We start from the raw sequence: 72089 nt of genomic DNA, 5'->3' as shown, positions 1-72089 counted from the left end.
TGAGATACAAAGGATGAGAAAGAAAAAAACTAAAAAAGAATTGTTAATTAAGGACAAAGTTGAAGTTATTAAACCTATTCTATGGAAAAATGAGCAAGGTAAGAAGATTAAATCAATAGCTTAGTAAGAAAAGTCAATCTTGTGAAGGGATTGAAGGAGAATTTTTTTTCTAAGGAAAGAGCTAGAAAAGGAAAAAATACAGTTGAGCTTGAATGAGAAATTTGAAAAAGGTTTTGAAAGCTTGAATGAGATCCTTGATGCTCAAAGGGTATCAAATAACAAATTAGGTTTTGGATTTGAGGCCGAGTTGATCTTAATGGTTGATTTGGAATTCAAGAAGGAAATTACTTTTGTTCAAGAAGTAAAAACTAGAGGTAACACAACAACTAGAGAGAATTCATTGCAACAATTAGGAGAAAAAGGGACCACACAGTATAATACATATCCAGAGGAAAATCAAGTGTTGTGTAAAAAGATGAGGAATTTGATTAATGAAAACCCAAACAAAACAACTTGGTAAATATTCATAAATTAATTTTCCCCTAGGTATGATGGAATTTTTCCAAGCTACTATTTTAAATGTACAAATTATGGGAACAAGACCAAAAATTATAGGGTGATTCTATCATTCAAATAGCTCAGGCCATGAAAAAGAAATTATCATCCAAATAATCAACCTGTAAGGCAAAGAATGAACATAACCAGGTATAAAAAATTGTTCTCTCTTTTGAATAATTTGATTGAATGCTATGGATATCATAATTTTGGGCTTTAAACAATTGATTGTGGACTTTTAAATAAAAGGCATGATCCAATTAGGAAAAAAACAAGCTAGGAATACAAAGTCTGCAAGGAAAAAAACACAAAGAGATGTAATGTATTTCTATATGCTAAAAACGAAGGATGTCATTGGTATGTCAACAATGGTTGTTCTATGAACATGTTATGAGACAAAACTAAGTATTTTTCATGGAAACTGATTGAGAAAGGAAATGTGAATTTTGGAAATAATGCACTTGATAAGATAGTTAGTAAAGGAGTTCTTAGTCTAGCTAATAGAAAAGGTAAAACCAAGAATTTGTTATTTGTTGATGGGTTGAAACATATGTTGGCATTATGGATAATGTGTTGTCCTTGATGTCAACCTAGATGTCAAATGTGTTATCCTTGATGTAAAATTTTCATATTATGTCACACTCTTATTATGATTGAACGAGCGTTAATGACTACAGAGATTTGGTGAACTATTGCAAATGATATGAATGCTTATACATGTGTTGCAGAGGATGAGGATGAGTATTGGAAGCTTAGTCATAGGTTTAATTTGAAGAATACCAAAGGGGGTGAAGTTGAAAAACCACTTGCTACTCCTATGAAGTAAAGTCACGTACATATGCAGGCTTCATGAACAAGAGCCACATACATAGCCCCACACATGGAAAATAAAAAAACATGAGCATTTCCCATGGTAACCTCTCACGATTTTGTGTCAACAACGTCTATTTGATTCCATCAACTATTACCAACAACAAACCCAAGGGATTCTCTTATGGTATTGGCAATGAAGCAAGGATATAAAATGAGAAGGAGATCAATTAGTTGTATGTGCATTTTTATGAGCTATTCAATGTGATTTGGTTTGGAATAGGTGTGCAAAAAGGCACAAGGAGGAGGATCATATTTGAGAGATATGGATATGTAATGGAAATATATGCTTGTTTTATTTTCTTATTATAGGTGTAATTGTTCGAAAATGAATCTAATTTTTAATGTTTTAAGTTTCTAACAAATGAAAGCATGAATGTACAAAGTTTAGCATATTGTGGGTTGACTGAATATTATATGCAAAAATATGATTTGTTTCTGTATGCAGATGTAGAGATATGGTTTTATTCTATAGGTAGATGTAGATATTTGATTTATTTGTGTATGCAGATGCAAATATTAGTGTATTGATTTTAAAATGTATTCTAAAACCGAGTAACTTTGTATTTGACATGGTTGTTTTACTAGGAAAAAGATTGTGCTTGCAAAGAGGATTTAATGATTTATGTTTTGAGATATGTATGCCAGTTTTAATATTGAATATTACGTACATATGTGGATCTTCCCTATAATAGTCGCATATACATTCTAACTTAATAATATTTTAGTATTGTTGCTTGAACTAGGTTATTGGACATTGTCTCGTTGCTGATGCATATATATAATGATGGTAGATAAAGTTTTCTTTGAACTCACAAAATGGATTGGTAGAAAATATTTGGTATTATGTGATTTGAGATCTGTGCATGGATATTTTTCATAGGTAGATCAAATATACATGGGTCTTCTTAATGACAGTGGAAAACATATTTTTATTTGAGTATGGATACTATTTTGTATGAATAAGATTATTGCAGGGATTAGATGTAGGACAAAGGACAAAGCCTTATAAATCAAATGTGAATAATGATGATTTTTTTCTATTAGTATTTCATGGTTTCTTATTGATGATGTTACTTTGAGTTTGTTTCTAACAATGGTATTGCATGTGTTGATTGGCAATTGATGATTAAAGAGTTTGACTTAGTCAGTGTTGTTGATATTTGGATCAGTTTGGTCAGTGAATTTTTGTAGAAGGGTAATTGATATCTTGGTATTTATCTATTCAATGTGAACATGTTTGGTCAAGGAGTGTTTTCTCTCAGAGAGGTTATTGGTATTTAGTGATTGAGCTTAATGGTTGGTGTGGGTCTAGTTTGAAAATTTGATGAAAACTGGCCTACAGGTTTTGATGGTTGATTGAGACAAGTGGATCTAATGTGAAATGTTTTGAAATGTGGTCCATAGAGTTTATGAGGGTTGGAGCTTTCAATGAGGGAGTAGGAGTTTCCTTCCAATAGGAGCTGTTAAATTTGATCAGGGAATAATAGCTTCCTTCTAGCTAGAACTAGAGAAACCAGAGGTTGTAGCCTCTCGTAGATAGAAGCCTACATACTGGTAAGAGTATATGATAGTACAATATGTAATGTATATTTTATTTATAATAAGAAAGAAGATAGAGATGAAAACAATGATGGTTTTCTCCCAAATTGGCTTTCCACCTAAAAATCTCGGCGTCCCTATGTGTTGATGTGTTTATTATGTGTTATGATTTATCTTCTCTTTAATGCTCATGGTTACTACATAATGAATAAGTAATGAAATAATGATTGATGAAAATAAGTAAACTTCATATACATTGTTTATGCTTATTAATAACAATACATATGAGAGTTTCCTAAGGTAAAGTTGCATATTAATTTCAAAATGAGAAATTGAAGATTAATGGGAATGAAATACCGATTCACACCCCCCATCTTAGTGTTTCTACCAACATAATTTAGTCAAGGTTTCTAAAATGTGTGACCAATGTTGTGATGTGTTTCTAAAAGCTAAAAATTGTCAAAATCAAGTTTATAGTCACTAGATAAATAATAGCTAAAGTTGTAAGAATAGATAATAATGTCTATGTCCTAAAAGAGAAGAAAGAGAGGTATTTTTTGACAAAATATTGATGAGAGTTGTTTATGCTATAGAAGACTTGGAAATTTGAATTTTGATCATATTGTCAAGTTGCGTGAGAAGAATGTTGTTAGAGATATTCCAAAGCTTTCAATGCCTCATAATGTTATTTGCAATTCGTGTCAGATTGGAAAAAAAAGGTGTGAGTATAATTCAAGCCCAAGGAGAACTCGTTATACACGCCATTGAAATTAGTACATATGGAATTATGCAGTCCTTTGAGGACTCAGGCACCTTCGAGTAAATTTTATTTAATGCTTATCATTGACGATTTCATTTGAATGATATGGGTTGCATATTTATGAGAAAAAACAGAGGCTTTTGAGAAGTTTATTGACTTTAAAGCCATTGTCGAAAATGAGACAAACTATAAAATAAAGTGCATAAGGTTTGATAATGGAGGTGATTTTACTCCAAAAATGTTTGATGACTTTTACAAGCAAGAAGCCATCAAAAGGAAATTTACCATAGCAGAGACTCCACAACATAATGGTGTAGCAGAGGGAGCTAGTAGATGAGTTCAATAGTTGGCCAGAGCCATGATGGGGGAAATAAATATTCAACATAGTTTTTGGGCTAAATATATTCAAACAAAAGTGTTCATTCTTGATAAAGCGCACTTTGTACAAAACAATGAGAAAATCCCATATGAGCCTTGGTATGGTAGACCTGCAACAATCAAGCATTTCAAAGTGTTTGGAAGAAAATGTTATATAGAAAATTGATGAAAATCTTGGTGAGTTTGATGCAAGAGCCGATGAAGTTATTTTTTTGGGATACTCTCAGAATAGCAAGGGATATAGATGCTACAACAAGAATACAAAGATGATAGTTGATTGTATTGATGCTAAAATTGATGAACATGTTGAATTTTAAGACAATGAGTCAGTAAATATAAGATCCAATAATCCAATAAACAATGATGATAAGGATGATGAGAAACTTTTAGATGAAGACATTGAAGAACTCCTCAGTCCTCACTCTAAAGATCCTACAAATTATGTGCAAAGACACCACTTAGCAAACCAAATTGTTGGTGATTTAAATTCAGGTGTGTGGATTAGAAGAAGATTGTTGAATCCCCCTACTCAAGTGCATGCAACTCTATTATCTATGATGGAACCAAATTATTTTTCTTAGGCTATCCAATAAGAGAATTGGTTAAAATCCATGCATGATGATATTGATCAGATCGAGAAAATTCAGGAATGGGATCTTATTCCTAGACCAACAAATGAGAATGGTATTGGCATGAAGTAGGTATTTAGGAAAAAATTGAATGAATAGGATGTGTTGTACCTTTGAGACAATAGTGGTCAAAAATCAATGCCATAACATCTAAGATAATTATTTTGGGGTTTTTGTTTTAGTTTGGAAGACCAATGAATGAAACAGGTATAACACTATAATGCCTAACCTTTTGAATAATATTAATCCCAAAGTAGAGGGTTGCTATAAAACTTCACACGGTGATAAAGTTTGAATAGTGGTGAGCAGAAAACAAAAAATAATATGATTATCACAATTCTCAGATATATAATTAAATAATCATAAGAATGAAAACCTCGGACCGATGTTCATAAGGTTCAAGAGAATATGCTTATGATTACAACAAGATACTGATGATTTATTGATTCAGAGGGAACTAATTAAACAGACAGTTCATTAATCCATTCTCTTTAATGATTATCACTTCAGAAGCTTAGAGGAATAGATTGAGACACAATTATTCCTACCTAGGTATCTTTGTAAGAGATAAGAATATGAAGAAAAACATAATGTGTAACATTGGAAAATCTTACAGGAAACACAAACTTGTGTAAAAATGAATTCAAAATCCTCTGCTTTGTATTAAGGGTCCAGAAAAGCTATGATCCAGGTGGGTGGCCACCCACCTATCCCATTTGGACCCCCACAACTGTCTCTTTCAGTTTTTCAGTTTCCTTAATTATAGCACAGTTTACGATTTTTAGCAATTTTTCGGGTCTTAAACTTCCGGAGCCATTTTGAGGCCCTAAATGACGTTTTTTGGGAAATCTACTGCCAATTATTTTTTTTTCAAAAAATCATCTTTTCCATTGTATTCCTCGGAGAGATCTTTCCAACGAGCTATCATGCACGTCAAACGGAGATAATACGACCAATTTGCAACCCCGGGAAGTTGGTTGTCCAACTCACCCCAAAACGGGGCCCACAATTTGGCGTTTCATCTTCAAGGGTTAGGTTTTGGGATGTGAAAGGTTTTCCATTGTTTCTCACCAATAAATAGGCTTTCAAGCCTCATTGTACCACAGCTCAGAGGCATGTAGCCACCACATCTCTTCTCATAGATAAGCTACCATAGCCCTAGCTGGTTTATTTCTATTTCCGGTTGTAAGCATATTTCAGTATTTTCCATTAATGAAATGAAGTATTATTTCCACTGCATCTTTGCGTATATGGTTATCTCTATATTTTGTTACGTTCTTGTTTAAATCTGGATTAGTGGTATCAAAGCGGTCTGCTTTTTCTCTATTTTTCTTTGCATGTCCCCAACGAGGTCGGGATACAAGGAGTTAGGGCTTGAATTGGTTGAACCTTTGCAAGACCAGCCTCACAAATCTTGACGACCTCCCATGGCAGATGAGAAGAAAGACGAGGGGGCAGGAGATCCTATCAAAATATTGCTCGAAGAAGCCCTCGAGCAGCAAAGGAACGCGATGATGGATAGCTTTGCACAGATCCTTCAACAACTACCCAGAGGCGACGCAACGACTTCCAACAACTACTCTGGAAACGCCACACCGTTTAAGGTACAAGTTAATTTTGAAATCCCCATCTTCGAGGGTCAAATAGATGCACATGCCGTAGATAAATGGTTAAATCTGCTAGATGGGTATTTTTTTGTTCATGAATTTTCAAGTCGGGAAAATATTGTTTTCGCTCTTCTCAAAGCAGCCCCCCACGTCAAGGACTAGTGGGAAACCTACTGAGAGCAGAAGGATGAAAGTATAGGCTCACTATTTTCAACCGCACTCACTTGGAATGACTTCCGGGATGCCATCAAGGAGAAGTACTACCCTGTCAAAGCTATGAGGACAAATACATCAAATGGACCACACTGTGGCAGGGATGAGACCAAGATGTGCCGGAGTTCACAAACATTTTTCATACCCTTCGCACACAATTAGGTATCAAAGATTCTGAGCTGCATCTGGTACTCAAATACCGCGGCTGCCTACATAGATACATCCAAGAAGAGATGGAGTTCTTGAACAGCTCCTCACTTAGCACAACATACCGATATGCTGTCAAAATCGAGCAAAAGTTCAAAAAGAAGAAGCGAGACTTTGGATCTGCAAATTCGAAGCCTAAATGACAGAGCCAAGGCGGGTTGACCCAAGAAAACCCCTCGAAGCCGTAAGAAAAGAACACCACCATGAAGCCGAAGAAGGACATAGGAAAGTGGTGTGAGTTCCACAAGAGTCCCACTCATAACACAAGTGAGTGTCGGACCAAGCAGTCGCTGGTGCCCGAGTTGAAGGCTTCCGGATCAGATGCATGTTTCGACCCTGAGCCAGAACCTGACAAGGGGAATGGCAAAGGGAAGTAGATCATTGATGCGGAGCCCAGCACCACTGTTGCCACCGCTAAGATCCAGAAAAATGAGCCCAAAGATCTAGAGGAGGGGGAATGTCTTTTCCACTCACAGATGTGGGTGAAGGGTTCGTCGCTGCAATTCATTATCGAAAGTGGCAGCCAAAAGAAGCTCATTTCAGTAGAGGTCATGAAGCGGTTGGGCCTACCAAATACACCACACCCACAGCCGTACAATATTGGGTGGCTTCATGAAGGACGAGATCTCAAAGTTTGCCAGCAGTGCTGCCTTCCCTACAGCATCAAGCCCTTCACAGATGAGGTATTGTGTGATGTTACACCTTTGGATGTTTGTGATGTACTATTAGGCCAGCCATACTTGTGGAGGCGACATGCTGTGTATGAGTCAAGGCCTCACGCTGTCATTATTTCTTTGGATAATTCATTATATAGGATACCGGAGGTAGCCCCACCTACTGCCACCTCTTTGATCACTGCTAAGAAAGGCAGCAAGCTCATCTCACAGACTAGGAAATTTATTTTCTGTCTGGTTCGCTCCCAAAGTAAGGGGAAGATCGTTGCTACATCCATGACCCCGCAAAGGGTTCCTCCACGCAGCAGTAGCAAGAGAGGGATACAATCATGACAGAACACAGGAACAACTTCTCCTTGCCCAGAGGGGTACCACACAAGTTTCAGGTGGGTGACAAAGTTTGGTTACATTTGCAGAGAGAGCACCTTACCAGAACCCATCAGAAACTCAGACCACTTCAACATGGTCCTTACACCAGTAACAAGGCTACGGGCAACAATGCTTTGAAGCACAACATTCCTCCATTCCTTCTCTTGCACCGAGTGTTCAATGTGGACTGTCGCCGACCATGCTCCCCACCATTTTTGGACACATCAGAGATTACAAAACAGCTCCTCAGAATCCTCTACTTTGTATTAAGGGTCCAGAAAAGCTATGATCTAGGTGGATGTTGGTGGCCACCCACCTATCCCATTTGGACCCCCACAACTGTCTCTTTTAGTTTTTCAGTTTCCTTAATTAGAGCATAATTTACTATTTTTAGCAGTTTTTCGGGTCCTAAACTTCCGGAGCCGTTTTGAGGCCCTAAATGACGTTTTTGGGAAATCTACCGCCAGCGAGTTTTTTGTCAAAAAATCGTCTTTTCCGTCGTAGTCCTCGGAGAGATATTTCCAACGGGCTATCATGCGCGTCAAATGGAGATAATACGACCAATTCGCGACCCCGGGAAGTTGGCTATCTAACTCACCGCAAAACGGGGCCCACAATTTGGCGTTTCATCTTCTAGGGTTAGGTTTTGGGATGTGAAAGGTTTTCCATTGTTTCTCAACAATAAATAGGCCTTTGAGCCTCATTGTAACACAGTTCAGAGGCATGTAGCCAACACATCTCTTCTCAGAGATAAGCTACCATCACCCTAGCTGGTTTATTTCTATTTCTGGTTGTAAGCAAATTTCAATATTTTCCATTAATGAAATGAAGTATTATTTCCACTACATCTTTGCGTATATGGTTATCTCTGTATTTTGTTGCGTTCTTGTTTAAAACCGGATCAAGCTAGTACACCAAATGTTTACAAATGATTTTTTAAGAGTGAACTCTCTTTCAATGGTCAACCTGGTTCAATGGTGGACAATGAACTTGGTTCAATGATGAAATTGTTTCAATGTTTGAACCCTGAATCATTAATAGCTCGAGAAGAGAGTTATTTATACAATAGTAGAACCAAGAAAATATCCTAAATTGTTTAAGGATTTATTCTAGGAAAAGGAAATGTCTTCATGCAAGAAGATAGAGACAACTATTGAACTGCTGCTTGCTGTCCTAGTAATTTAGGTTCTGTTGGCTTTGGTCTTTGATATTTTGCACTTTAAGCTCCTTGTCTATTTGATCTTCATGCTGGAAATCATATTTACTTATGACCTTTCATCTGATACACTTTCATATGATACTCTTTGACCTTGTTGACTTGTCAATAACCTTTACTGTGCTTTTTTTACTTTTGTTGTACATTTCAAGTTTTTACTGTGTATTTCAATAGTAAATCATTTAGTTTTTTATGTCTCAGCATCAGGTAATTTGGATATTGATCATCTGTTTGACTTTTAACCGTATGTTTTATCTGCCTCCTTTGTTTTAACATTTACTGCGTAAATGATTTCTTCTACTCTGTGTAAATGACAATTGTCTTTTAACTGTATAAAGGATTTTGAATTCATTTCCTAAGAGAATCTGGAACAAACAAGTTTTTAAATGGTATAAAAATCATTTATCTAGTCTCCTGGTCTTTTGCTAATCACCTCTAAAATACAACAATTTATAAGAAAAACACAGGCTGATAGGGAGGGCCACAAAGACTTTATTTGAGTTGAAAGGTCTGTAGATGGAGTCCAGAGCGGTGGTCAAATCAGTTGCAGAGGCTTAGGGTGGTGTAGGCGGGTTTATATAGGTTTTACTGAAAAACGAGTGAAAGGAATGAAAACGAGGGTTTTCATGTTTAAACGTTTAAATGATTAACTTTTTTAAAATTTGGTGCAAAGTGAATAGTGGATGGTTTTGTCGTATGTGGGGCGTGGTTTCGGAGGCTCATCGCACTGCTTTTGGCCGTGGGGCGATTTTTCTTCGAGGGCACGTGAATTAACGTGGGAATAACACGTAACCACAAGGGGCCCAAGAAAAACCACTAATTTCGCGTGCTCTCGAGCGGGTAAAGGTCAAAGATTGGGAGCACACAATATAGCTGTGGATTGTTAGGTTTGGGAGTAGGTGATTGGATGAATATCGTGCAGTTGAGATGCACGGAGGGAGCAGGTGTGGAGATTAGCAGGCCCAAGGAATAATCACAAGTGATTTGTAATTATTTTAATGAATAAAGTGTAGGTTAAACATATCGCGATGGGTTAATGGAGTGGGATCGGGTTTTAACTGTGGAAGGGTTTATTTAACCACACCAAGGGTGGTGGGTTAAGCAGAGTTATATCGGTAAAAGTGAATATAGTAGGGGTTTGTTAAAAAATGTGGGGGTAAACCAAACTTAGGCTTAAAAGGGGTTTTATGGGGTTTTAGGGAAATTACTAGGGAAATTAATTTGGTAAAATGGGTTTCACACTAGGGAAAAGGGGGTTTTAGGTAGGGGAATGAGTTTAGAGGGTAATTTTCTAGGAAAAAGTGTGAAACCAAGGAAAGGGTGAAAATGAAGGGAAAAGGTATTTTAACAAGAATGAAGAAAATGAGGAAATTAGTAAGTATGTAGTGGGGAATGAAATGAATGAGGGGAAGAACTTGTGAACATCTTTTCACTTTCATAACTACTCCTACACACTGAAACACATGATCAAGCATGGTAAATGTACTTCTGCAACTTTTCTTCTACCTACTCATTTACTTACCCTAAGATTTTCTCTTCAGTTAATTGGGTGCATTTAAGCTAGTAGACCATTTTCTTTCCTTTTTATTTTTAAAATTAAACTATCTAATTCTAACCTTATAACATCAAGGGCTCAGATTAAATTGATGAGCTCCTTATTATCCTCTACCTAACTACTAATCTGCCAAGATTAAACAGTTTGGTTAGATCTTCATTCTCTAACTATAAACATGAATTTTAAAGTATGAACTAGTCAAGATTAAACTATTTGACTGTCACGAGTTGTGGCATTTATGAAAAGATGCACACAACCATTAGTTTTCATAATAAAGTAAAAGTAGTGGCACTTGGACTTGCACACTTTAAGAGTTTATTGCTTTTTTTCTTTTCGCTCTAACGTAACATTTTTATTTTTTCCTTCATTCTTTAGGGCATCTATTCTAACATTTTCTTTGATATGGACATATTTATCAAAATATTTCCTAACATTTTTATTTAGTATTCTTCTTGTCCATATCCTAGATTAACATTCTTTGAAAAATATTTTCATTTTTTGACTAATTTATTCTAACTTATAAAAACCAAAAAATGCTACAACATTGGCTCCAATTGGGGACTGCTATCTCCTGTAGCATGTAGAGAACTTGCAGATCCATGTGCCTTCTCCTCAGGCTATGGAGTCTTTTGCTGTAAAAAATCACACTGACAGCTTGAAAAGTAAAAGAAACCGGAGGTTTTACAATGGTAGTAATGAAATCTACTTCAACTTCTCAGTATTGAATGTAATGTTTGAGAAACCTTCCGTTTATAGGATAAGTGAAATATAGTCCCTCAAGATTTTGTAGCACAAAAGCATTGTTTCCATTTACTTCAGCAATTGCTAAAGGTCCAAACCACAGGTTGTCAAACTTGCCATGCTTTTCCCTTTTCTTCTCTCCTTGAATCCCATATTAGTACTAGATCACCTTCCTTTAAGTCCCTTTCCATGGTTCTTTTGTCAAACAAGCTCTTCATCTTACACTGATACTTTTTCAATTTGTATTAAACTTCATCTCTGTTTTCATTTAATTCAATAATTTGATTTGTTCTCCTTGAAAAATAATCAGGTTCATCTGTTGAATTGTGCAGGAATTTTAAAATAGGGAAGGCCAAATTGGTAAGGAAGATCGTATCTTTCCCATAAACTAATTGGAGAGGACATTTTCTAGTAGATCTCTTTGGAGTAATTCTATTTGCCCATACTGCATAAATTAATGAGAGTCCCAACTCTTTTTATGATCTGCTAGAGTCTTTTTTATTACCTTTACTAGACTTTTATTGGAGGATTCTACAAGGCCATTACCTTGTGGGTAATAGGGAGTTGAATGATGTAAGAGAATATGATATTTATAGCAAAAATCAATCATTTTAACACTAGAAAAAGCTGCTGCGTTATCAGTGAAAATTTGAGTTGGGAAACCAAATCTAGATAAGATGTTCTCTTCAATAAATTTGATTACTACTAAATCAGTAGCATTTCTCACTGGAATTGCTTCCACCCATTTAGTGAAGTAGTCTATTGCAGCGAGGATCCATCTATGTTGATTACTTGAAGTGTGATGAATCTCTCTAATAAAATCTAATCACCATTGGCTAAAAGGTTCTGAGACTATTGATGGAACTAGTGGAAGAGCTACTAATTTTTGCTTACCAACAAACATTTGAAAAGGAACACAACCTCTGACCTTTTCTCCTACTTGTAAGAACAATGTCAGCCAATAAAATCCTCCCCTTAATATCTTATATGCTGTTGCTCTCCAAGCATAATCTACAAAATCCTGTATGAAACTAGTCAATGATTCCTTCAGTTTCTGATTCTGTTAAACATAATAACAAAATATTTAATGGGTCTTTCTAGTACCAATTTGCATTTATGATACAATACTTGACTGCTTTTAGTTTGAGAGTTTTACACTGGCTTTTGGAGAATGATGTTGGACATTCAAAATGGATCAAGAAATTTACAATATCTTGGTACCAATCTGACAACGTAATTTTTTCATCAATGTGTAAAGAGCTGATCTGATATAAAGGTAAAGGTTCTTATGGATTATTTTCTTCAGGATGAAGGGAAGGTTCTTTTGGATTCTCCACTTTTGCAAGGATAGAAGGTTCTTGTGGATTTTTATTATCTGAATTTTGGGAAGGTTCTTGTGGATTCTTCCCTTTTATCTCTAAAACAAAATTGATTCCGAGCACTTTACAGTTGGATTTAGCTAGAAGCTTAGCTAATCCTTGGCCTTTTACTAGCTTTTTAGTTTTGATAGTTAGATCAAACTCCAGAATTTGAGTGATCCATCTACCTCTCTTTCCATCAGTGTCTGGTTGGGTTAAAACAATTTTCACAACACTATTAGGAACATAAGCAGTAATACGAGAATGTAGGACATACATCCTAAATGATTTCAGGGCTTGAATAAGGGCATAGGATTTCTTCTCAATTATGTCATACTTAAGCTCGACATCTCTCTTAACCTTATTGAAAAAGGCTATGGGTTGGTCATGGGAATCTTCATTCTTTTGTAGTAGAACAACAACAAGGGTTGTTTTTGAGGCAAAGGAAAAGATACTGAATGGTTTAGTGTAATCAGGACTGGCCAAGGTGGGAGATATGGAGATCGCTTTCTTGATATGATCAAAGGCATGTATGGAAGAGACAATAGATTTAACTTCATGATCCTTTTGGAGCATTTCAGTTATATCTTTTACAATTTCAGCATAATTTGGGATGAATCTCCTTAAAAAATTAATCTTGCCTAGAAAAGCTTGAATCTCCTCCTTGTTTCTAGGTAAGGTCAATGTTTCAATGGTAAACACATGGTTGGGATAAGTCATCACTCCTTATTTTGAAATTATATGGCCTTCCAGTTTTCCTTCTTTGATAGCAAAGAGATACTTTTTAGGATTCAATGATATTCTAAATTTTCTACACCTGTCAAAAACCTTCATCTGCTTTAGATGTTTCTGATCAGATTAAGAAAAAAGAGTTATGTCATCAAGATAAATGATTACAAATTTATTTACCTGACCCACAAAAGCTACATCTATAGCTCTTTGAAATGTTTCTCTAGCATTGGTTAAGCCAAATGGCATCCTAGCATACATGAATGTACCCCAGGGTGTAGTATTGGTTGTCCTCTCTTTGTCTGCTGAATCAACATTTGCCTTATTATAGCTTGAAAAACCATCAAGCATAGAAAGTCTTTGTGCTCTTGAAACCATTTGAAGTAACTGGTCCATTTTGGGCAAAGGATAGTTATCTTTTAATGATGCATTGTTCAAATTTCTAAAGTCCACACAGAGTCTAATTTGTCCATTATTCTTTCTAACAGGAACTAAATTGGCAACCCAATTAGCTAAGAGGGAGGATGATTTGGACATCTAGCATTTTCATAATTTGATTTTCTACAGTGGGTAGAAGAGATGGATTGATCCTCCTAAGTTTCTATTGATAAGGAACTGCTTCTGGCTTTAAAGGAATATTATGCTGTATTAATGAAGTATCATAGGTTTTTAGATTAGCATATTTCCATGTAAAAATATCCTTATAAGTTTGAAGTAACTTAAGATATTCAGCTTTGATATCAGGATCTAGAGTTGCATAGGTTTCGATGTTTTTAATATCATTATTTGTTCCAATATTAATTTCTTCTATGTCATCTTGTGAAGAAATGGACTGAGGGTTTCTGAGGACATCATGGAATTAGGCCTTTGGGAATAAAATTGTTAGACAATTGAATAATGTCATGATTAGCAATTTTTGAATTGAATTTGAAGTATCATTTCCATCTGTATTTTCATCTAATTCTATTCTATCTTCATCAATTTGTGGACTTGAAAAATCATCTATAAACTGCAGAAAAGATTTTAAATGTTCATCATCTTCAAATATCTCCCAGTATTTTAGATTGTCTAGGATGGTTGGTCTGTACTTCAATTGTATTTGATAGAGTACATTGGTTTGATCAGGAATTTTAAATGAACTACTAGAAACAGCTAAGGCATTTGCATGAATATTCTGATATCTTGGAATATAAGTCAAATTAAAAGCATAAAAGAAGTTTTTAACTAAATCCCAAACTTCATTTCTGTAAGACCTAAGTCTAGGATTGTTGTTGGGAAAAGTATCTACTCAGAATGCCCCTATCCCACTCTAAGGTGTGACAGTGCCTTAGCAACAAACAAGGAAAACTACTTTCGTATTCTTCTTTATGAAATGTAAACGAAGAGGAAGGATGTAACTAACCTGTGTCTTGCACTAGTTTGTTGATCCAATCACTCTCCTCTTTGTTTGCTTCCCGCTTCCTGCTCCCTTACTTGCCCAGCTTCACCAAGTTCCTGCAAGATCACAGAAGAGGAAAACTACACAAAAGACATAGATTTACATTCATAAATAGCTTAGGATCAGATATAAGCTAAACATGCATATATAACAAAGTATCATTGATATACAAACATATAGGAGAAACTCAAATAGTTTTATTGATATGATAAGAAAGTCCAAGAGGAGATACAACCAAGTGAGTCCCGATACAGCATCTACCTCCCAGCAAAGGAATCCCTTCCTCACCTCCAACAAAGCATAAATCACCCAATGCACTAATCTCAATCTCAAACCAACAACAATTCTCTGCAAAGTACAAAATTCCAGCCTTTGGATCTCTGGGATGAGGGATCCATATATAGATGTAAGAAGAGAGGATGAGTCAGCTTATGTTTTGACTTGTGGCTTCTCTCTGTCAGTTCTTGCTTCCACTTGGAGGCTGAGAGCCTCTTACTCATCCTTGGTCGAACTCAGTGAGGCAAGTGTCATTGAGGAAGATTCTGGAAGCTTCCATTGTCTGTCCACCTCGCAGAATGACACTGCCATTTGGAATTTCCCGCTCAACGCACCCTGGTAGTGCATTCACCTGCGTTGCAACGCACCTAGCCAGTGTATTTGGGTGCTTTGCAACGCAGGCAGCTAGTGGAGCATCTGAATTGATCCTGATTTGACTAGTTTTGAGTAGTTTCTGGTGGAGAACTTCTGGGAGAAGCTGTCATTGGTTGACCTTGTTCCTTTAGGGGCAGGAACAACACTTTTAGGGACTTTGGATCCCTTGGATTATGGACATTTCATGCTTAAAGCTGTAAGGCACAAAAATGTCTATAACAATTGCCCCCTAAAGTATGAGGCCGTTTATCGGGTGAAATGCTTTATTAGGAGGATCCGAAGTTCTTTCAATGCTGGGAGGAGACCTGTAATAAGATACAATACAATACATTATTTTCACACTGTTTTCATGATCTAGCTGAGGCAGGCATTCCCATGCTCAGCTTTATAAATTCATTTTCATGTACATAGGACAGACAATCGTCTGATGGTAGACTGATGATTCTGGTGAAGTCATCATCCTTTTGGTAGGATGATTATCTGTGCTGCAATGCTGTACATTTTATTGTCTTTATTTCCCCTAAATATATATCGTAGCCCGGATGGATGAAACTAGATCCGAGGTCTTCAATCTCGTACGATCTTCACTCTAAGTACAAGTCGATCCATGTGAGAAATGTTCTGAAGTTGAACATGGAAAGACATCGCTTGATTACCAGTCAATGATGTAAACTGTTAACAAGCTCGAGAGGAATCACCAATAATGATAATGACCCTCAAGGTACTGCAGTACAATTCACGTGGTGTGAATAAAGGACTTGGCGTCGAACACCACGCAAAATCTTTCGGTCGAAGGTCATTGATGTATACCTGTTGCCGGAAGTGAGAAACTTGCCATTGAGGCATGCAAGCTTCAAAGTACTGAAGGGGTGTTCCTAGATCAACTTCTTGGATAATGAGCTGATGTCGACAAGAAGCGATCCGTCAAAGGAGGGCCTTGATGTATCCCACATCAATGACACGGAACGAAGCAAATGATTTTGATGGAGGTGAAAATGATTTGATGATATATGGTTCAGGGTGGCGGTCATGAAAGAATGAAGTATAATGTATGGTAGTGGATGGGACACGGGTGACTTCTCTGGATGACTTCTCTTGAACATGTCGGCGACACTTATATGATGGATTGGTAGCATTTACCCCAAAAGTGGATGGTATGGCGAGACCATGTTGATGTGACTGGTGAATGAAACAACCCAACCCGACTCAGGCACGGAGTGGAAGTGTCATGTTCAAGAGCGACTTGCTACCAATAAAGATTCTTTGAGTTTCTTCCCAATTTTTCCCCAGTCATTGCTAACCAGTACCTCTTTATTTTTGTCAAGCTTGAGGAGGATAACATATGCTTGTTCTATAATTTTCCCTTCGGGCAAACCCATCGCTATGTTTTAACGAGCCTAGCGATAGTGAAACTCGTTCTCGTCTAAAGACAAGTTTGTCGCTATTAATGTTTTTAACGAGTTTAACGACAAAGATAACTCGGTCCTTTTCATTTTTAGGGAGTCTGAAAAGGAACGTAAAGGAAATCCGGAATTCCTTTTTCGTCATCTAATCCCTTAAGTCCGAAAAAGTATAAAACAATACAAAAAGGATGAATTTTCGATAGTTTTAACGAGCCGAACAATACAAGCGCTCAATCTTTTTGTGCAATAATCCCTCAGGTCCAAAAAGATTAAAATCTAGAGGAGGGATAGCACTTCCGGTCGCTTTAACGAGCTGGAAGGCCAAAACTCGACAATCTTTTCATATTTTACGAGTCAGATGAAAAGAGCTTAAAGAAGACTCGTCTTTTGAGGAACGAGTGATAAAATGGGTAGCAGCTGATTCCAGGTAAGGGTTGGAATTTTCCAAGCACGGCAGTGTCACAAGGATGGCTAGTGAAATCACTCTTCGCAGCTGTTCCTCAAAATGGGTAAACAATCAAATGGAGGTGAATGATCGACCAATGGAAAAGTGGAGGTGACGGTGCAAACATGACCAAGGCTTTAATGGCTGATAATGTTACATTCATGGTGGTTATTTACCGGAGGATAGTTCATTTTTTAATGAGCTTAAACGCAGATTGAAACACTTGCTCGGTCTTATGTTTATTTTTTAATGAGCATGAACTATGTGCTAAAACTGCTCGATCTTATGTTTATTTTTTAACGAGCTTGAACTATGCGCTAAAACTACTCGATTAATCCAGTCATATTATAAGAATTTCTCATTGAAGATGCCATTTTTTATGGAGCTTGCACCTTACAAAGCTTTGCCCCACATCCTTTCTTTATGCAAGTTTGGTGACGACTAATCCTACGAGTTTAAAGGGTTAGCCTACAGGTTTAAAGGGAGGACCTAAAAATTTAAAAAATAAATAGCCGCGCCTTGCTTGCACTCCAAAAGGTTTGCATGCCCCCAGGTATAAAGCAGAGTTTCAAAGTTACCCCTACTTTAGTCTGATAAAACATTTGTTTTAGCGAGAGAGGCCTACCTCTTACAGGTTATTCAAAGGCTGTTTTATTCGCGGTGCAAACAAAACACTTCTTCGACGATGTCTACCGAGGTAAACAAAGGTAAGCGGCGCCGACCCAACTTACATAACTTTGACAAAAGAATCTTTTTCTAGAATAACCCCTCTTCCACTGATGGACGGGGTACAGACTAGTCATATTCTCCCGCAGAAACCTACCCTATACCCAAAGTTTTCCTGCCGAAGCAGACCAGGACACATGCCCCCTGGGTTTCAGTCATATCCTTCTGAATCACTCGCGCTCATCGGGAGGATGGACCGTGACTTGAGACATTTCTTGCGTGAAGAGACCATTTAGGGATGGTATATGACTATTTGTGATGCGTGATCCGGGAAATGAAAGCTGGTCCACGAGCTTGACCACTCTTCCTTCGTGCGGAAAACACATTACTCTAAAGAGTGAGGAGACGATGGCTCCCATGCAATAAATATAGTCTCGTCCAAGGAGTAGGTTGTAATCCAAGGGTCCTTGAATGACCATCACGTTCATTTGAACAGTCTTCCCTTTCAATGTTATGGGCACATTGGGGAGGATCCCTAAAGGTCGGCTAGTTCCTTTATCAAAGCCTGTCAGATTTCTCATTTCAGGCAAAGGCGATGGCGAACCAAGCGCTTTCCAAGCAATAGAGGAAAGGATACTCACATAAGCCACCTCATCAATGATGGTACCAGCCATGACCATTCTGTATATTTGGACGATAATTCTGAATGGTATGCTTGCTGGCAAACGGGGTTTGCCTAGTTGGTTCCAGTCGAAGGATACAACTAGGTTGCTTGGAGGTGGGACCGAGTAGACGGCCAGGTATGGCTCTGACGAACTTCCTTCCTGTGATAAAGGAATGGGTGGATTGCCCCCGTGTTCGTCGGAGTCTGTGTTGATGAAGAGAATTTGGACGGTGTCATCCTTATCCTCTTCAGTGACTGTATCATTCGAAGATAAAACCTCTGAAGGCAAGACCGGGTCAACTGCCGCCTCGACCTTTTAACTTTCGTCTGGTATGGATTCAGTTGGTTTATCCTCAATGATAGATGCTTCAGCTGACCACTTGAGCGGGCCAGCTGGATTCTCAACTAACAAAGGACTCGGCAAGAGTTTTTTATATCCAGGAGGAAGTCGTAACGGTGAAACCGGACGATCATCCAAAACTCTTTTAGCTTCGTCTAAGAAGGGACAACGGTGGAGAGCATGGTCGCCTTCGCACAGTCTACAGGGAAATCTAGCTTTCCCTTTTTGTCCTGGGACTTCGCTTTCGCTAGTTGACGGTGTGCTTTCAACATGGCCATCAGAGGTTGACGACACCGGATTGTGCAAACGGGGAGACCAGTCCCTTAGTATCTGAGGGATGCAAGGACAATCTCTGTGAAAGTGGTCTCCCTTGCAAATGACACATGGCGATTTAGGCCTGGTCAGTGCTGTGTGTGGATTTTCATTAGACGACACTTTTTTTCCCTTATTTGCCTTTGGATCCTTCTTCTTTTTCTCTTTCTTCTTATTTTCCTTCTTCTCCTTAGGAACTTGGTTTTTAGCTTTACCAGTCCCGTCAAGCAAAGAGGAAGGAAGAGAGGAAGAATTAGAGGAAGTAGAAGGTTGGTGGGAAACTCTGGACTCGTCTAACTGCTGATTTGACTGTTCAGGAATAGTGGTGTTCTGAACGACATTGGTTGAGAAGAGCCAAACCGGCAAGCCAATTGTCAGTCCTGGAAGCAACAATGTGGCCATATGGGGCACAAGAACATCTCCCCAAGAGGAGAATGGACTAGGATTTCCACCAAGGGGAATTCCTTGGTTGGTAGGCTCCATTTTTCTCAACCAAAAGATCAACGCAGGAAAAAGGGGTATGTATATTCCGTTTAAAATAAATTTTAACGATGCTTGGACACAACTTGTTTTTTCAATTTTAAAGAGTCGAGAAAAAACAAAAGATGACTCTAGTCTCCTTCGATTTTTAATGAGCCTGAAGTGACAAGTGCTCAGATGGACCTTTTCTGTTAAGGAGTCTGAAAAGGAACGAAAGGGACTGCTCTGGAGATCTAGGTAGAGGGTGTGCCAAACCAATCGCAAAACCGTAGAATACTTTTTAGGGTATGGGCGACAATCAGTAGGGCGGCCGACACGGCTTCCTATGGATAAAGGTTTTATGCCTATAGGGGTCTCCCAATATATACTCGACGGTACGTGGGAGCACAATCCGTACTGGCACTTATCGTCTCACAGTGGAGGAATCACCCAACCAACAGTGAGGACAACAGTTACCAGGCTTTATGACGCCGGAACACGTCTCTAGCCTAGACCTCTATGTTGTGCGTTAAGTTACAAAGCGTTGTTAAGTTCATTCAATTTATTTTAGGTTGATCTTTCTTAGAAGTTTTCCTTTTTGGATCACCACGAGATGTAGATATAATTCCTAAATGCAGTCTAAATATGATAAGCAAGCTTTTATCTCTTTTCAACCATGAAAATCCTAGCTACAAGGGGAAAAGAAAGACACAATCTTTTCTCAAAGAGCAAAGAGCACACTGTAAATGCACTTTTCCTAAATCAATCCATACAAACTGTCAAAATGCAAATGCACTTGTGCATGTATTTGTTTTTCACTTTCTTAATATTGATGCCTAAAAAGAAAGTTGTTGTACAAATTTGAATTCGATTTCAAGTGAAAAAACACAAACAAGCTTCTTTTCGAAATTAAAAAGACGATTACGACACTTTATGATTTTGAACACTTGTTTCGACACTAGAAATACAAAAATTCAAACCAAAAGGCAAAAGTAAAAGCGCATTCAACTGTCAACAGCAAATAAACTTTCTCCTAAGATCAAAACGACACTTACGACAGATCTAGATCTAAGGGCGACAGTATGACTAGTTTACTTTTGCAATGGGAAACTGTAAATGACGTAACAAATACACAAAAACAAATACAGTTTCTTTTATAGAAATGAGGTGGAATTAAGGCAAAGAAAAGGGGTTTTCAGATAGGTACACACACTGATAACAGGCTGCAAAAATCAGAGATAAAACTGAACAAAATGAAGCAAAGAACCTTAGTTGCACAGGGCAAAGGCTGATCAACGCACTTGTTGTACAGAGAAACTGAATTGCAGCGTAGGTAGCCCTCTTGGGACCTGCGTTGAAATGCAGAACCTCTTCACAGAGCCTGCACTGAAGCAGAAACGAGAATTTCTTCTGGGTTCTGGGTCACGGTTTGCAGTTTAATCTATGGTTTTTGGCCGGATAAAAGCAATCAAATGTGCACAATTAGAGGGATGATTTAAAGGAGGACTAAGAGCTATCACAAAGGGTTGTCAGATCATTTGTGAGTCAAGTGTTCAGATCATAAACAGGCCCAGTAAATGGACTAGAGTAGTAGATCTCTACTTTGCATTTGTAAATGGCAAATGCAGTTCGATTCGTCACTCCTAATTTTATGAGATGAACAACAATAGAAACACAAATAAACTAACTAGATACGATCCCCAGCGGAGTCGCCATTTTGTTGTTGGGAAAAGTATCTACTTAGAACGCCCCTATCCCACTCTAAGGTGTGACAGTGCCTTAGCAACAAATAAGGAAAACTACTTTCGTATTCTTCTTTATGAAATGTAAACGAAGAGGAAGGATGTAACTAACCTGTGTCTTGCGCTAGTTGTTGATCCAATCACTCTCCTCTTTGTTTGCTTCCCGCTTCCTGCTCCATTACTTGCCCAGCTTCACCAAGTTCCTGCAAGATCACAGAAGAGGAAAACTACACAAAAGACATAGATTTACATTCATAAATAGCTTAGGATCAAATATAAGCTAAACATGCATATATAACAAAGCATCATTGATATACAAACATATAGGAGAAACTCAAATAGTTTTATTGATATGATAAGAAAGTCCAAGAGGAGATACAACCAAGTGAGTCCCGATCCAGCATCTACCTCCCAGTAAAGGAATCCCTTCCTCACCTCCAACAAAGCATAAATCAACCAATGCACTAATCTTAATCTCAAACCAACAACAATTCTCTGCAAAGTACAAAATTCCAGCCTCTGGATCTCTGGGATGAGGGATCCATATATAGATGTAAGCAGAGAGGATGTGTTTTGACTTGTGGCTTCTCTCTATCAGTTCTTGCTTCCACTTGGAGGCTGAGAGCCTCTTACTCATCCTTGGTCGAACTCAGTGAGGCAAGTGTCATTGAGGAAGATTCTGGAAGCTTCCATTGTCTATCCACCTCACAGAATGACACTGCCATTTGGAATTTCCCGCTCAACGCACCCTGGTAGTGCATTCACTTGCGTTGCAACGCACCTAGCCAGTGTATTTGGGTGCTTTGCAACGTAGGCAGCTAGTGGAGCATCTGAATTGATCCTGATTTGACTAGTTTTGAGCAGTTTCTGGTGGAGAACTTCTGGGAGAAGCTGTCATTGGTTGACCTTGTTCCTTTAGGGGCAGGAACAACACTTTTAGGGACTTTGGATCCCTTGGATTATGGAAATTTCATGCTTAAAGCTGCAAGGCACAAAAATGTCTATAACAAGGATGCTTAGGTTGGAAAATATTTCTAACTTGTTTGAAAATAAGTTCTGAATTAGTAAAAACACTTAAGTTTTGAACCTTTAAGCTTTTGGCTAATTATAGTCCTAAAAGGAAAGCTTCATATTCAACCACATTATTTGTAACTTCAAAGTTGAATTTGCATGATTGAGTGATATTTTCTTTTTTTGGTGAAATTAATACTACCCCAGCTCCTGACGCATATTTTGTAAAAGAACCATCAAAATATAGTTTCCATACATTAGTTTGATTTGGTTCAGGACTTTCAATCACATCTTCTATTTTAACTTGAGTTTCATGTTTTTGGTTTGAAGAGAGTTGAAAGCAACCAAAATCCTGACCAATTGCATAAATGGGATGGTTCCTTGGCTGGTCAGTTTTGCAAACAGTGTGCACAAATATTACCTCTCTATATAACCTTAGTTGTTCTACCCCATAAACTGGAATAGTGGCATAAGACATATCCATTTGGAGAGTTTCCCCTAATTTGGCACAACAAGACCTAGAAAGGAGCATTCCAAATTTGGGAGGGATATCTGTGACAACTATATCAAGCACTACACTTTTCATTAGAGTTTGGGCAAGAGTGACAACTAAATCCTTAATAAATCCTATGCAGGGCACCCTTTTAGAATCAAAGGTGTAAAAGTCATGATAGGATCTAGTTGTTTGTCAAGTTTCAAATGGTCCATGATAGTTTTTGGCATGAGGTTATGTGATGCTCCAGAATCAAGCATACAATTATATAACATTGAATCATTTGTCTTAAGAGTTACATAGAAAGAAGGCACTATTTCATTTATCATATCTGAGCTGGGACCAAAGACAACTGCTGGTTTTTCATCTTGTAGACTAATGATATCACTTTCAGCATCAACCGAGGTGTTTTGTATCCATTTGGAGACTTGATTTTTATACCCAGGGTTTTTGGAAAGTTTTGAAAGTGGAATTGGGATTTTAACTCTTTCTCACACTTTTTCCACATTAAATGTAGTCAAAGCATTTTTATCATTTTGAGCAATATTAGTTGACTGATTTAATGGTCAAATAACAATTGTTTGAGTTTCAACAAATTTGGTACGAGGTTCAATTATTGGAGTCTCCTTATGAGGTCTTCCAGGGCTAGGTCTAGGCCTAATATCATATCTCTTGTTCAACTCTGCAATTAAAAATTCAGAGAAGGCATGGTATTTAGAAACCTGTGAGGATTCTTGATCTTCTTGAACCTAATTTTGTTGTGAGAGAGGAATCATAATTGTTTGATTAGAAGAAGTATCCATGTTATTTATATCTTCAGTAATAGTCATAGTATTTTCATTAGGTTGCTAGTCATAAACCAGTAAAGGAGTGGGAACATGTTGATCATTACTAGGTCTCTGAAGAATTTGTAATTGTGGATTCCTTCTATACTGACATTGATTTTGATTTTGGGGTCTAGTAACTATTTTTTGAATTGTCCTAGGTTGAGTCTCAATCTTGGAAATTCTATTAGATAGATTTCTAAGAAGAGAAGTTATTTCATCTATTTTAGAATCTTTAGTTTTAGTCTTAGAAGAACTAGAGGAACTATAGGCTTCTTGAATAGATTTGAGTTTTCTTTGGGCCTTTTCCTCTTTAGCTTTCAAGAGTGTCGAAGCAAGCCCTATTTTCTTCCACCTCTATAGCATTTGTTTGCGTATCTTTAAGAGTTCTTGAAGTTCTCTCTCTTAGCATTACAACAAAATCGTCGTCAAAGGATTTAGGGAACCTAGACTTAGCTACTATTACAGGGTGTTTACAATCACGAGGCATCTTATGATAAAGTTTATTCAACCTTTTGATAAAATATGACACATGTTCACCAAATTTTCTTTTAAGTTATTCAAACTTAGTCAAAAAGTAAAGAGGATCTTTCTTTACACCCCATTGGTTTTTAAATATGTTTGTAAGCTCTTCCAAATTTCTAATGGAATTTATAGGTAACTGCCTAAACTAGATTCTTACATTTCCTTCAAGTGACTATACAAATAATCTCATGTAAACATTTTCTTGTTCAATATTCATGTTGTATGCAAAGTATAGAAAAGCTTGAAGGTGGTCCTTAGCTGTGGGACTAGTTTCTCCCTTACACCTAGGAAGGTATTTCAAGTATCCAGCTGAGAATGCATCGAGGTTAGCAGGTAAGACTAACGCTGCATATCTAGCCCGTACAATAGGTTGGAATGCCATAGTGGCAGGTGGTGTATGAGGTGTTTGTGTGGATGAAGAGGAAAAATATGAAGAAGAGGAAGATGAAAAAGATGAAGAAGAAGGTGATTGAGGGGGTGTATGACTATGTGGAGGTGAAGAAGGAGGAGATCTCCTAAATGACTTTAAAGGAGTCTTAAGGAATAACTTTGGGATCTGTGAAGGAATACCCTCTTTTGGTTGAAGAAGTGGATTTGAATATATAGTGATGGTCTCTTCAAGTTGTTCAGAAGAAGAAGCTTCAAGTCATTTAGAAGTGGAAGGAAATAAATAGGTGGTGGGGGATATGAAGTCTGCGGGTTTGTATTCAGGTAAATGAACGCCCAAGTTAGACTCAGTTTTAGGTGATCCTGGTGGTAGTGGGGTTTCTGGATGCATTTCAAAAGAATGAATGAGGAAAGCGGAATCTAAGTCAACTCCCCTATCCAATAGTTTAGAAATGCTAGGAGTTATTTGTGTCAAATCAGGATTAGATGGAATATTAATAAAAGGGTCAAATGATACTAACTCTTTAGACTACAAGGTTGAAGAGGAAGAAGAAGATGGTTGTTGTCTCCTTTTAGAACTAGCTTTTCTAAGAAGTTTTTTAGGATCTGACAGAGGATTAACTGGGTTAGATTCTGAATGAGATCTGGTGTGCTTAAAAGGTGCCGGTTTGCGCCAGTGGAGTTGCCAGGTGAAATATTTTAACCTTTCTAGACCTTTAATCACCTTAAAATAATAGAACGAATATCATTGTCCCAGGTAAAAACAAATGGAATTCGATTCCCCAGAAATGACACCAAACTGATGTTGTACCTCTGAGATAATAGTGGTCAACTATCAATGGTAGAGCATCTAAGATAATTGTTTTGCGGTTTTTGTTTTAGTTTGGAAGACCAATGAATGAAACAGATATAACACTATAATGCCTAACCTTTTGAATAATATCAATCCCAAAGTAGAGGGATGCTATAAAACTTCACATAATGATAAAGTTTGAATAATGGTGAGCAAAAAAATAAATTAATATGATTATCACAATTCTCAAATAGATTATTAAATAATCATAAGTATGAAAACCTCAGACCGATGTTTAGAAGCTTCAAGAGAATATGCTTATGCTTACAACAAGATGTTGATGATTTATTGATTCAGAGGGAACTAATTAAACAGACAGTTCATTAATCCATTCTCTTTAATGATTATCACTTCAGAAACTTATAGGAATAGATTGAGACACAATTATTCCTACCTAGGCATCTCTGTAAGACATAAGAATATGAAGAAAAACATAATGTGTAACACTCAAAAAACTTACAGGAAACACAAACTATGTAAAACTGAATTCAAAATCCTTTGCTTTCTATTAAGGGTCTAGAAAATCTGTTACATCAAATGTTTGCAAATGCTTCTTCAAGAGTGAACTCCCTTTCAATGGTCAACCTAGTTCAATGGTGGACAATGAAATTGGTTCAATGATGAATTTGTTTCAATGTTTGAACCCTGAACCCTTAATAACTTGAGAAGATAGTTATTTATACAATAGTAGAACTAAGAAAATATCCTAAACTGTTTAAGGATTTATTCTAGGAAAAGGAAATATCTTCATGCAAGAAGATAGAGACAACTATTGAACTGCTGCATGCTGTCCCTGTTATTTAGGTTCTGTTGGCTTTGGTCTTTGATATTTTTCACTTTAAGTTGCTTGTCTATTTGATCTCCATGCTGGATGTCATATTTAATTATTACCTTTCATCTCATACACTTTCATCTGATACTCTTTGACCTTGTTAACCTGTCAATAAACTTTACTGTGGTTTTTTTACTTTTACTGTACATTTCAAGTTGTTACTGTGTATTTCAACAGTAAATCATTTATTTTTTTATGTCTCAGCATTAGGTGATTTGGATATTGATCATTTGTTTTTCTTTTAATCGTATGTTTTATCTGCCTTTGTTTTAACATTTACTATGTAAATGATTTCTTCTGCTCTGTGTAAATGAAAATTGTCTTTTAACTGTATAAAGGCTTTTGAATTCATTTCCTAAGAGAATCTGGAACAACCAGGTCTTTAACTAGTATAAAAACTATTTATCCAGTCTCCTGGTCTTCTGCTAATCACCTGCAAAATACAACAATTTATAAGAAAAACACAGGCTGACAGGGAGGGCCACAATGACTTTATTTGAGTTGAAAGGTATGTAGATGGAGTCCAGAGCATTTTCGGGAGATAAACAGTGGTTAAATCAGTTGCAGAGGCTCAGGGTGGCGTAGGTAGGTTTATGCAGGTTTTACTAAAAAATGAGTAGAGGAGTGAAAACAAGGGTTTTCACATTTAAACGTTTAAACAGTTAACTTTTTAAAAATTTGGCGCAAAGTGAACAGTGGATGGTTTTGTTGTATGTAGGGAGCGGTTTTGGAGGCTCATCACAATGATTTTGGCTCTGGGGTGCTTTTTCTACAAGTCCACGGGAGTTAACGTGGGAATGACACGTAACCACAAGGGCCCTAAGCAAAACCACTAATTTTGCATGCTCTCTGGTGGGTAAAGGTTGGAGATTGGGAGCACGCGATATAGCTGTGGATTGTTAGATCTGGGAGCAGGTGATTGGATGACTATCATGTGGTTGAGATGCACAAAGGGAGTAGGCACGGAGTTTAGCGGGCTTGAGGAATAATTACAAGTGATTTGTAATTATTTTAATGAATAAAGTGCGGGTTAAACTTATCACAATGGGTTAATGGACTAGGGTCGGGGTTTTAACTGCGGTGGGGTTTATTTAACCACACCAAGGGTGGTGGGTTAAACATAGTTATATCGGGAAATGTGAATATAGCATAGGTGTGTTAAGAAATGCGGGGGTAAACCAAACTTAGGCTTAAAAGGGGTTTTATGGGTTTTTAGGGAAATTACAAGGGAAATTAATTTTTCAAGGGAAACTGGGTTTCACACTAGGGAAAAGGGGTTTTCAGGTAGGGGAATGAGTTTAGAGGGTAATTTTCTAGGAAAAAGTGTGAAACCAAGGGAAAGAGTGAAAATGAAGAGAAAAGGGTATTTTAACAAGAATGAAGAAAATGAGGAAATTAGTAAGTATGTAGTGGGGAATGAAATGAATGAGGGGAAGTTAACCAAATCAACTTGTGAACATATTTTCACTTTCATAACTGCTCCTGCACACTGAAACACATGATCAAGCATGGTAAATGTACTTCTACAACTTTTCTTCTACCTACCCATTTACTTACCCTAACATTTTCTCTTCACTTAATTGGGTGAATTTAGGCTAGCAGACCCTTTTCTTTCCTTTTTCTTTTGAAAAGAAAACTATCTAATTCTAACCTTATAACATCCAAGGGATCAGACTAAAATGATGATCTCCTTCTTATTCTCTACTTAACTACTGATCTGCCAAGATTAAACAGTTTGGCTAGATCTTCATTCTCTAACTATAAACATGAATTTTAAAGTATGAACTAGTCAAGATTAAACTATTTGACTATCACGAGTTGTGGCATTTATGAAAATCTACACACGACCATTATTTTTCATAATAAAGTAAAAGTAGTGGAACTTGGACTTGCACACTTTCAAATTTCATTTCTTTTATACTTTTCTCTCTAACTTAACATTTTTAGTTTTTCCTTCATTCTTTAGGGAATCTATTCTAACATTTTCTTTGATATGGACATATTTATCAAAATATTTCCTAACATTTTTATTCAGTATTATTTTTTTCCATATCCTAGCTAACATTCTTTGAAAAATATTTTCATTTTTTGACTAATTTATTCTAACTTATCAAAACCAAAAAATGCTACAACATTGGCTCCAACTGGGGACTGCTTTCTCCTATAGAATGCAGAGAACCTGCATATCCATGTGCCTTCTCCTCGTACTATGGAGTCTTCTGCTGTAAAAAATCACATTGACAGCTTGAAAAGTAAAAGAAACCAGAGTTTTTACAATGGTAGTAATGAAATATAGTTCAACTTCCCAGTACTGAATGTAATGTTTGAGAAACCTTCCATTTACAGGATAAGTGGAATATAGTCCCTCAAGATTTTGTAGCCCAAAGTTTTGTTTCCCTTCACTTAAGCAATTTCTAAAGGTCCAAACCACAGGTTGTCAAACTTGCCATATTTTCCCTTTTATTCTCTCCTTGAATCCCATCTTAGAACTAGATCACCTTTCTTGAAATGCCTTTCCCTGGCTCTTCTGTCAAATAGGCTTTTCATCTTACTCTGATACTTTTTCAATTTGTATTGAACTTCATCTCTATTTTCATTTAGTTCAATAATCTGATTTATTCTCCTTGAAAATAATCAGGTTCTTCTGTTGAATCCTGCAGGAAATTTAAAATAGGGAAGGCCAAATTGGTAGGAAAGATTGCATATTTTCCATAAAATAAATGGAAAGGATGTTTTCTAGTAGATCTCTTTGGAGTAATTCTATTTGCCCATACTACATAAATTAAATGAGAGTCCCAACTCTTTTTATGATCTTCTAGTGTCTTTTTGATTACCTTTACTAGACTTTTATTGGAGGTTTCTGCAAGGCCATTACCTTGTAGGTAATAGGGAGTTGAATGATGTAACAAAATATGATATTTCTGGAAAAACTCAATCATCTTAACATAGAAAAAGCTACTACATTATCAGTGACAATTTGAGTTGGGAAACCAAATCTAGATAAGATGTTCTCTTCAATAAATTTGATTACTACTAAATCAGTAGCATTTCTCACTGGAATTTCTTCCACCCATTTAGTGAAGTAGTTTGTTGCAGTGAGGGTCCATCTATGCTGATTACTTGAAGTGGGATGAATCTCTCCAATAAAATCTAATCCCCATTGGCTAAAAGGTTCTGAGACTATTGATGGAACTAGTGGAAGAACTACTAATTTTTGCTTACCAGCAAACATTTGACAAGGAACACAACCTCTTACCTTTGCTACTACTTGTAAGAACAATGTTGGCCAACAAAATCCTCCCCTTAATATCTTATATGATTTTTCTCTCCAAGCATAATGTCCTCCAAAAAATCCTGTATGAAACTGGTTAATGATTCCTTTAGTTTTTGATTATGTTAAACATAATAACAAAATATTTAATGGGTCCTTCCAGTACAAATTTTTATTTATGATACAACACTTGACTTCTTTTAGTTTGCGAGTTTTACACTGGATTTTGGAGAATGATGTTGGACATTCAAAATGGATCAAGAAATTTACAATATCTTGGTACCAATCTGACAACATAAATTTTTCATCAATGTGTAAAGGGCTGATCTGATTTGAAGGTAAAGTTTCTTGTGGATTCTTTTCTTCAAGATGAAGGGAAGGTTCTTGTGGATTCTCCCCTTCTACAAGGATAGAAGGTTCTTGTGGATTGTTCTTATCTGAAGTTTGAGAAGGTTCTTGTAGATTATTCCCTTGTATCTCTAAAATAGAATTGATTCCGATCACTTTACAGTAGGATTCAGCTAGAAGCTTAGCTAATCCTTGGCATTTTACTAGCTTTGTATTTTTGTCAATTAGATCAAACTCCAGAATTTGAGTGATCCATCTACCTCTCTTTCCATCAGTGTCTAGTTGGGTTAAAATAATTTTCATAGCATTGTTAGGAACATAAGTAGTAATAGGAGAATGTAGGACGTACATCCTGAATGATTTTAGGGCTTGAATAAGGGCATAGGCTTGCTTCTCAATTATTTCATACTTAAGTTTGGCATCTCTCATAACCTTAATGAAAAAGGCTATGGGTTGGTCATGGGAATATTCATTCTTTTGTAGTAGAATAGCAGCAGGGGTTGATGCAAAGGAAAATATATTGAATGGTTTAGTGTAATCAGGAATAGCCAAGGTGGGAGCTACAGAGATAGCTTTCTTGATCTGATCAAAGGCATGTCTGGAAGAGACAGTCCATTTAACTTCATGATCCTTTCGGAGCATGTCAATTATACCTTTTACAATTTTAGCATAATTTGGGATGAATCTCCTTAAAAAATTAATCTTTCCTAGAAAAGCTTGAATCTCCTTCTTGTTTCTAGGTAAGGACAATGTTTCAATGGTAGACACATGCTTGGGATCAATCAGTACTCATTATTTTGAAATTATATGGCCTAGCCATTTTCCTTCTTTGATAGAAAAGAGAGACTTTTAGGATTCAATGATATTCCAAATTTTCTACACTGTCAAAAATATTCATCAAGTGCTTTAGATGTTTCTAATTAGATTTAGAAAAAACAGTTATGTCATCAAGATAAATGACTACAAATTTATTTACCTGACCCACAAAAGCTACATCCATAGCTCTCTGAAATGTTTCTCCAACATTGGTTAAGCCGAATGGAATCCTAGCATACATGAATGTACCCCAGGGTGTAGTAAAGGTTGTCTTCTCTTTGTCTGGTGAATCAACATTTACCTAATTATAGCTTGAAAAACCATCAAGCATAGAAAGTCTTTGTGTTCCTAAAACCATTTGAAGTAACTGGTCCATTTTGGGCAAAGGATAGTTATCTTTTAATGATGCCTTTTTCAAATTTCTAAAGTCCACACATTGTCTAATTTCTCCCTTCTTCTTTGTAACCGGAACTAAATTAGCAACCCAGTTAGAATATTTAAGAGGGAGGATGATTTGGGCATCTAGCATTTTCTTAATTTCCTTTTCTACAATGGGTAGAAGAGCTGGATTGATCCTCTTAAGCTTCTGTTGATAAGGAGCTGTAGAATTTCCCACTATAGATCACCTATTAATGCAATATACTAAAGCAATATACTTGATCTACTTCTACAAACAAACTTGCGGAAGCGTAATAGATTTTGAGTAAGATCAAATAGAACACATATAACAGATGAAGAAGAAACAATCACACATGAACACAGAAGAATACTCTGGAGAAAGCCTTAGTTAAAAACCTTGATCTCTGTATTATCATACAAGTGGAAATATCTCTAGATTACACAAAGCTTTAGCTCACAAGCTATCCAACTCTCAGTACAATCCCTCAATACTGCTCATACACTGAATAGACACAACATATTCCTTCCTTCAGTCCTCCAAGCCTCCTATTTCCTTGTGTAGTTTCTCCCAAGTCCTCTAGCTGCCACCTGTGTGAATTCACCTCTCACACAACTCACCAAACTTAGAAATAACTGTGCAATCCTCAAGGAATGAATTCCTTCTGCATGCAAGAGATGTCCTCATGGGAATATTTCCACAACCGATAGTACACTGTTCCTTCCTTTGATCTCAACTGGGCCTATGACTAAACTGACATGCATGAGTTATTTATGAGAGAATATTTAGTTATCTGAAGTAAACCCGTTACATGCATGCATGCATTAACTAACTGAACTCACAATCAGTTTCACAAACTATTGGAACTAATCTAACTACACTTAACTCAATTAACCAAGCTATCTAATTACAACTCAAAGTATAACTCATCTTGATCTCCTTAATTAAGGGATAACCACCTCAATTAAAGGGATAACTATTGCATGTCTTCACATAGACTTCATGTTTGATTTTATCCAACTAATTAACTCAAAATGAATTAATTAATTATTTTTCAAACAGCTGCTAAGATCATATTCGAATTTTAATTATAAATTTTAGTTCAGGGACTAACTAAAATTGGAATGTATCCCGAAATGCTATTTATAGCAATTCTATTTTTAGCACTTCTATATTTATCATTTCTTGTTGCTGTTTTCAACACTCCCTCTCAACAATAAAGGGATTATCTATCACCCTGATCCTATCCTTGTGGAACTCGAATTTGCATTTTGACAATTCCTTATTCAAAATATTTGTATCCTGCTCCTCGATCGAAACATACTACAACAACATGATCCTCTTCACCACACAGTCTCAAAGATGATGATACTGGATATCAATGTGCTTGGACCTGTCATGAAATATTGGATTCTTAGAGAGTTTGATACAACTATGATTATAGAAATAGATCATAGTTGGATCCATCCTCTGATCAAACAATCCAACTAGAATCTTCCATATCCAAATGACCTCACATTCTGCCTGATTGGCAGCCATTTATTCAGTCTTTGCTGAGCTAAGTGCAACTGACCTTTGTTTCCTGCTGTACCAAGAAACTACAACTGAACCAAGGTTGAAAATTCCTCCTGAAGTGCTCTTCTGATCTGATGGACTCCCTACCCAATCTGCATCTGTGAAGCCTTGAAGCTTCACTCCCTCTGCCCGTCTATACCATAATACATACTAAGATGTACCTCTGAGGTATCTCATCACATGCTTCGCTGCCTTCCAAAACAGCTTGGTAGGCTAAACCATAGGTTGACTCAACTGGTTCAGCGCAAAGCACAAATCTGGTCATGTGTTCACTAAATACATCAATGAACCCACAAGCTGCCGATAAATAGTAGCAGCTACTACCTCACCTGAAGTAGCATCCTCCTTCCTCCAGTTACCTACTAGTGGAGTCTGCATGGGCTTACACTTCTCCATGTGGAATTTCCTGAGTATTTCATTGGCATACTTTCCTTGAGACACAAACACTTCCCCATCCTTCTACCACACTTCCATGCCTAGAAAGTAGTGCATGAGACCCATGTCTTTCATCTCAAACTCTCTTGCAAGGTCCTCCTTGCAAGACTTGATCAACTGATCATCACCTGTCAATATCAGATCATCAACATAAAGAACAATGATCAATGGCTTACCTTCTACCATGATGTGGTAAAGGTTCACATCCGCTTCACTCTTTGTGAAGCCCAACCCGGTGAAATAGCTATTGATCCTGGTGTACCAAGCACGAGGTGCTTGCTTTAGCCCATACAAATCTCTCTTGAGTTGGCACACATGCGACTCATGATCGAAGGTCTCAAATCCTTCTGGCTGCTCTATGTACACCTCTTCCTCAATCTTGACATTGAGGAATGCCATCTTCACATCCATTTGATGGATCTTCCAACCCATCTGTGCTGATAGTGCCAACATCGATCTGATAGATGAGTACATTGCTACAGGAGCAAAAGTCTCATCATAGTCAATCCCCCCGACCTGTGAGAAACCACAGGAAACAAACCTTGGCTTATGTTTCTCCACAATCCCATCAGCTACTTGCTTTACTTTGTAAAGCCATCGGGAACTCACCACTGAATTGTCCTCCGGTCTTGGAAAAACATCCCAAACACTGTTCCAAACTATGGAGTCATACTCCTCCACCATAGCATCAACCCAGACTGGATGCTGAACTTCTTCCTCAAAGGAAGATGGTTTGGTCTCTACACACTCCTGAAATAGGGCCATTTAACTAGTGTACCACTCAGGTGACCTCCTCTGTCTGTGTTGAGAAGATGGCTATCCCACATTCTCTCTAGCATCGATCATCAATATATCAGCTTCCCTTGAGCATTTTCGCCCATCTCTGGAAGAATCTGCATGAGCGGATGTCTCCACTCCTAGATCCTCTGCATGCGACTTCTCCACATCAGTCTGAGGCTCCTCCTCCTTAGGAACCAAAATCTCCTCCTCTACATGAAACTTGAGCTCCCTCTCAAGGGAAACTCTCATGGCCTTCTACTCGTCAAACTTCAGATATCTGCATACCACTATCCTTTGAATTGTAGGCAAGAACATTTGATAGTTGTGTGGTGTATCAGTGTACCCCACAAGTATTCCCAACTCAGCAGTTGACTCTAGCTTCTTCTGAGCATCTTTGGTCACATGGCAATAAACCGATGATCTAAAGATCGTGAAGTGACTCACATCTGGTCTCTTCCCGGAGAAAACCTCCTCTAGTGTCTTCATCCTCAGTATACAATGCGAGTTTCTATTATGCAATTATACTGTTGTATTGCAGCCTCAGCCCACAAATGAAGTGGTAGGCCTTGGTCATCTAGCATCGCCTGAGATGCTCCCACAATCGTTCTATTCTTCCTTTCGGCCACCCCATTCTATTGTGGGTTATGGGGTGCCGTCAACTCCCATTTAATACCTTCTGCTGCACAAAAGCCCTTAAACTATTAAGAGCCATACTCTCCACCATTGTCGCTTCGCAAGGCCCTTATTTTATTTCCAGATTCTTTCTCAGCCAAGGCTTTGAACTCACAAAACCTTGAGAAGGTTTGATCCTTCTTCTGCATGAAGTAGATCCAACATCTACAAGAAAAATCATTAATGGAAATAACATAGTACCTTTGTTTAGCGGTGGAGGCTGTTGAGAATGGTCCACATACATCTGTATGAACTCACTCTAGGATTGCTCCAGCTCGACTGTCTTGATCCTGAAAGGAATATTTTCTATACTTACCCAAGGTACAACCTTTACATGTATCCACTTGCTCCAGTTTACCCTTGGGAAGTCCGGTAGAAATCTGATGCATGATCTTCAAGGCCCCATGGTGCAAGTGGTCCAATATTCTATGCCATAGCTCACCAATATCTTAGCTTTGCACCAACTTTGCTTTGGAACTCAATGCAACACAATCATCTACCGCCAGCTTGTAGAGATTCTTTACTCAAATCCCAATCCTCTTGGTCTGTCCAGTGTTGATGTGCCTCAGGAATGTCTTTCCTTTACTAAATACTACATCATAGCCTCTGTCTTTCGACATTACGATGGACACCAGGTTCTTCTTCAGTCCAGACACATACTTTACATCAGTTAGGGTGAGAGGAGCTCCATGCTCCTTTTGAAGCAAAATCGTGCCTTCACCTGAAACACGGTACTTTCCATCATCGCCGATCTCTATGCACATCTAGAGGTCCTTCTCCTCCAAGGTACTGAATAAACTCTTGTCATCGGTCATGTGGAATGAGGCTCCACTATCCAGGTACCAAACACAACCCACCATTGATGAAACCATGCATGTGATGAGGGTGAAATCCAATTCGAGCTGTGAGGCCAGTGCCTCACCATCTGATCCTTTTTGTTAGGATATTCTGACACATAGGAAATATTTAAGTATAACTTAGTCTAGTATAGAGTTAGGTAAAGTGTGTTTCTTTACTATGTACATTTTGTAACTTACAATCCGACAGTCACGATATGTAGTGATCCGACGGTTCATTCTCTCCTCGGTATTACTAACACTTGATTTGTGGCTTAACACCTGATTGGTGCATGATCTCTATTTAAAGAACATGGAGGATTGTTTGTAGGTTAACTATTCATGAGAGAAGCTTATGTAAAATTTCATTCTTTTATTAATAAATTGCCTGAAGTGGCCGTGTTTGCTCAGGCCATGGACTGTTTCCCTCTTTGAGGGTTTTAACCACGTAAAAAGTACTGGTGTATTGATTTGTGATCTATTTGTGAGTGGTGTCCTTTGGTGTTCTATCTGAGGAACTTACCCTGTAAATTCCTACATGGTATCAGAGCTATTTGAGGGTCGCGTCTGTTGGTGATCCAAATTTGAAGCCGGTAGAACTGCATCCAACTACCGTTTCCTAGATCTACTGTTTCTAACTGCTTTCGGGCTGAGAGGACTACTCTGTTGTGTTGGGAGCATCTGTTCCAATGAGTAACCCCTTTCGTTCCACGTGAAAAGGTTTCCGATAGCCCTAGCTACGTCATTTTTAAGATCTGGAGGTATACAGTGTTTATTTGCAGTTTACAGTTATTTTCTCTCTGTTTATTTCAGTTTCGATTTATTTAGTTTTTTTTTATTGGATCTATACCTTTCATTTCTGTGTATGCTCTTTTACGCACGACTCTGTGCGATCTGGGCAAATCAGAAATAGAAAGGAAGGATTTTTCTCATGCGTATGCTCTTTTCCACTGTGCCTTAGTGTGATCTTGGAAAATCAGAACCATTGAGGAAAATATTTAGTTTCCGGATAAAACTAACTTCGAGCCGCAAGGTTCGTTTTTTTTTTTGTATGTCCGTGTTGGGTTTTGTATTTTTTGTTTTGTAGGGAAAAAGAGCTTTCTCAAAGCAAGCATGTAACCCAAAGCTTCAACCCCCCCCTCTCTCTCTCTCAAACTTTTTGTATAGCTCACTTGGTCCAAAGCTAATTTATGAGAGTAGAGGTCTTGAGATCAAGTCTCCTTTTTGTGGGGGCGGATTTTTTATTTCCACACATTCCCGCACTTCCGACATCTTCATCAAATTTTCTTCAAAAAGCCATAACTTCTTCATCCGGAAGCCGTTTTCAGAACCGTTTTTTTTTGAAACAGCCTAATTTTTTGAGATCTTTCCATTGGAACACTTAGTTTCAGCATCTATAGCTTCAGTTTCTGTTAAAATGGAAAGTCCATGACAAGTTATTCTTGACAGCACCAACTACTTCTAATGGTGGTCCTACATTATGGATTTATTTAGAAGTAAAGGTATCTACAGAATAGCCTCAGGCCAAGAAACAAAACCGAAAGATGAAGATAAGACAACTAAATGGGAAAATAGGCAAGATCAAGCACGTGGGTTGATAGGGATGTCTATTTCTCCAGATCTTAGCTTCCATATTGTAGAACTTGATACTCCTGATGAAGCATTGAAACAGATTACTAAAGTTTTTGGAATAAAAAATGAACTTAGAGCCCATTAACTTGAAAATGAGTTGCTTACATTGGGTCCAAATAATTTTTCTTGCATTGAAGATTTTTTGTCCAAGTTCAAGACCCTTAGACTTCTCTTGGAAGGTGTTAAGGTTAAGAAAGAAGATAGTAACCTTATCTATTCCATTCTTACTAAGTTGGGACCAGCCTACTCTGTGTTTGTTTCCACCTTCCATTGTACAAGAGAAGCCTTCATTTCTCAAGGACAAGACTACAAGTCCCCTTCCTTTGATTCTTTAATAAGAGAACAAGAAAAACTCTTACACCTTGGTCTTCTTAATCTTGGAAACTCTTCTAAGAAAGCGTTAGCCGCCCAACAACAACCAAATTCAAAGAATCCTAAGAAGTTGTATTGTAAAAGGAATGGTCCTAAACCAAACAAGGGTCCTAAGCAATTTCAGCCTCAAAATGAAAAATCATTTCAAAAAAATGAAAAGACAAATAAAAACAAAGGGAAGAAGACTGATAGACATTGCCACTTTTATAATCGAAATAGCCACTTAGAATCCAAATGCTTTAAGAATATGGAAGCCTTGGAAGCAACAATGAAGAAGCATAACATCCTTTTGGAGCACTCTTCAACTTCAACTTTATCTTCAGGAATGGCACTTTCTGCATGTGGTTGTCAAGCATCTCGGTCTGGCTATGCACTAAATGTATATTCTTCTTCTCATCTCATGAGTGGCTCATTGATTCTGGAGCTTCTTATCACATGGCCAAAAACAAAGCCATGTTTTCTTCTTTAAATGATTGTAACACCAAAAATATATACGTTGGTGATGATAGATCTCTTAGTGTTGTAGGGACTGGAACTGTTCATATAGACAATGGTAAGTTTAATGATGTATTATGTGTTCCAACCTTATCCTGCAACCTTCTATCTGTATATCAGATAACTCATTCAGGTGAAGGCAGAATCGTTGAATTTCACCTCACGATGTTGTAATTAAGGACCTAAGAGATCCTAGAAAGATTTTAGCTACTGGCATTGCCGATGATTCTACAAGGTTGTATAAGTTTCACAACTTTGGGTTATCAAATCTTCCCTCGGTATTTTTTGCTCATAATGATGAAGTGAGCAAACTTTGGCATGAGCGATTTGGTCACTTAAACTATCGCTCTCTTCAGAATCTATGTAAAGAAAATATGGTGACAGGTCTTCCAATGGTATCTTGCAGAGATGGTATTTGTTCCGGATGTGTACTTGGAAAACATCATCGGGACAGTTTTGAAAAACGTACCTCTTGGCACGCCTCAGCCCCTTTACAGCTTGTGCATAGTGATTTATGTGGTCCACTTGCAGTTGTTTCATTCTCTGGCTACAAGTATTTCTTAACTTTCATTGATGATTTCTCCAGACGCACTTGGGTATACTTCTTAAAACTCAAGGGCGAAGTATTTAACATGTTCTTGGCCTTTAAGGCCTTTGTTGAAAAACAATATGGACATCAAATTCTTAAGCTAAGATATGATAATGGCGAAGAATATGTTAACAACAAATTCATCAACTTTTGCACTGAGAATGGAATTCAAATGCAACATACTGTTCCATATACTCCACAACAAAATGGTGTAGCTGAAAGGAAGAATCGCACCTTAAAGGAAATGTCTAATTGTATGCTTCAATCTAAAGGACTTAGTCTTAATTATTGGGCAGAAGCAATTAACTGTGCAATTACATAATAAATTGCACTCCTACAAAGGTTTTAAAGAATCTCACTCCAGAAGAAGCATGGAGCTCAATTAAACCAGATGTAAGTCACTTTCGTGTTTTTGGAAGTGAAGCATGGGCCCATATTCTAGATGAGAAACATAAAGCTTTAGAACCTAAGAGTGAAAAATGTATTTTTGTTGGATATTCTGAAGATTTCAAAGGATATAGACTTATTCCACTTAAGTCCAAAAATGTTATCATTAGAAGAGATGTAAAGTTTGCTGAAAATATATCAGCCTATGAGCCTAGTTTGGCGGATGTGCCACCTCTCCCTATCTCTTCTACTTTTGAAAATATTTCTTCCTCAGATGATGAAAGCGAGGATGAAAATCCTCCCCCACCTTCTCAGGATCCTCCTTCAGCTCCTTAGCTTCCAAAATGGGTCCGTGCTACTCGGGATGCAGCAGGTGATCTTGTCGGCGATCCTACAGATCAGTGACATACACGTTCTCAGTTTGATAGAGCCTCTTCTTTACTGGCTCAAGCTTCTGTGAATTATGATCCTTACAACTTTGTAGAAGCTTCAGGCCATCCAGATTGGGAAGCAGCTATGAATGAAGAATGTCATTCATTATTGGCAAATGATACATGGGATCTTGTTCCTCTACCAAAGGGATGAAAACTTGTTAGATGCAAATGGGTTTACAGAACCAAGTATGGACCAGATCGGAAAGTTGATAAACATAAAGCTCGTCTTGTTGCTAAGGGTTTTTCACAAGTGGAAGGCATTGAATACACTAAAAACTTCTCCCCTGTTGCCAAAATTAACTCTATCCGCCTTGTTCTTTCCCTTGCTGCCTCTTTCAAATGGGAAGTCCATCAGATGGATGTTAAATCTGCCTTCTTGCATGGGGATTTGCATGAAGAAATCTATATGGAACAACCTATTGGCTTTATACAAACAGCCTCCAGCCTTGTATTTCGGCTTAAGAAATTCCTTCTATGGTCTCAAGCAAGCTCCTCGAGCTTGGTATACCAAAATGGATAACTTTCTTTTAGAAAATGGTTTTTCTAGGTGTCATTCTGACAATACTATCTACACCAAGAAAGTAAGCAAGTATCTTATCATTCTTGTTCTTTATTTTGATGATCTTATCCTGAATGGTAGTGATCCCAACCTTATAAACCATGTGAAGTCTAGCCTTAAAAGGAAGTTTGAAATGATAGACTTAGGACACTTACATTATTTTCTTGGTCTTCAAGTCTTGCAATCCAAGGAAGGTATTTCCCTTTCCCAGTCCAAGTATGCCTGTGATATTCTACGCCATTTTCACATGGAAGACTATAAGCCAACCCCTTCTCCCTTTCAGTCTGGAGTCAAACTTTCAGTCACTTGTACTTCTCCTGAAGTTGATGCTACCTTATACCGTCAACTTGTAGGAAAACTTTTGTATCTAACCCATACTCGTCCTGACCTTTCCTTTGCTGTTGGCCTTGTTGCTCAGTTTATGCAAAACCCACATGAAAGTCATTGGAAAGCAGCTAAAATAATACTTCATTATGTTCAAGGTACAGTTCAGTTTGGGATTCATTACAGTGCTGAAGCAGCTCCTCTATTGGTTGGTTTCATTGATTCCGATTGGGCTGGAGACCCTGATGATCGGAAGTCTACTGCAGGTTATGTGTTCACTCTTGGTTCAGGACCTATTACATGGGATTGCAAGAAACAATGTGCCATTTCTCTTTCTTTAGCAGAAGCAGAGTATCATGGTGTCGTAGAAGCTAGTAAGGAAGCCTTGTGGCTTCGTCAAATCTTGTCAGAGTTTGGCTTTCAGCAGCAACATCCGACTACACTTTGGTGTGATAATCAAAGTGCCATTCAACTATGCAAAGATCCAGTCCAACATTAGCGCAACAAACACATTGAACTGCACATGCACTTCATCAGAAAGCTCATCCATGACCATGTTCTTGAAGTGCAATATTGTTCAACAGATGATCAAGTTGCAGACATCTTTACAAAGGCTCTCACAGAGGCGAAGTTCACTAAACTTCGATTCATGGTTGGAGTTCAGGAAGTTGTCACTAAGGGGGGATAGGCTCTAGTGCCTCCTTCCTTCTCCTATTGTGTCATATTTGTAAATCCTTCAATCCTATCCTAAGTTGTTCTTAAGGGGGGATGTTAGGATATTCTGAAACATAGGAAATAGTTAAGTGATCCGATGGTCACGATATGTAGTGATCCGACGGTTCATTCTCTCCTCGGTATTACCGACACTTGATCCATGGCTTAACACTCGATTGGTCCATGATCTCTATTTAAAGAGCATGGAGGGTCATTTGTAGGTTAACTATTTATGAGAGAAGCTTATGTAAAATTTCATTCTTTTATTAATAAATTTCCTGAAGTGGCCGCGTTGCCTCAGGCCGTGGACTATTTCCCTCTTTGAGGGTTTTAACCACGTCAAAAGTACTGGTCTATTGATTTGTGATCTGTTTGTGAGTGGTTTCCTTTGGTGTTCTGTTTGAGGATCCCTTCTTGGATTTCTTCTGTGGATAATTTGTAGCATAATGGCCCACCTCACGACAATGAAAGCATTGTACTTTTGATTTGTCAATATTATTCCCACCATGGGAAGAACTTGATTTGGAATGGGAAGCCTTCCATTTCCCTTTCCTCGCCTTACTTGCTAAGGCTAGATTTTCTTCATCATCATGCTCTGATGAAGATCCATCTCTGGTGCTTCTCCTGCATCAGATCTGACCATAGTCATTCCCAATCTACAAGTTTCTCTCTCCCATTTATTGAGTCTTGGTAGCTATGCCAGCTCTTAGGAAGACCGAGGAGAGCAAGACTCACCATGTCATCATCGACTATCGTGATTCCTACACTTCCAAGCTCATCCCTGCAGGTGGTGAGCTTGTTCAGATATGTAGAGATCGTGTCGCCCTTTTCACACTTGATTTTCCGAAGCTTATCTTTTAGTGCCAACCTCCTAAGATCACTGCTATTCTGATATAGAGCCTTCAATGTTTTCCACATTGAAAATGGTGTCTCCTTCCCATGGAGACTCAAGACAATGTGGTCTCAAACTACCTCTAGAAGAATCCTCCTCACTCTAGCCACACATTTCTTCCATTCTGCCAATTCTTGGGCATTAGCAGCTGCTGGCTTGGGGTCTTCTTGATCAATGAAGTCCTTCAAACCATTGTCCTCTAATACCACTTCCATACGATCCTTCAAGGCTATATAATTCGAGCTGCCATCCAAGGCATACTCGAGTCTCAAAGCATTGAACGCCATTGGTGAAATTGTTGGGTTGTGTTATATTCTTTGGACCCTATATTAGGTTGGGTGGAGCTACCTATGGTTTTTGGTCCATGGTTTTGGATGTGATGGTTTTCATTCCATGGTATTGGATGCTTTGGCATGTATGAATATGTATTGTAACATTGAATGGAATATAATGAAAAATCAAGCTGGTAGTCCTGGTTTTGGGATCCAGGGGAAATCTCTGTGTATATGTGTTTTATGTGTTATGCTCTCGCATTATTTATTTTCTGTGTTTTAGAATTCATATGCAGGTAATTTCTGTATGGGGTTAAAACCTATATTTGGTATCGGAGCTGTTTTGGCTTCAAGGGGACACCTTTGTTGTTGAGGGGTTTTGCTCGGGCCTGTGGTAGACCCTGTTTAGTGGGAGATCTATGGGATTGATTCTGGTGGTGAAAGAAGATGGCAAGTAGTGGAAAGATAGAGATCGATAAATTTTATGGTCAGAGTTTTGAGTTATGGAAACTCAAGATGGAGGATCTATTGGTGGATAAAGATCAGTGGATCGTGGTAGATCCAAGTACTAAACCAATGGGAGTGTTCGATGAAGAATGTAGAAATTTTGAATAATAAACACATATTCAATAGAGATTATCCTGATCATGCATTATTGTGGAATACATGCACAATACATAAGCTCCTCTACGTTGATCAACAATTTAGCAGCATCAAAAACAATGAAACATCAATAGCATGCACACATTAACACAATATGTAACCCAGGGAAAGCTTACAGTTGAAAACCCCACACTATCTATATATTAATGATTGAGAACATGTAACATTACATAGTACAATACTCCTCACAAGTATCCAACACTATCTCTACCTGTTACACACAAACCAGCTCAGACCTGAACAAGTCACAGGTTCAAATCTTCTCCACTGCTTTGCCTGCCTCTATTGCACAATACCTGTTGAGAATCACTCACACTGGAAATCACGTGAGCATAGGCTATTCTATTGGGCATATACTAGGCAATACTCAATGGCATACTCAATACATTGCTTGTGCAAGACCTCATGCACAACTATAGTCAGAACTGATAGCAATCTCAACCTCTAACACCTCTCTCCACTGAACTGTACATGCACTGAGTTAACTGATGTATTCTTCAGTTGCATTATGAGTTAATAATTAGTGAATTAATTTAATCAATTAATTCACATCACTCATCACTAGTCTATTTGCAGTTAGACTAATTACAACTAGTTTAACAAAGTCAAACTGAACACAACTCCATCAACTCCACATCCAACTCCACAGAACTCACATGCATGAGTTCTAACTGATGTCCTGCATGCAATAGCTCAACTGACTCACAAGAAAAGAATATTTCCTTCTGACAGCTGCATGTGCCACATCTGTAGCTCAAACTGAAGTGCTCCAATAGAATAAGATAATGTTTATAGTCTAAATATTATTATGAGACAATAATGTTTGACTTTTCTATTTTTAACCTGGCAGTCTAAAAATAGACTTTGATCACTCCTACTGTGAACCAAAAATAGAAGTCCATATATTTTTCCCAACATGACCAATCATCCATAAACAACATCCTACAACTCATAGACATGATCCATATGTCTAAAAATAGACATAGTCTAAAAATAGACTTTGCGCCATAATTTGCTTGCGGGCCCACTTAGTGAAGGCGACTCCTTTCCACTAAGCTCCATCATCTTGTTGCATTCTCAAAACTCCCTCTCAACAAGATATGGATTATCAGCAACCCCTATCCTGCCTCGGTGGTATTCGAATTTGCTCCTGGTGAGCGCCTTTGTCAAGATATCAGCATCCTGATCCTCTATTGGAATGTATGAAAGTAACATGATTCTCCGTTGCACACAATCTTTGATGTGATGGTACCTGATGTTGTTTGTTGAGATCCCTGCCGAATATTCATCCATGAAGCCACATAGCTTCACCTCATCCTCCTATCTGTACCACAAACCATATCCCGATGTGCCTCTCAAATAAAGCAATACATGCTTTCACGCCTTCCAGAAGAGCTTGGTTGGCTTAACCATAGCTTGTGAAAGCTGTTTAACAACATAGCATATATCGAGTCGTGTATTGACCAGATACATAAGCGACCCCACCAACTGTCGATAAATAGTGGCATCCACTTCTTTTGCCGAAGTGGCATCCTCCTTCCTCCAACCTCCAGGAAGAGGAGTATCAACAGGCTTGTAGCCATGCATGTTGAACTTCTCCAGTATCTCCCGAGCATACTTACCCTAAGAAACAAATAGTCCACCACTACGCTGCCAAATTTCCAATCCCAGGAAATAATGAAGGAGGCCCAAATCCTTAATCTCAAACTCCTTAGCAAGATCATCCTTGCATGAAAGTATCAACAGCTCATTACCCGTTAGAATCAAATCATCTACATAAAGTACAATGATAATAAACTTACCCTCCACCACAATCTGGTATAGGTTAGGATCCACCTCACTCTTGGAGAATCCAAGTCCGGTGAAATAACTGTCTATCCATGTGTACCAAGCACGTGGTGCTTGTTTCAACCCATACAACGCTCTCTTGAGCCTGCACACATGCGACTCGCTGCTGAAGATCTCAAAAACTTCGGGCTACTCAATGTACACCTCCTCCTCAATGACTCCGTTGATGAACACAATATTCACATCCATATGATGAATGTGCCACCCCATTTGTGCTGAGAGAGCAAGAATCGTCCGTATGGAAGAATACCTTGTGACATGTGCAAAGGTCTCCTCATAATCGATCCCCTCTATCTGTGAAAAGCCTCGGGCAACAAATCTTGCCTTGTACTTCTCCACACTCCCGTCAGCTGCCTGCTTAACTTTGTAGATCCATCTCGAACCCACCACTGATTTCCCTTCCAGTGTAGGAACAATCTCCCATGCACTATTTCTGACAATTGAATCATACTCTTCCACCATGGCGTCTACCCATGCGGGATCCTCCACAGCTTCCTCGAAAGAGGATGGCTTAGTCACAACACATTTGCTCATAAGAGCCATGTATCCAGTGTACCAATCAGGTGACTGTCTTTGCCTGCGCTGGGCTGTAGGTGGTCCTACAACTTTCTCTGCATATTGAACCAGTCGCTCAGCTTCTGTCAAGCGCTTTCATCCTCTGATGGTTGGCGCTGCATGAGTGGTTTCTTCCACTCCATGAACTTCGTCCTATCGCTGATCCACATCCTGAAGCTCATCCTTAGGAACTAATAGCTCCTCATCTACATGCAAGTGTAGCTCCCTCTCAAGCGAACACTTCATGGCTTTCTCCTCCTGAAATTTTATATCCCGTCGCACAACATTTTTACCACTGTTTGTCAAATACACACAATAGTTATGGGGCATATCAGTGTACCCCACAAATATCCCAACCTCTACGGTTGGCTCCAACTTCTTCATGGCATCCTTCGTCACATGAATGTAAACATTAGCACAAAAAATCCTCAAAGGAGAAAGATCAGGCTTCTTAGTAGAATAAGCCTCCTCAGGTGTACTCATGCCAAGTATCCTGTGAGGACAACAATTCTGCACATATACTGCTGTATTGCATGCTTCCGCCCACAAGTGAAGGGGTAGGCCTTGATCATGCAACATCGCCCGTGAACCACCCACGATCATTCTGTTCTTCCGCTCAGCAACCCCGTTCTGCTGTGGGTTATGGGGAGCTATGAGCTCTCTTTGAATCCCTTCTGCCTTGCAGAAATACTTGAACTCGTCAGAGATGTATTCACCACCATTATCACTCCTAAGAGCCTTCACCTTCTTCCCCGACTCCTTCTCGACCAGTGCTTTGAACTCACAGAACTTTGAGTATGTCTCGCTTTTCTTCTGCATGAAGAAGATCCAACACTTACGAGAGAAATCATCAACAAAAATCACATAATACCTGTGTTTTGCTGTTGAAGCAAGTAAGAAAGGTCCACACACGTCTGTGTGAATTCTCTCAAGGATCATTGTGGTGCGACTATCCTTCTCATGAAAGGTGGCTTTCACAAACTTTCCCAACGTACACCCCTGGCACTGATCTGACTATGCAAGAGTGCCTTTAGGAAGCCCTGTAGTGATCTGCTGTAGTATCTTCAAGGCTCCATGGTGAAGGTGACCCAATCTCCTGTGCCACAGCTCGCCATCATCCCGACTCACCAATCCTTCTGCCTTGCATGCCATTACTGTGCATCCATCTACATGCAACTGATAAAGGTTCGTCACTCGAACCCCTATCTTCTGGGTTTCTCTAGTTGTCTTGCTGCGCAGGAAAGCCTTTCCCTCGCTGAAAACAACATCATATCCCTTGTCTTCTAACATCGCCATAGAGATAAGATTCTTCTTCAATCCTGGAACATGCATCACTTCCTTCAATACGAAGGGTTTACCAGACTCCCTCTCAAAGGAAATGGTACCGATACTGGTCGCACTGTATCTACCATCATCGCCCATCTCGATGTGCACTCCAAGATCTTTGTCCTCCAGATCAGAAAACAAATCTCGATCTCCCGTCATGTGAAAAGATGCACCACTTTCCAAGAACCACACCGATCCCATCACACTTGAAACCAAGCATGCGATCAATGAAAAATCAAGCTCAAAATACGAGGCTAGAGCCTCTCCTGCTGCAGATCCAGTAGCTTGCTTGTTCTTCTTCTTCTACAGACAATTAGTGGCATAGTGTCCATGTTGGTGACAGTGAAAACACTTCACCTTGGACATGTCCTACTTCTTGCCTTTCGCACCAGACTGAGAAGCTTTCTTGCTCTTCCCCTTCTTTGCTTTGGCAACCAAAGCGCAATTTTCTTCATCAGTTCCCTTTGATGAAGATCTGTCCCTGGTATTCCGCCTGATCTCCTCCTGCACAAGATCTGACCAAAGTCTCTCCCATCCTGGCAATTTCTCTCAACCATTGATAGAGTCCTGATAGGAATGCCAACTCTTCGGAAGACCAAGGAGAGCCAAGCTCACCAAGTCCTCATCATCGACAGTCACCCCCACACTTCCCAGTTCATCTCTTCACTGAGTGAACTTCGTGAGATACTTGGGCATACTGTCACCCTTCTCACATTTGATGTTTCTGAGTTTATCCTTGAGTGCCAACTTCCTCTGATCACTCTTGCTTTGGAATAGATCTATCAATGATTTCCACATCAAGTATGGAGAAGCCTTTCCATGCAGGCTAGACACAATGTGATCCTTCACGCCCTCTAATAGAATCCTTCAACACTTTGCTATCTTCTTTTGCCAAGCATCAACCTGCACAGCATTAGTAGGCTTTGGGACATCAGCCTCTATGAAATCCTTCAGCCCGTTATCATCCAACACTGCCTCCATCCTATCCTTCCATGCAATATAGTTTGAGCTGCCCTCAAGAGCATACTCCAATCACAATCCGTTGAAAGACATTGCCACGTTGATACCAAGAAAACACTGCTGCAAATTCGAATTCCACCAGCTCCAAACTCAATCGCCTCCAATCTAAGATTCGTGAGAACAAAGTATTTCTCGTACAGAGATTGAACGTATGGGATTTTACCGGATATCTCACCTTCCAAAGGAAGGATGAATCTAGAGGCTACCTGGCTTGATTACAGACTCTGCTTGAAGAAATAGAATGTAAACACTTCCTGAATAGTAGATCTGATGATCAACAGCTTTGATACCATGTAGAAATTTTGAATAATAAACACATATTCAATAGATATTATCCTGATCATGCACTATTGTGGAATACATGCACAATACATAAGCTCCTCTACGTTGATCAACAATTTAGCAGCATAAAAAACAATGAAACATCAATAGCATGCACACATTAACACAATATGTAACCCGGGGAAAGCTTACAGCTGAAAACCCCACACTATCTGTATATTAATGATTGAGAACATGTAACATTACATAATACAATACTCCTCACGAGTATCCGACACTATCCTCACCTGTTACACACAAACCAGCTCGGACCTGAACAAGTCACAGGTTCAAATCTTCTCCACTGCTTTGCCTGCCTCTATTGCACAATACCTGTTGAGAATCACTCACACTGGAAATCATGTGAGCACAGGCTATTCTACTGGGCATATACTAGGTAATACTCATTGGCATACTCAATACATTGCTTATGCAAGACCTCATGCACAACTATAGTCACAACTGATAGCAATCTCAACCTCTAACACCTGTCTCCACTGAACTGTACATGCACTGAGTTAACTGATGTATTCTTCAGTTGCATTATGAGTTAATAAATAGTGAATTAATTTAATCAATTAATTCACATCACTCATCACTAGTCTATTTGCAGTTAGACTAATTACAACTAGTTTAACAAAGTCAAACTGAACACAACTCCATCAACTCCACATCCAACTCCACAGAACTCACATGCATGAGTTCTAACTGATGTCCTGCATGCAATAGCTCAACCGACTCACAAGAAAAGTGTATTTCCTTCTGATAGCTGCATGTGCCACATCTATAGCTCAAAATGAAGTGCTCCAAGAGAATAAGATAATGTTTATAGTCTAAATATTATTATGAGACAATAATATTTGACTTTTCTATTTTTAACCTGATAGTCTAAAAATAGACTTTGATCACTCCTGCTGTGAACCAAAAATAGAAGTCCATCTATTTTTCCCAACATGACCAATCATCCATAAACAGCATGCTGCAACTCATAGACATGATCCATATGTCTAAAAATAGACATAGTCTAAAAATAGACTTTGCGCCATAACTTGCCTACGGGCCCACTTAGTGAAGGCGACTCCTTTCCTCGATCTTTGTATTATCATGCAAGTGGAAATATCTTTGGATTACACAAAGGTTTAGCTCACAAGCTATCCGAATCTCAGTACAATACCTCAATACTGCTCATAGATTGAATAGACACAACATATGCCTTCCTTTAGTCCTCCAAGCCTCCTATTTCCTTGCGCAAATTCTCCTGGGTCCTCTGGCTGCCACCTGTGTAAATTCACCTCTCACACAACTCACCAAACTTAGAAATAACTGTGCAATCCTCAAGGAATGAATTCTTTCTGCATGCAAGAGATATCCTCATGGGAATATTCTTACAACTTATAGTACACTATCCCTTCCTCTGATCTCAACTGGGTCTCTGACTGAAATGACATGCATGAGTTATTTATGAGAGAATATTCAGTTATCTGAAGTACACTAGTTACATGCATGCATGCATTAACTAACTGAACTCACAATCAGTTCCACAAACTGTTGGAACTAATTTAACTGGACTTAACTCAGTTAACTGAGCTAATTAATTACAACTCAAAGTAAAACTCATCCTAATCTCCTTAATTAAGGGATAACTTCCTCAATCAAAGGGATAACTGTTGCATGTCTTCACATAGACTTCATGTTTGATTTTCTCCAACTAATTGACTCAAGATGAATTAATTAGTTATTTTTCAAACAACTGCTTAGATCAAATTCGAATTTTAATTCTCAATTTTAGTTCAGGGACTAACTAAAATTGGAATGTATCCCGAAATGCTATTTATAGCAATGCTATTTTTAGCACTTCTATGTTTATCATTTCTTGTTGTTATTTGCAATAGGAGCTTCTTCTGGCTTTAAAGGAATATTATGTTGTATTAATGAAGTATCATAATTTTTTAGATCAGCATAGGTCCATGCAAAAACATGCTTATAAGTTTAAAGTAACTTAACTCTTTCTAACTCTTTTTCAACATTAAATGTAGTCAAAGCATTTTTATCATTTTGAGCAATATCAGTTGACTGATTTAATGGTCGAATAACAATTTTTTGAGTTTTAGCAGCTTTGGTACAAGGTTCAATTATTGGATTCTCCTTAGGAGGTCTTCCAGGGCCAGGTCTAGTGCTAAGATCATATCTCTTGTTCAACTCTGCAATTAAAAATTTAGAGGAGGCATGGTATTTAGAAACCTATGAGGATTCTTGATCTTCTTGAACCTGATTTTGTTCTAAGAGAGGAATCATAACTGTTTGATTAGAAGAAGTATCCATGTTATTGATATCTTCAGTGATAGTCATAGTATTTTCATCAGGTTGCTGGTCATCTATTAGTAAAGGAGTTGGATGATGCTGATCATTACTAGGTCTCTGAAGAATTTGTAATTGGGGATTCCTTCTATACTGAACTTGATTTTGATTTTGGGGTCTAGTAACTATTTGTTGAACTATCCTAGGTTGAGTCTCATTCTTGGAAATTATATTATATAGATTTCTAAGAAGAGAAGTTATTTCATCTATTTTAGAATCTTCAATTTTAGTCTTAGAAGAACTAGAGGAACTAGAGGCTTCTTGAATAGATTTGAGTTTTCTTTGGGCCTTTTCCTCTTTAGCTTTCAAGGAAGTTGAAGTAGCCCTATTTGCTTCCACCTCTATATCATTTGTTTGCATATCTTCAAGAGTTCTTGAAGTTCTCTCTCTTAGAATTACAACAAAATCATTGTCAAAGGCTTTAGAAAACCTAGACTTAGCTGCTGCTATAGGGGGTTTACAATCAGGGGGCATCTTATGATAAAGTTTATTGAACCTTTTGATAAAATCTAATACAGTTTCACCAAAATTTCTTTTAAGTTCTTCAAACTCAATCAAAAAGTAAAGAGGATCTTTCTTTACACCCCATTGGTTTTTAAATATGTTTGTAAGCTCTTCCCAATTTCTAATGGAATTTACAAGTAACTGCATAAACCAGATTCTTACATTTCATTCAAGTGACTATACAAATAGTCTCATGTAAACATTTTCTTGTTGAATATTCATATTTTCTACAAAGAAAATAAAAGCTTGAAGGTGGTCCTCAACTATGGGACCAATTTATCCATTATACCTGGGAAGGTATTTCAAGTATCCAGTTGGGAATGCATCGTGGTTAGCACGTAAGACTAAAGCTGCATATCTAGCCTGTACAATAGGTTGGAATGCCATAGTGGCAGGTGGTGTATGAGGTGTTTGTGTGGATGAAGAAGAAAAAGATGAAGAGGAGGAAGATTAAAAAGATGAAGAAGAAGGTGATTGAGGGGGTGTATGACTATGTGGAGGTGAAGAAGGAGGGGATCTCGTGAATGACTTTAAAGGATTCTTAATGAATAACTTTGGGATCTATGAAGGAATAACTCTTTTGGTTCAAAGTGTGGATTTGAATATACAATGATGGTCTCTTTAGGTTGTTCATAAGTAGAAGCTTCAACTCATTCAAAAATGGAAGGAAATAAATAGGTGGCAGGGGATATGAAGTCTGTGGGTTTGTACTCAGGTAAATGAACACCCAAGTCAGACTCAGTTTTAGGTGATCCTGGTGGTAGTGGGGGTTCTTGATTCTTTTCAAAAGAATGAATGAGGAAAGCTGAATCTAAGTTAATTCCCCTATCTAATAGTTCAGAAACCCTAGGAGGTATTTGTGTCAAATCGGGATCAGATGGAATATTACTAAAAGGATCAAATGATACTAACTCTTCAAACTTCAAGTCTGAAGGGGAAGAAGAAGATGGTTGTTGTCTCCTTTTAGAACTGGATTTTCTAAGAATTTTTTCAGGATCTGACAAAGGATTAACTAGGTCAGATTCTGAATGAGATCTGGGGTGCTTAAAAGGTGCCAGTTTGGGCTAGTGGAGTCACCGAGTGAAATATTTTAACCTTTCTATACCTTTAATCACCTTAAACAAATAGAATGAATATCATTGTCCCAGGAAAAATTAATGGAATTCGATTCCTTGGCAATGACGCTAAACTAATGTTGTACCTTTGAGATAATAGTGGTCAGCTATCAATGTGAGAGCGTATAAGATTATTGTTTTGGGGATTTTGTTTTAGTTTGGAAGACCAATGAATGAAAAAGATATAACACTATAATGCCTAAACTTTTGAATAATATTAATCCCAAAGTAGAGGGTTGCTATAAAACCTCACACATTGATAAAGTTTGAATAGTGGTGAGGAGAAAACAAAAAATAATATGATTATCAAAATTATCAGATAGGTAATTAAATAATCATAAGTATGAAAACGTCGAATCGAAGTTCAAAAGGTTCAAGAGAATATGCTTATGCTTACAACAAGTTGTTGATGATTTATTGATTCAGAGGGAACTAATTAAACAAACATTTCATTAATCCATTCTCTTTAATGATTATCACTTCAGAAGCTTATAGGAATAGATTGAGACACAATTATTCCTACCTAGGTATCTCTGTAAGACATAAGAATATGAAGAAAAACATAATGTGTAACACTGGAAAAACTTACAGGAAACACAAACTGTGTAAAACTGAATTCAGAATCCTCTGCTTTGTATTAAGGGTCTAGAAAATCTAGTACATCAAATGTTTACAAATGCTTCTTCAAGAGTGAACTCTCTTTCAATGGTCAACTTGGTTCAATGGTGAACAATGAACTTGGTTCAATGATGAACTTGTTTCAATGTTTGAACCCTAAACCCTTAATAACTTGAGAAGAGAGTTATTTATACAATAGTAGAACTAAGAAAATATCCTAAACTATTTAAGGATTTATTCTAGGAAAAGGAAATATCTTCATGCAAGAAGATAGAGACAACTATTGAACTGCTGCTTGTTGTCCATGTTATTTAGGTTCTGCTGGCTTTGGTCTTTGATATTTTGCACTTTAAGCTGCTTGTCTATTTGATCTTCACGCTTGATGTCATATTTACTTATGACCTTTCATCTTATACACTTTCATCTGATACTCTTTGATCTTGTTGACCTGTTAATAACCTTTATTGTGCTTTTTTTACTTTTATTGTACATTTCAAGTTTTTACTGTGTATTTCAATAGTAAATCATTTAGTTTTTTATGTCTTAGCATCAGGTAGTTTGGATATTGATCATTTGTTTGTCTTTTAACCGTATGTTTTATCTGCCTCCTCTGTTTTAACTTTTATTGTGTAAATGATTTCTTCTGCTCTGTGTAAATGACAATTGTCTTTTAACTGTACAAAGGCTTTTGAATTCATTTCCCGAGAGAATCTAGGACAAACAAGTTTTTAACTAGTATAAAAACCATTTATCTAGTCTCCTGGTCTTCTGCTAATCACTTGCAAAATACAACAATTTATAAGAGAAACACAGGCTGACATGGAGGGCCACAATGACTTTATTTGAGTTGAAAGGTGTGTAGATGGAGTCCAGAATGTTTTCGGGAGGTAAATAATGGTTAAATCGGTTACAGAGGCTTAGGGTGGCGTAGGTAGATTTATACAGGTTTTACTGAAAAATGAGCGAAAGGAGTGAAATCGAGGGTTTTCACATTTAAAAGTTTAAACAGTTAACTTTTATAAAATTTGGCGCAAAGTGAATAGTGGATGGTTTTGTCATATGCAGGGAGTGATTTTGGAGGCTCATCACACCGATTTTGTCCATGGGGCAGTTTTTCTTCGAGGGCATGTGAGTTAACATGGGAATGACACATAACCACAAGGGGCCTGAGGAAAACCACTAATTTCGCGTGCTCTCAGGAGGGCAAAGGTCAGAGATTGGGAGTGCATGATATAGCTGTGGATCGTTAGATCTAGGAGCAGGTGATCAGACGGTTATCGTGCGGTTGAGATGCATGAAGGGAGTAGGCACAAAGATTAGCGGGCTCGAGGAATAATTACAAGTGATTTGTAATTATTTTAATGAATAAAGTGCGGGTTAAACATATCGTGATGGGTTAATGGAGTGGGACTGTGGTTTTAACTGCAGCAGGGTTTATTTAATCACACCAAGTGTGGTGGGTTAAATAGAGTTATATCGGGAAAAGTGAATATAGTGGAGGTTTGTTAAGAAATGTGGGGGTAAACCGAACCTAGGCTTAAAAAGGGTTTTATGGGTTTTTAGGGAAATTACAAAGGAAATTAATTTTTCAAGGGAAAATGGGTTTCACACTAGGGAAAAGGGGTTTTGAGGTAGGGGAATGAGTTTAGAGGGAAATTTGCTAGGAAAAAGTGTGAAACCAAGGGAAAGTGTGAAAATGAAGGGAAAAGGGCATTTTAACAAGAATGAAGAAAATGAGGAAATTAGTAAGTATTTAGTGGGGAATGAATTGAACGAGGGGAGATTAACCAAATAAATTTGTGAACATCTTTTCACTTTCATAACTGCTCCTGCACAATGAAACACGTGATCAAGCATGGTAAATGTACTTCTGCAAATTTTCTTCTACCTACCCATTTACTTACCCTAACATTTTCTCTTCACTTAATTGGGTTCATTTAGGCTAGAAGACCCTTTTCTTTCCTTTTTCTTTTGAAAAGAAAACTATCTAATTCTAACCTTATAACATCCAAGGGCTCAGATTAAACTGATGAGCTCCTTATTATTCTCTACCTAAGTACTGATCTACCAAGATTAAACAATTTGGTTAGATCTTCATTATCTAACTATAAACATGAATTTTAAAGCATGAACTAGTTAAGATTAAACTATTTGACTATCACGGGTTGTGGCATTGATGACAAGATGCACACAACCACATTTTTTCATAATAAAGTAAAAGTAGTGGCACTTGGACTTTCACACTTGCAAAGTTTATTGCTTTTTTGTTTTTCTCTCTGACTTAAAACTTTTATTTTTACCTTCATTCTTTAGGGCATCTATTCTAACAGTTTCTTTGATATGGACATATTTATCAAAATATTTCCTAACATTTTTATTCAGTATTCTTTTTGTCCATATCCTAGCTTAACATTTTTTGAAAAATATTTTCATTTTTTGACTAATTTATTCTAACTTATCAAAACTGAAAAAATGCTACAACAAGATGTAGAAGTAAGAAAAAAAGTAAGGTTAGATAACAAATATTATGCACAAACCAAAGATTTAGACTTTGATGAAAATTTTCCTCCAGTTGCTTGATTAGAGGCAATTAGAATGTTTTTGGCTTTTGTTAACTTCATGAAATTTAAGATATATCAAATAGATGTCAAATCTTATTTCCTGGATGGAGAATAATAATAAAAAGTTTACATTGATTAGAATGGTGTTTTTCAACTATTAAATAAGCCTGATTATGTTTGTAAGATGAAAAAGGCCTTGTATGGTCTTGATGAAGCCCCGCAAGCTTGGTATTCCAAGTTGGAAAATTATTTGCTCAAATTTGGTTTTAAAATAGGTGCATGTGATAGTAATTTTTAAGTGAAATATAATGATGGAAAATTGTTAGTGGTGGTTTTCTATATTGAGGATATTATTTTTTTCCAGTAATTTAGATTGTTGACACCTAATCCTTGGGATTGGGAAATATTGTAAATATTGTAAGAGAATAAGGAAGGTAAAGAGACATTGGAATATGAATTCTAATAGTCTATCTCTCCATGCATATATTAATAACTTCTCATAGTAAAAAATACACATTCGTGGAGTTACTCAAAGAGAGGCTGACATGGTATCAGAGTAACTAGTTCTATTTAGTAATTCTTCTACTATGCAATTCCCATTCCCTGCCATATTATTTGTCCTTTGTTCCTCTTGCATCGATATTATTGAGGTGATGGAATGGCGTTCCTGAACCCGATGTAAATCATTCTCTGTGTTATGTGTGGTACACTCCCTACTTGAATGTGCACTCTCTGTGTTCAAAGGCTCCTTAGCATGTCATAGTTATCTTGGGTCCTCTACATTAAGTGTTTGAGGTAGTGTTGAATAGTGCATTGATATACGTTGGTCATTACTTCTAGAGCTAGTGTGTTAAACTCTATCAAATACCATGAATTGCATCTAGTCCCGTCCTTGAATTAGAAACTAAAATGTGTTGAATATGCTTGACATATGGTTTTGCATTGATTTAAGTGTTGACATTCACATATTTGAGATCTTTGTTGAAGTTTTTATGGACTACCATTTGAAGGCCATAAACATGAGTGATAACTTATATATATTTTATTTAATGCATTGAATACCATTTGAATACCATAAACATGAGTGACGAATTATCTATATTAGTGAATCGAATACCCTTTGAAGGTCATAAACATGAGTGATGGATTTTATATATTTTATTTAGTGCATTGAAACCCATTAATTGACGTGAGAAATGTAGGCTGGCCCACTGTATACTTAATTCTCTTTATATTGGAAGGCTCCTTATTGAAACCGTTGATTGAAATGCCATGGGTATATAATGGAATATGTTAAATGATATATACTATATTAGCATTGGTGAGCGTTGAATTGAATATATATTATATGTTGCTCTTCATTTATATGCACATTGGCTTGGTTTGATGGTTGTCAGATAAAAGGAAGAAATTAATAATGTGATTGTTTTAGAAATTGAAATCAGATAATATTTTTTGACAATACATTCTCTCATCTACATAGTTGGACTAGTTCTTTTATGAAAATATAACTACCATGAATGTTTGAGGAAGATAAAACAGACCTTGATTTTTAACGAGTTGTGGAAAGGAGTTTGTGAAGGAGAAGGAGGAAATCCTCCTGAGAAGTCCACTTCACACAAATAAATTTCCATATGGAAGAACAAGAATAGAAAGTTCTATGAATTAATTAAAAAACCAGTGAATGAAGAGGTCAATTTTTATATTACATCGTTTATAAATGATTTTGGAGTCCTAAAGTAGCTAAAGGATTTATATGACTCACACTAAGAGTGAGAATTTTTCCAATTATTGATCAAGATTTTTAATTTAGATTTAAAAGATGATGATCGCCTTGCCTTAGCCTCTAAAATGATATCCATTACACATTATATAGAAGCCACCAATGTCAAAATGGATGTTCCTCTCACAACTTTTGTCAACGCACTGTATCCCATATATTCCCATTATCTTGAGTCATTATAAGCTAGTGGAAAAATTAAGGAGATTTCCTTTGAATCTCTTGTGGAGAAATTTGTTGAAAGAGAGGAAGATTTGGGAAGAACAAGACAATTTCTCAGTCTCCTAAAGAAGTTATGCACCTTTCATAGGAAGAGAAGAATCAGGAAAAGGATTCTTCTAGAGGAACAGGTGGGCAAAGGAGATGTGGTAGGAAGAATAATAGAGGATGGTGGGGGAGAAGATTACTAAGGAGAAAGTACTGATATTCATTACATATGGTGTAACAAAAATGGACATGATTCTTCCACATATAAGATCTCTTGGGATAATATTAGACAAGAAAGGGATGAAGAGAAAGGAACATCATCATATAAAGGGAAAGGTAAAGCACCTAGATCTGCTCATTATGTTGTGACACATTGCAATATTGGAGTAACTATTTCTCAGTCTCCTAAAGAAGTTGTGCACCTTTCATAGGAAGAGAAGAATCAGGAAAAGGATTCTTCTAGAGGAAGAGGTGGGCGAAGAAGACGTGGTGGGAAGAATAATAGAGGATGGCAGGGGAGAAGATTACCAAGGAGAAAGTACTAATATTCATTACATATGGTGTAACAAAAATGGACATGATTCTTCCACATATAAGATCTCTTGGGATAATATTAGACAAGAAAGGGATGAAGAGAAAGGAACATCATCATATAAAGGGAAAGGTAAAGCACCTAGATCTGCTCATTATGTTGTGACACATTGCAATATTGGAGTAACTAAAGACTTATTTAACGCTTCACTTGATTCATGGAAATATGCATGGTTTCTTGATTCAGGAGAGACTTTGTAATGTGTTTTAGAAGATATTTCTTTAAAGAATTCATTGATGAAGTTGATGGAACAATCTACTTTACAGACAAGTCAAACTCAAGGCATCAGGACTTGGAACCATTAGGCTCAAATTTCTTGTCTACCATAATTTCTTCTACATGATTTTCTCTATCTCCTATAGTTTTGGAGAAGCTTGTTTTCCTTGGTCCACATCTGCCAGCAAGGACAATCCATACACATGTTTGATGGCAAGGTTGAGGTTAGAAAAGCATTAGAAAACTCACTTGTCATGACTAGGATAAAAAAAGGAATACTTTTGAAGCTATAAGGAACCTTTTCTTGTGCACATAAATTTTCATACATTTCTCAATTTGATGAAGATAAAATACAATATAGTATCTTATGGAATGATATATTTGGATATCTTCTATGATGCTTTGCATTTATTGAAGAGAATGGTGTTACCAGTGTGCCAACCATTCCTAGGAATCTTAAGCAATTTGATTCTTGTATCTAAGGAAAGCATATAAAATAGTATTTTCATAAATCTCATTCCAAAGCACATAGAAAAATTGAACTCATTTGTACTGACTTGTGTGTATGTATGCATATTCCTTCTACAAATGGTAAAATATATTATTATTTTTATTGATGATTACACCAGAATGTGTTGGATATATCTATTGAAGAGAAAATCTGAATCTTTTGAACCTTTCAAAAAATTTCATGCATGGATTGAAATTAATACACAATCTCATATTGTTTCTATTCATACTAATAATGAAAAAGAATATACTTAAAATGAATTTGAAAACTACCTTCGCCAACATGGGATCAAACATCAAACAACCATGCCTTATAATCCCCAAAAAAATGATGTATCTAAAAGAATGAACAAGAAAATATTAAATATGGTACGTTGAATGATGTTTTAAAAAAATGTAAAGTTGTTTTTGGGATGATGTAGTTCTATGTGTAGTGTATATTAAGAATAAGTTTCCATCTCATGCACTAAAAAATAAGAATCCATATGAAATGTGGTATGGCCACATTCCTTTGGTGAGGTATCTCACAATTTTTGTTTCCACCTTTTATGCCCTGATACCTAAGGAAAAAAGAAAAAAACTTGGTGCAAGGAGTCAAAAATGTGTATTCTTGGGGTACTCAGATACCTCCAAAGCATATCATCCCTATGATGAAGCAAATAGGAAGTTTATAATATCTAGATATGTGATAACTTTTTGATCTTCTGAAAATGACAAAGTTGTTGAGCAGTAGCTTGATCACTTGGACAAATTCAGGCATACAATATCTTTTCAAAAATTTGATAATGAGATTTCAAATCTTGATGCGGGGATCCCTATACTAGATCAATCCATGGAATCTCCTTTTGAAGCACTCTCTCCCCCTCATGAAGGTCAATCTAATGATCAAGAATACAATTTGAGTGATGTGATTGAGAGAATTAGAAGGCTAAATCTTGATTCAACGAAATCTCAGTCAACAGAGAAGCCTAGGCCATCTCAGAAAGGTCCTCCAAAATGGTTCACATAGACACATGAAAGTGTTCATCCTGATGAGGTTGGAAAGATAGTGATAGGAAGCTTTTCTAGATAGAATGCATGTGATGTAGATGATTTTGATTCTCCTACTGACATGGATGTTTCTTATAATTTTGAGTTAAATTTGTCTGTAAATTTCTAACCAACTTCCTTCATAGAATCCACTTCTCATGATGAATGGAAAGAATCGATTTAGACATAATATGATGCTTTGATAAAGAATGTCACTTGGAAGTTGGTTGATCCTCAATTTGGAACCAAACCAATAGGCTACAAGTGGGTATTCAAGAATAAGTATAAATTAGATGGATCACTTGACAAGCATAAAGCTACACTCATCAAAAAAGGATTTGCAAAGGAAGGGGTAAATTATGAGGAGACTTTTTCCCCACAACAAAATAGGCTATGATCTAGTCTCTCTTTACCTTAGCAACTCAAGACAATTGGAAAGTCCATCAAATGGCTGTAAAAACTACTTTCTTGAATGAATATTTGAAAGAGAATGTTTTGATGTCTCAAATAGAAGGATTTTTGTGAAGGGATAGGAGAAAAAAGTATGTACTATTTTCATATCCTTGTATGGCCTCAAACAAACACAATAAGCTTCGTACGAGAAATCAACCGAGTCTTACGAAACTAAATTTCAAACACTATGATATTAATGTTTCAATTTTCTTTGAGAAAAGGTTAGAAAAATAATTGTCTTGTGGTGTACGTAAATGATCTTCTGATGTTTGGGAAAAACGAAAATTACATTTCATCCATAAAGAAATAATTGAGGAAAGGTTTTGAAATGTCTAATTTGGGATATTTTTATTACTATATTGGTATTGAAGTAACCCAACATCCAAAGTTTATGTTCTACTTTCAAAAGAAGTACATTGAATATATGTTGAACAACTTTGGCATGGCTAAGTGTAAGCGTTTGACCACTCCAATTGAATATAATTTAGTGCTCACATCCACTAAAGGACTAATGAATTTTAGGATGCAATAATGTATAAACAACTCATAGGAAGTATCAACTACTTGAATACTACCAAACTAGAAATTTCATTTGTTATTAGAATCCTCTCCAGGTTTATGCAAAGGGCTTGTGAAGTTCATTGGTCTACTATAAAAAGAATTATAAAGTACTTCAAGGGAACTCAATACTTTGGACTCAAGTATACACAAGTGGATGACTTCAACTTGATTGGATACTCTGATTTAGATTTTGATGGAGATAACGAAAATGGGGTACCTACTTCAAGTAATGTTATGAGTCTTGGATTAGGAGTTGTCTCCTGAAACTCACAAAAACATTCAGTTCTAGTAGATTCCACAAATGAGGCTGAGTATGTGGTAGTTGTAGAAGAAATGAAGGAAATTATGCGGCTTAGGAAAATTTTGGAAGATTTGTTTGAGAAACACATGCATTCAAATCCTTTTTTTATTCTCAACACTTCTGCAATAAAGTTGGACAATAACCCAAAGTTCTATGATTGAACCAAGCACATCAATACAGTGTATCATGTGGTTCAACATCATGTTGAGGCTAAGAATATTCACCTTTACCATTTTTCTACAAATGAGAATATTTCATACATATTTGCTAAAGTGCTTGGAAGAGAAATGTTTGAAAGATTCAGAATGATGCTTAGACTCACCAACATCCATTCAATTAAAGATGGAATGTTGACACCTAATCCTTGGGATTGGAAAATATTGTAAATTAAAGACTAAGGAAGGATAAGAAACATTGGGATACGAACACTAAGCATCGGCCTCTCAATAGATTAACAATTCTCCGGAGTCGCGCGGCTGCTGCTAGGGTTACTCGGCTCTAAGCTGCTGTTCGCGCCTGCGGCGGCAGGGCCTGCCTCGGTTGGGGCTTTCAGACCGCCCATCCACCTTACCTTGGTCCCGTCATGCGGCAAGGTTGCTTCGTCGGCTGGGGTCTGCTTCATTGGATCCGGTTGCCGGGGGTGCGGTTTCCGGCCTCTGTTTCCTTTCTAACCGGCGGCCCTCTTCCCTTGCGGCGAGCTCTCCTCTGCGAGGATTTGATATAATATCTTCGTCTGCCGTCCCAGTTTTGCAGTGCCTGCTCAGCTACTTCATAGACAGTGCTCCGCCGCCTTGTGCTCTGCTTGGGGAGGCTGCGGCGTGCGACCGTCCTCTTCTGGTTTCCGGCGGTTATCGGCTCTACTCCGGCTCTGTTTTGGTGATCCGTCACAGTTTGATCTGAGCCGTGGTAAGGAGGCGGGGGCTTCGTTTGGCCTCGTGGGGGTGAGGTGGCTGCCCTAGCTGCCTCTGCCCCCAGACCCAAAACGCCTCTGCTCTGGTTGAGCCCTGATGGGTTCCCCTGCTGAGGTGTGGTTTTCTTTTTTTGGTTCTTTGCTGGCTTACCTCGGCAGTCATTGGGTGTGTTGAGGGATCTGTGGTGTGGAGTCTATCTCTGCACCGATTCGTGCCGTCTCTTCAATGGCTGTTTTTGGTGGGTTTTTTCTTATGGTTTCTTTGGATTTTAGGGCGGTACCTTCCTCAGTCACAGATGGAGAGTTGAGGGGGTGGGGGGTGTGGCTACCTTGGCTGCTCCTTTCTATTTCGTGCCTCTTCTTGGCGGCTTTTCGATCTACTGCGCTCTCCACAGGAGACATAGTTTTTAGCTGTTTATTTTAGCTTCGTTGGGCAGGGGTACACTCCTGTATTGCCTTTCGAAGGAGCTATCATATTTACTGTTTTTATTTTCTGTTTTTATTAGCTTGTATGGGTAGGGTTTCACTCCTGTTGGGGTTTACATACCCTCTTTCTGGTTGCCCTGTCTGAGGGCCGATCTGCATACTTCCCTGAAGTATTGGTTTTTGTAAGTGGTATACCCACACACAACATATGCTACTGCATCTACAACATGTAATTTTCTGCAATTCTGAATTAATGAAAATTACGCGCTCGCTTTCTTCGGAAAAAAAAAAAAAAGAAACATTGGGATACGAATTCCAGTGTCTCTCTCTCTATGTATATGTTAATAACCTCTCTTAATGCAAAATACACATTTTTGGAGTAACTCAAACCTAACTTCACACAAATAAACTAAATTTAATATTGTAGCTGACATGAAGGTCAAATTTGAGATATTTATCGTTGGAGAGCTTTCTAATTTCCTTATTTTGTAGATTGCACAATATTCCAAAGGACCATTTATCTTACAAAGCAATTATCTGAAGGAAGTTTTGAAAAAATAAATCATGGAGGAATGTTCTTTGGTAACAACTCCAATGGTTATTTGATGCAAGATTATCAAGAATAATGAATCACTAGAGACAGGTCAAACTTTATATTGATATATTATTGGCAACCTCATATATTGGACATATTTAAGACCATTCATCATGCAAGAATTTGGTATTGTTGGAATATTTTCTTGGCATTATGGCTAATGTGTTGTCCTTGATGGCAACCTACTTGATAACGAAATCAACATTATGATAACATGATGATTATGAAATTTGGTGGTTATGGGAAAAAGGAATGTCAATTCAAAGACAAATGGACGATAAAAAGAAAAGTTTAGAAAGTATATGTGCGTGGTACTGTGAGTCAAAATCACATATAGAATCTGCACCATGGTATTTTTGATACTAGGAGTCTGTTATGAAACCAGCTCAAGAAAAGATAGAAAAGATAGATCAATGCCTTAGAATTCAGCCTCTTCGAGGGGGCAACCTCCTTTACATTACATAAATGAACAATTCTTGGATGATACAAATGAAAATACCTCCTTTCTATATATAGGAGTCTAAGGGGTCATAACATAATCAGAGCCGACATAACAATAACAATGTAAGGGCACAATAATAACAATAGTGGGCTTCTATGTGGCATAATATTAACAATATGGACACTACATGGGTACATCAACATAATAAGTGGGTTATACTAATAACAATAAGGGGTTACACTAGTAGTATAGGGGCCTAACATTCAGACTTTCCAAAATTATAAGTTAGTCCCATTAAACAAAGGTGTTATGATAGAATATACTCCCTCTTGATGGATCTCCCTTTAAGCAATCAAACTTAAAAATTTTGTATTCTGAAATATGTATGCTATTCTTATTAAAGCAATTTGCATATATACATTACTTCAGAGAAGGAAACAAATGTATATCCAGTTTACTGATTTTTCATGTATTATATTAGATGATTATCTTTAATCATTTCACAAATAGATTAATTAATTTTCAGTATGTAGAAAAGAACATAAATAAATCCTAGAAAATGAAAAACACACACATAGAACACCAAGATTTTAAGTGGAAACCTAATGTGTGATAATATTGATTAGATTCATCATCCTCATTATTAGAAGAATATCCATTAACTTCATGAGTATAAAATCTTTTCTTGCTATCAAACCTTCTTTTAACATTCCATTTTGGAGCATTCTTTCATTTCTCATCGTTTTCTTTATAAGGACATTTAGCAGCATAACGACCGAACCTTCCATAGGCAAAACATTTAAAAGAAATCTTAACTATAAACCTACCAGTTCCTACTTGAAGTTTCTTCACAAAATTTGCTTCTTCTTCACCTGAAATGTAACATGTTTCCTTAAGCTCTTCCTTTTCCTTGCCTTTGTATGTAGTTTTGAAAGTTTCTTCTCTAATATCTAATACACTTCCTTTTCTCATTTCTCAAGATGTTAAAATCCCATGGAGTTGTTCAATAGTGATATTCTTCAAATATTGCATTTCTTTAATGGAAGAGACTTTGGAATCGCACTTTGCATATAGAGATCTTAGAATTTTCTCAATAATAGTAGAATATTTTATTTCATCACCAAGATTTTTCATTGAGTTAATGATCTCATCTACTTTAAGAAAAAATCTTGCAATACTTTCATCAGTTTGCATTCTGAGAGTCTCATATTGAATTCTAAATGTTTGAAGTTTAGCACTCTTTACCTTAGTTTCACCTTCATAGCTTTGGGTAATCTTGTCCCATATAGCCTTTGCGGTATCTAGCTGCATGACCTTTACAAATTCTAATTCAACCAAGCTTCCTAAGAGAGCATTGACTGGCTTTACGTTGGTCTCATGTTGTTTCTTCCCTACATCACCTATGGTAATGGAAGATGGGTATTGATATCCTCCTTCAATGATTTCCCATACATAAGCTCCAAGATACTGTAAATATGTTGTCATTCAGAATTTCCAAAATAAAAAGTTAATCCCATTAAACAAAGGTGGTATGATATAAGATACTCCCTCTTGACTGCTCATCTTGATGGATCTCCCTTTAAGAAATCAAACTTAAAAATTTTGTATTCTGAAATATGTAGGCTATTTTTATTAAAGCAATTTGCATATGTACATTACTTCAGAGTAGGAAACCAATGTATATCCAGTTTACTAATTTTTCATGTATTATATTAGATGACTATCTTTAATCATTGCATCAATAGATTAATTAATTTTTAGTATGCAGTAAAGAACATAAATAATCATATAAAATGAGAAACACACACATAGAACACCAAGATTTTAAGTGGAAACCTAAAGTGTGATAAAACCACCACTGTTGTTGTCTTTGTATTCTTTCTTATTGTATAAAGAAAAATATTACATTTGTATTGATGCAGAATCTTGTCGGTATGTAGGCACCCACCTGCAGAAGGCTACAAACTTCTCTCCTTCTACAACACCCACTAGAAGGGAGCTACAACCCCCTAAACACATTTACCAACTCCTATCAAAGGGGAGTTGCAACCCTTAGCTCCTTGTGGACCACTTTTCAGAATATTTCACATTGGATCCACCTATCAAACAATCATCACACAACCTGTAGGCCACATTTCATAAAATTTTCAAACTGGACCCATATCAATCATAAACCCAAACAAATTAAAGCATTGAATCTAAGACATTTTCACACTACATATCAACTAAAATTATGAAGCATCAAATCACTAAAAGAAAAACCCAACCAAAAGTAATAAATATCAAATTTTGTATGTGACTATATTGAATAAGGCTCACGTATATACGTGCTTTATCTATATAACACCTATGTACAGATCTCAGAATACTAAATCATTAATCACTGAACCATTCATAGACCATTTCATCAGTTATAGATCATTGAACCAATCATAGATTTTTGAACCAATTACATATTGTAGATCATACACCCAGTCAAACTTATATACCATTGAAATTGATCACCTCAATTTTCATTGTTAGACATGGATCATCATGATAGAGACATCATTGATGGACAACAAAAAATAACCCAGACAACATCAATTGTAAACATCAATCATCAGATCAAACCCTAGTTTGTATACACGACTTTCACAAGGAATATTAGTGTATGTATGTGTTTACCATGCACAACACCCGCATACATATCTACACATATTGAAAATTATTTCACAAAATATATGTGCGACCCTATAGAGATGGATCTGCATATGTACATGACTATTCCCAAACACACCTGCGTACAAATCTGAAAACATTTCATTGCAAACACAATTTTACTTTTTGCAACCTTTACTATAAATACTACAAACTTTTGAATAAATCATTTATATCACATTATCATAGTTTCATCAATATTTTCTATTTAGACATTTTCATGAAGTAAATCAATCAAGCATATATGTCAATATATTTAAGATATTTCAAATATGATTCTTCTCCTTGCTCATTAGTGCACACCTGTTTCAGATCAAATCATTCATAGACAATGCAATACTTGCACACACAACACCTTGATCTCCATCTCTTTATATAATATTTTCCTTAGCCAATATGATTGGTAAATACCTTGGTTATGTTGTAATTATTCTTTGATGGGATCAAATAACCAGTGTCAGTCCAAATACTATGGGCTAATACCATGATAATGACTCTGCTAGGCCCCTATACTACTAGTGTAACCCCTTATTGTTATTAGTATAACCCACTTATTATGTTGATGTACCCATGTAGTGTCCATATTGTTACTATTATGCCACATAGAAGCCCACTATTGTTATTATTGTGCCCTTACATTATTATTGTTATGTCGGCTCTGATTATGTTATGACCCCTTAGACTCCTATATATAGAAAGGAGGTCTTTTCATTTGTATCATCCAAGAATTCTTCATTTATGTGATTTAAAGGAGGTTTCCCCCTCGAAGAGGCTGAATTATAAGGCGTTGATCTATCTTTTCTATCTTTTCTTGAGCTGGTTTCATAACATTTGGTATCAGAGCTTTAGATTCTAAGGTTTCGCTGCTCCAAACAGGTCATCGTGGAATTTTCGCTATAACGTTTTTTCTGTGACGTTTCAGAAGTTGCAAAAAAAACCCATTTGAGAAGAAATTACGCTGAACCTTGGGTCCAAATTTCAGAGCTTTTCACATGATATTTGTGGAGATATGATCTGAGGAATTTGGTCATTTTGTAGACTCTTGAATTACATTCAAAACAGGTGACCCGGGGAAAATCGTCATAACTTTCTCTCTGGGGATCGGATTGAAGTTTAGTCAGAAGGTGCAGAAAGAGGATAGACTGTAGTTTCTTGTGTGTGTTTTTAAGATCCAAAGGTCGAAACAGTGACTCGTGGCACGTCATACAAGTTTGATCTACTGAACTAGTCTATAATCAAGTCACTGTGGGAGATTTCGCATAACTCTTCGTTGGAGAATCCAATTTGGGTCAGACTTGTGGCATTTGAAAGAGGACACAGAGGGCTACTATAGGTCACAATTTCAAAACTTAAAGATCTGAAAGTAGAGAGTTATAGTCATTTCAAGGTCAAGCTCCTAAAATCAAGAAAAAGCAAGATGAGGAAGTTTGATGGCAAGGATCCGGTAAATTGGATACTTCAGATGGAGCAATATTTTGATCTACATGGTGTAAAACTATTACAGAAGGTATGTATTGCATCTTCATATTTAGAACTAGATCAATTTTTATGGTACGAAGGGCTTTGTTCTCGTAAACAACTTGTTACGTGGTCAATTTTCATGGAGGAAATGATAGCACATTATGAGGATACAAAGAGCAACACCACAACAATTGGAAATAGTGAAAGGGATTTGTGACATAGTGGAAAGAAAAACTATGGAAACCAGGAAGCGTACCCCTCAAAATTATAAAGATGGAAGTGTTGTTTCTCCTAGCCTTCCACAACCTACAAGGGTTACACCACAACAATTGGAAGAAAAAAGAGAAAAAGGGCTTTGTTACAATTGTGATAACAAATGCACTAAAGGTCATAAGTGTGCTGAGAAGAAATTATTTTACATAGAATATGAAGAGGAGGAAGAAAACGATCAAGAAACATCAAAAGAAGAAGATATACGCCAGGACCCCACCCCAGAGAAAGAAGAAATGAATCAGACCATATCTTGTAAGGCATTGGCAAGAATTACCACTCCTCAAATTCTAAAGATAGAAGGACATATCAAGAAGAAAAATTTGCAAGAAGTGAAAGATCACGTCGAGAAAGAAGAAATGAATCCAACCATATCTTGTAATTCATTGTTCGAAATTACCACTCCTCAAACTATCAAGATAGAAGGACATATCGAGAAGAAAAGTGTTCAAGAAGTGAAAGATCACATCGAGCATCAAGAAATGAATCCGACCATATCTTGTAAAGGATTGGAAGAAATTACCACTCCTCAAACTCTAGTGATAGAAGGACATATCAAGAAGAAAAAGGTTCAAGCAGTGAAAGATCACATCGAGCATCAACAACAAGTTCTCCAACTTTTAAAGGATAACGCCACTTCGGTGCAAAATCAAATGAAACAACAGGTAGATAAACATTGTAGTGAAAAACGTTTTGATGTAGGTGATTGGGTATTTTTACTGCTACATCTCAAGCAAGATATTTATGAGAAGGAAATGTTGGAAATACTACATGCACTTAAAAAATGGCGACCTTACCGAATGGGAAGACTCTTCAAGGATGAGGATGTGGAAGAATTGTTTTGTGCTATTTATATTATCCAACCAGATTGGATAAACGAATCAAGGGATGAATGGAAGAAGGACGGAGAAGTATGGCCACTTATTTAAAAGTTTCAAAATATCTCAATTCAAAAAATATTTCCAGAAATTGAAGAGGAAGGAAAAATCATATTGGAACCTAGAGCAATCATAGAAACAAGAACCCAACAGCTACGAAATCGATCAATTTCAAAGTATCTCATCAAGTGGAAGAACTTACCTGCTGAAGATTCCACATGGGAGGACAAGAATTTTATACAGAAGCATCAAGAACTACTCAAGCGTTGAGGACAATGCTTTTTGAAGGAGAGGGGCATGTTAGGCCCCTATACTATTAGTGTAACCCCTTATTGTTATTAGTATAACCCACTTATTATGTTGATGTACCCATGTAGTGTCCATATTGTTACTATTATGCCACATAGAAGCCCACTATTGTTATTATTGTGCCCTTACATTATTATTGTTATGTCGGCTCTGATTATGTTATGACCCTTTAGACTCCTATATATAGAAAGGAGGTCTTTTCATTTGTATCATCCAAGAATTGTTCATTTATTTAATGTAAAGGAGGTTGCCCCCTCGAAGAGGCTGAATTATAAGGTGTTGATCTATCTTTTCTATCTTTTCTTGAGCTAGTTTCATAACACTGAATGACAACATATTTGCAGTATCTTGGAGCTTATGTATGGGAAATCGTTGAAGGAGGATATCAATACCCATCCTCCATTCCCATAGATGATGCAAGGAAGAAATGACATGAGACCAATGTAAAGCTAGTCAATGCTCTCTTAGGAAGCTTGGCTGAATCAAAATTTGTAAAGGTCATGCAACTAGATACTGCAAAGGCTATATGGGACAAGATTACCCAAAGCTATGAAGGTGAAACTAAGGTAAAGAGCGCTAAACTTCAAATGTTTAGAATTCAATATGAGACTCTCAGAATGCAAACTAATGAAAGTATTACAAGATTTTTTCTTAGAGTAGATGAGATCGTTAACTCAATGAAAAATCTTGGTGATGAAATAAAATATTCTACTATTGTTGAGAAAATTCTAAGATCTCTATCTACAAAGTGTGATTCCAAAGTCTCTTCCATTGGAGAAATGCAATATTTGAATAATATCACTATTGAACAACTCCATGGGATTTTAACATCTTGAGAAATGAGAAAAGGGGGTGCATTAGATATTAGAGAAGAAACATTCAAAACTACATACAAAGGCAAGGAAAAGGAAGAGCTTAAGGAAACATGTTACATTTCAGGTGAAGAAGAAGCGAATTTTGTGAAGAAACTTCAGGTAGGAATTGGTAGGTTTATAGTTAAGATTCCCTTTAAATGTTTTTCCTGTGGAAGGTTCGATCGCTATGCTGCCAAATTTCCTTATAAAGAAAACCATGAGAAATGAAAGAATGCTCCAAAAGGGAATGTTAAAAGAAGTTTTGATAGCAAGAAAAGTTTTTATACTCATAAAGATAATGGATATTCTTCTAATAATGAGGATGATGAATCTGATCAATATTATCACACATTAGGTTTCCACTTAAAATCTTGGTGTTCTATGTGTGTGTTTTTCATTTTCTAGGATTTATTTATGTTCTTTACTGCATACTGAAAATTAATTAATCTATTGATGCAATGATTAAAGATAATCATCTAATATAATACATGAAAAATCAGTAAACTAGATATACATTGGTTTCCTTCTCTGAAGTAATGTACATATGGAAATTGCTTTAATAAAAATAGCCTACATATTTCAGAATACAAAATTTTTAAGTTTGATTTCTTAAAGGGAGATCCATCGAAATGAGCAGTCAAGAGGGAGTATATTCTATCATACCACCTTTGTTTAATGGGACTAACCTTTTATTTTGGAAAGTATGAATGACAACATATTTGCAGTATCTTGGAGCTTATGTATGGGAAATTGTTGAAGGAGGATATCAATACCCATCCTCCATTCCCATAGATGATACAGGGAAGAAACAACATGAGACCAATGTAAAGCCAGTCAATGCTCTCTTAGGAAGCTTGGTTGAATCAGAATTTGTAAAGGTCATGTAGCTAGATACCGCAAAGGCTATATGGGATAAGATTACCCAAAGCTATGAAAGTGAAACTAAGGTAAGGAGCACTAAACTTCAAACCTTTAGAATTCAATATGAGACCCTCAAAATGCACACTGATGAAAGTATTGCAAGATTTTTTCTTAGAGTAGATGAGATCGTTAAATCAATGAAAAGTCTTGGTGATGAAATAAAATATTCTAATATTGTTGAGAAAATTCAAAGATCTCTATCAGCAAAGTGCGATTCTAAAGTCTCTTCCATTGAAGAAATGCAATATTTGAAGAATATCACTATTGAACAACTCCATGGGATTTTAACATCTTGAGAAATGAGAAAAGGGAGTACATTAGATATTAGAGAAGAAACATTCGAAACTACATACAAAGGCAAGGAAAAGGAAGAGCTTAAAGAAACATGTTACATTTCAGATGAAGAAGAAGCGGATTTTGTGAAGAAACTTCAGGTAGGAACTGGTAGGTTTATAGTTAAGATTCCTTTTAAATGTTTTGCCTATGGAAGGTTTGGTGTTATGCTACTAAATGTATTTATAAATAAAACCATGAGAAATGAAAGAATGATACAAAAGGGAATGTTAAAAGAAGGTTTGATAGCAAGAAAAGTTTTTGTACTCACGAAGATAATGGATATTCTTCTAATAATGAGGATGATGAATCTGATCAATATTATCAGTTACTTATGGAATTTGAAGACCAATGTGTAGATGAATACGATGTTGTATTTATGGATGGTCTAGAAGAAATTGATAGACTCAGGGTTTAAAAAAAAATAAAGAAAAGAGAATATCTATGTATAAGGAAAACATTCTTGTTGAAGAAATAAAGAAGTTAAATTTTTTTTTTTCTAGAAGAAGCTAAATTAGCTAAAGAAGTTTAAAGAAACAAGTTCTAGAAAAGGAAAGGAACTGTGAAAATTTAAAACTTGAAATAGTGGGTCTAAGAAATGAACTTGAGAAAACAAGGGCTCTAAACTTTAATTTTCTAAAGGATCTAAGACTTTAGAAGAAATCATCAAAGTGCAACATTCTCCCCTAATCAAGACAAGTCTGGGATATAATCCAAATGGTGAATCATAAAAAACTATAAAATATTCTAAAACAGGTATAGGAAGCTATGTCAATGTACTAAAAGGAAGCAATCATCATAATTATAGTTCTCAGCGAAAGAATGAAGGATCAAATACCTCTCAAGCAAAACAACCTTACCATAATCAAAGGGAAAGCTACTCAAGAAGGTATTATATTCCTAGTTATTCCTACTTCAATGGTCAATGCTTCACTTGTCATAATTTTGGTGACAAATTTTTTCATTGTGTTTCTTATAAAACTGTTATGACTAGAGAAGAAAGAAAACATAGGAATGAGATTAGGGAAAAAAATATTCTTATAGTTTTTTCTCACCTATTCAAGATGAAATTGAATGTCCTCTTTGCAATAAATTTGGTTATAAAGAAACTAAATGCATAATAAGAATGGGAACATCTTACCAGCATGAGCATAAAACAGTAACACTCAAGATATGGAAAATGAAAACTACAAACTCTGAAAAT

This window comes from Pinus tabuliformis, chromosome J (assembly GCF_031772625.1).
Source record: "Pinus tabuliformis cultivar Carrire ecotype Pingquan chromosome J, CPIR1, whole genome shotgun sequence".
In the NCBI taxonomy this organism is placed as follows: domain Eukaryota; kingdom Viridiplantae; phylum Streptophyta; class Pinopsida; order Pinales; family Pinaceae; genus Pinus; species Pinus tabuliformis.
Note: the sequence above shows the minus strand (reverse complement) of the source record.